This window comes from Enhydra lutris, unplaced genomic scaffold, assembly GCF_002288905.1.
Source record: "Enhydra lutris kenyoni isolate GAN:26980312 unplaced genomic scaffold, ASM228890v2 scaffoldscaffold22, whole genome shotgun sequence".
Taxonomy (NCBI): domain Eukaryota; kingdom Metazoa; phylum Chordata; class Mammalia; order Carnivora; family Mustelidae; genus Enhydra; species Enhydra lutris.
In genome coordinates, this window is record NW_019154106.1 from 5,099,049 (window position 1) to 5,165,478 (window position 66,430).

Genomic DNA, 66,430 nt, shown 5'->3' on the forward strand with positions numbered 1-66,430 from the left:
TCCCCGCCTAACCTGAGACTTGGATGAGCTCGTTAAGCTGTTGGGCCTCCAGATAATTTCCCCAAACCTCCCAGAGTCTCTGGAAACCCAGGAGGGCTCTCATCACCTGTCTTGCTGGAGCAGGGCCACCCGGGGACAGTGAGACACTTCCCGGGGTCTGGGTCCCCTCAGTGCCGGAAGGCTGGCATTGGCCGCGGTCCAGGGAAGATGAAGGCCACAGGCTCCACAGACCCTCATGTTCCTTCAGACTGCAGCCAAAAACAACCGTGTCCTCAGATACGCCAGACCTCGGCAAGTCTGTCTGGGGTCCTGGCTGTGCCCCACCTGCTCTGTTTAAAACCTGGGAGGACGAAATCAGGACCCTTAGCGGAACAGCTTTTTCTCGGATGAATCAGCAATCGAGAAAGCGCTTCCTGGCAGTCGCGTTATAGTCCCCACCGGGAGCATTAGCGGCAAGAGCCCGGTCTCAGGCCCTCCTCCACGCCCTTAGAGACCTCCGTCTTGCTCCTTAGAACCTTCTTGCAAAGTGTGGACTGACCGCTGTGAGGACTGCGGGAGATGCTCCTTGGCACACCGCAGGGGCTCTGAAGATGCCAGCGGTCGTCCGCCCTCTGCCCATGTGGTCCTGGGGGTGCGGAGGACACTGACCAGATCGGAAGGAACTTGGTCCGAGAGCCCTGGGCTAGTTTAGGATCCAATCTTTGGCCCTCCTCATGTTCGCTGGGATATTCCGAGGCTTTTTCTAATCCAGGATCTCTGCTTCCTGAGTCTGGCTCTAGGGAGCGAACGCCACCTGAGCTGTCCCTACAACTACCGGGGGACCTGATGAGCCCCAGTTCAGCCAGGGACTTGGCTCCTGGGGCAGGTCCTGGGGCAGTGGAGCTCTAGCTCTTTTAAAAACTAATTAATTAATTAAAAAAATAATAGTAGGTGTATCACTTACTTCCCTTCTCCATGTCAGAAAAACTCACAAAATGATTACTATACCTACCCCTGCTGTCTTAGGCAGGGTCTCCCCACAAGGCAGAGCCTGAGACCAGGGTCCGCGTGGGGCAGCTTCCTCGGAGTGGAGTCCCTGGAGCAGGAGCGGACGCAGCAGAGAGTGGGGCAGGCAGGAGGATGAGCCTGGAGTCAGAAGCCTCCACCAGCTCCCAGCGGGCCAAGTCAGTGAATGATTATGTCACTTTTGTTTGGGGTTTCCAGTGGCTTGTAACCAAATTCTTCTTAACTTACTCCAGTGGAACAGAGTGAGCCCGGCCACTCCTGGGCTGGGTGTCACCTTCACTGTGATGCTGGCTGGAGTGTGGGGCGATCCGCACCATCAACCCCAGAGCGTGGCACTACAGAGTGGGAGTGGGGCTTAGGCAGGGACCTCTCCGAGCTTCCCTGGTATAGAAAGAGCATAGAAAGGGCCAGTATAGAAAAGGATACAGAGCAGCCAGTTTCCCTTCCTAACCCCACGGTTCCTCAAGTAACTGGTGAAATGAAATCAGCCCCACCGCTGCAGTACCCAAGAGGAAGAAAAAAGAACCTCTTGATAGAGCACTGGCCTCTTTGCCAAGGGGTCTCGCAAGGGATATTCACTAGAAGTCCTTGTCAACTGAAAGTCAGGAGTTCCATGGGGCACCTGGGTGGCTCAGCGGGTTAAAGCCTCTGCCTTCAGCTCAGGTCATAGTTCCAGGGTCCTGGGACCGAGCCCCACATGGGGCTCTCTGTTCAGCGGGGAGCCTGCTTCCTCCTCTCCCTGCCTGCTTCTCTGCCTACTTGTGATCTCTGTCAAATAAATAAGTAAAATCTTCAACAACAACAAAAACGTCAGGAATTCCAAGCTGAATGGAGTTGCGCTGTGGATTGACAACAAGTGACTTATTTTATCAGGTACTTTGTAAACCCTAGCCTAGAGGGTTTACGTCCCTTGAACCTGCTTCCCCTGGCTGGAGCTGGGAGGGGACAGGACAGCACCCTTAGAGTGACAGAGGCAGCCAAAGGGAGCTAAGGTCCCCAACACCATGGAGAGCAGACGCCAGAGGATGTCTGAACTCTCAGCTGCTGTTCCTTGGAGATTTTGGAACCTCAGCTGAACTTGCATGTAATTAATACTCAAACTGAAGCAAGGGCAGGAACTGTAGAGACCTAGGAAATGGTTAGGACAATTTTTTTTTAGCTCCTAAAAGAAAATCTGTTTTTTTTTTTTTTTTGAGTCATATCTGAGCAGCTAAACTACATGTTGAGCAAATATTTAAAGACTTTGGTTGGAAAGATGAACATATTCCTAGCCTCCCCTTGGCCATACGTCACAGTCCATCCCTCGATGTCAAAAAGTATTTGCTGTCTTTAAGGTATTCCGTGTGGCAATATTATAGAACACAAGTATATGACAAGTGCTTGGCATCGTTAGTAATCAGGGGAAGGCAAATTCAAACCGCAATACCCATAGGTCACCGCCATGCACCCAGGAGAAAAGTGTGGAGCACTGACAATTCCAAGTGTTGACAAGGACATAGAGCAATGGGAGGTTTCATGCTCCGCTCACGGGAGAACTAAACTGTTTCCATCTCTCCGGAAAACTGCGTTATTTACTAAAGCTCTCCTCCTGCATATACTCTTGTCTGTGTCACCTTGAATAGGTATTAGGTCACAGGTTATTCTAGGTGTCCCTGTGAAGGTATTATTAGATGAGATTAACATTTCATCAGCAGGCAGTGAGGTCACCCTCTGTAATATAGGTGGGCCTCATCCAATCAGCTGAAGGCCTTTAAAAAAAAAAAAAAGTCTTACCTCTCTGGAGAAACAGAATTCTGCCAACAAACTGCCTTCAGACTTGAACTGCAGCATCAAAGCTTTCCTGGGTCTCCAGCCAGGAGCTATAATTTACCAAACTTTCACAATCACGTGAGCCAATTCCTTTCTTAAAATAGCCCCAAACTGGAAACAACCCAAGTATCGACCAACGGGGGAATGGAAAATTAATTGTGGAATGGTCATACCATGGAATACTGCCACGAATGAATCCCACAGACATTACACTAACCAAAAGAAGTCATACAAAAGAATGTATAGTATAGGGGCACCTGGGTGGCTCAGTGGGTTAAGCCTCTGCCTTCAGCTCAGGTCATGATCTCAGGGTCCTGGGATCGAGTCCCACATCAGGCTCTTTGCTCAGCGGGGAGACTGCTTCCCCCTCTCTCTCTACCTACTTGTGATCTCTCTCTCTCTCTCTCTATCAAATAAATAAATAAATAATCTTCAAAAAATTTAAAAAAGAACGCATTGTGTATAACTTCATTTACGTGAAATTTGAACACATGCAAATCTAACCTAGGGTGTTAATAGCCAGAACAGTGGGTACCTTGGAGGGTATTAACAGCAAGGGAGCATGAGGGAAGCTTCTGGAGCGCTAAAAATGTTCAGCATCTTGCTCTGCTGGTGGCTGCACAGGTGTGAATGTATATGAAATTTCACCGAGCAATCCACTTAGGAGCAGTGTATTTTCCAATATCCATACAACATCTCAACAACAAAAATTTAAAACCAAATCCCGAAAATTACAAAAAAAAAAAAATAGTTGAGGTAAGCTTTTCCTAGTTTGCTGTGTTGTGCATTGCCATGCTTTCTGTGAAGCAATGATTCCCCACAGTGCTTGTGGTTTGATGATTCCAGAACATACCACAAAAGCTCAGTGAAGTCTCCTGAAACCATTCCTCCATAACAAAGACTCTCTTTATAGAATTGGTTTCTAGCTCACATGCATTGCATACAGAAAACGTGCGTATGTTTTCAGTCTGCTGAAACGTGTTATTGTAGCCCTCTACAGGATCAATTTTGTGTGTTTTCCACGTGTGCTTGAAAAGTAAGCATGTTCTGCAGTTGTTCGATGCTTTTATGTTATTCTGATAGTTTTCTCCACCAAGTCTATCAATTACTAAGAGAAGTGTGTGAAAATATCCCAGTATAGACTGGGAGAAAATATAAACACAAAAAGATTGACAAATACACACACACACACACACACACATGATTGCACTTTTGTCTATTTCTCAATTGTAATTCCATCACATTTTGCTTTCTGTATTTTAAGGCCATGTTATTAGATGCATACAGATTTAGAATGTTTATAGCTTCCTGATAAATACTGAACCTTTTCACATGAACAAAATTCAATCTATATTTTTAAAAGTTTTTTTAAAGATTTTATTTACTTAATTCAACACAGAGAGAGATCACAAGTAGGCAGAGAGGCAGGCAGAGAGAGAGGGGGAAGCAGGCTCCCCGCTGCACAGAGAGTCCGACGTGGGGCTCGAACCCAGGACCCTGAGATCATGACCTGAGCCGAAAGCAGAGGCTAAACCCACTGAGCCACCCAGGTGCCCCATATATTTTTAAAAGTTTTTTAAGTGTTATTATTAGTTTTTTTTTTTTTTTTTGCTTGTACATGCTGTTGACCTGATATTAATGTAGATGCACTAGCTTTCTTTTAGTTAGTGCCTGTGTGGCATATCTTTTCCATCTTTCTACTTGCAACCTTTCTATATCCTTAGCTTTAACCCACTGAGCCACCCAGGCGCCCCTATATCCTTAGCTTTAAATGTGTTTCTTGTAGGAAGGCCTGGGTGGCTCAGTTGGTGGGGCACATGCCTTTGGCTTGGGCCCTGATCTCAGGGTCCTGGGATCAAGTCCTACATAGGGCTCCTTGCTCAGCAGGGAGCCTGCTTCTCCCTCTGTCCAGCACTCCCCCTGCTTTTGCTCTCTGATAAAGAAATAAAATGAAATCATTAAAAGAAATAAATAATAAATAAATAGATTCATTTACATAAATAAATAAAATGTGTTTCTTGTCAATTGAATATAATTTAATGCTCTTTTGTCATTCTGACATCCTCTGTCTTCTAACTAGAATATTTAAGGCTATTCACTTTTTTCACCAAAATGTTTTCTTTTGGGATAACACCTTGCAGAAGTGTTGCTCAATATCACACCCAGAATATTGACACTGATCCAATCAACCCATCTTGTTCAGATTCCCCCAGTTACAGCTGGGCTCATGTGTGTGTGTGTGTGTTTGTGTGTGTGTGTGTGTGTGTCTAGTTCTGTATAACATTGTAAGTTCATAGATCCATCACCACGGTTAAGACACTCAGCAGTTCAGTTACCCACAATCACTTACGTCACCCTTTTATAACCACACGCACTTCCCTCCGCCACCTCCCCTCTCCTGTCCTTAATCTCTGGCAACCTTTAATCTGTTCTATAATTTGATCATATTGAGAAATGTTACATAAATGGAATCAAACAGTATGTAACCTTTTGGGATTAACTTTCTTTTCATTCTTTCTTTCTTTCACTCAGCCCAGTGTTCTCGATTCATCCACATTGTTTTCTTGTTGCTAAGTTGTATTCCATGGTCTGGATGGCTATCTGGGTTATTTCCACTTTGGGCTACTTTAGATAAAATTGCTATAAACATCCGTGTACATTTTTTTTATATGTGACCATACATTTCCATTTCTTTGAGATAAATGCCCAAGAGTGCATTGCTGGGTCATATGGACATTTGCCTGTTTAGTTCCATAAGAAACTGCCCAACTGTTTTCCAGTGACTGTACCAATTTACATGTCCATCAACAATATACAAGTGATCTGGTTTCTTCAGATCCTTGCCAGAGTTTGGTGTCACTACTTTTTTTTTTTTAAAGATTTTATTTGTTTATTTGACAGAGAGGGTTCACAAGCAGGCAGAGAGGCAGGCAGAGAGAGGGGGGGAAGCAGGCTCCCTGCTGAGCAGAGAGCCTGATGCAGGGCTGGATCTCAGGACCCTGAGATCATGACCTGAGCGGAAGGCAGAGACTTAACCCACTGAGCCACCCAGGAGCCCCACTACATTTTTTTTTTTAAGCCATTCTGTTAAGTACATAGTGATATCTCATTGTGCTTTTAATTTGCATCTCCCTAGTGACTAATGACGTTGAAGATCATTTCATGGGCTTATTTTCCATCTGTTCATCATCTTCACAAAGATGTCTCTTCATGTCTTTTGCCCATTTTCAAATAGAATTTCTTGGGTTTTCTCAACTGTTCAGCTGGAAGGGTCTGCTGCATGTTCCAGGTGAGCAGGTAGTTCACAAGGATTTTCTTCTGCCGATAGTTAATCTTTTCATACTCTTAATAAGACTTTGGGCAGAGCAAACATTTTCATTTTTATGAGGTCTGACTTATCAGTTTTGCCTTTTATGGGTCATGCTTTTAGAGTCCCTAAGAAAATCTTAGAATCTAAGAAACTTCACCTGGCCTAGATTCGGAACATCTTCTCCCATCTGTTGGCCAATGGCAGTCTAATTGTTCCAGCACCATTTGTCAAAAAGGCTCTTTCCTCCATCGAACTGTTTTTGCATTTTTGTAAAAAAATCAATTGGTGGGGCGCCTGGGTGGCTCAGTTGGTTGAGTGTCCGGCTCTTGATCTCAGATCAGGTCATAAATAAATTAATAATTAAAAAATAAAAAATAAAAAATAAAAAAATCAATTGGGCAGATCATGTGTGAGTGGTCCATTTACATTTAATGGAATTGCTCTTATCTATTTGGATCCCAATCTGTCTTATTTTTGTGCTATTTTCCTTGTCTGTTCTGTTTCTTTTCTTTCTTGCCTTTCTTTTGGATTGACCGGGGACAGCATTCCATTTTTCTTGACTACTGCTGTATATGGCGTACTCAGTTTCTATGCAGGGAGGGTGACTTTACAAACTACTGACATATTCACCTTCTCGCTTGCTTGCTTTCTCATACCTCTATTCCTTCCACCTGTGCTCATTCACCTTCCGTGTGAAGAGCATCAGAGGTTGATTGCAAAGTGACTCCAAGTCTTCTCCTTTTCCTACACATGCCCCCTACAAAATGAATTTGGTGCTACTACCATCAAGGGTAAAGAATTTCTCTGCCTCTTGAGTCTGGGTCTGGCATGTGGCTTGCTTTGGTCAATGGGATGTTAAGGAAAGCGGAAGAGGCCACGTGAGCATTGGGGCTTGTCCTCGCTGCTGCCGGAAACCCTTCCCCCACTGCACAATCGAGCTTGGGCTGGCCTCCCAGGAAACAAGGGATCAAGGAGAGGGCCATCCCTGCCATCTTCACCCACGGGACATGTAGGAGTGGGGGGGACCGAGACCATCAAGCTCCTGTTGAGTTGGCCCACAGCAGAAGAGCCACCAGGCAAAGCCAAGAAATAAGACATGCAAATTATTTTAAGCCACCGCATGTTGGGATGGTTTCTTATGTAGCAAATAAGAGATGTGATCGCATCCGGTGACACCGGCAAACAGCGAGGAAGTCTTTCTTTTGGGAGGCAGGGCTGGACCTGTACACACACGTATATATCAACAATGCTGTATACTTAAGTGCGCCTACTGTATGTAAGTAGCAGCTCAATTAAAAAATGGGAACAGAAAAAGAAAACAAAAGGGCGGTCCCTTCTCTCTACACATTTCTAGTTGAATGGTAAGGAAACAGATGTTAAGGGCAAAGCCAAATGTGCCCTTGGAACCTGGAGGCCCAGACAGTGCTTTGGACACATAGAGGGGGAGACACAGGGCGACCCCCCACAGAAATGGTACAAACCACTGGTTTGCAAAGCCACCTCCTATTTGTACATTTCATACCTTGACCCAAGGGAATGCTGAGCAGCTGCTAACTTCATTTCAAACAGCTCAGGCAAACTCCAGGCTGCTGGTGTCAGACCTCACAGCAAGACAGGGACCTCACGTGCAAGATGGGAGGCCCTCAGGTTAGGTCTGGAAGAAGGGCGCTGGGTAGCCGGGTAAAAAAAGATCTAGAGGCAGGGGACCGGCATGTTGGGAGACAGCTGTCCCACACAGTGGAAGCATGAGCAGTGTGCTGAAGTTACAGATCTAGAAGGACCACCACGGAGGGCTCAGATGCAAAACTTAAAAAAAAAAAAATACATGGACTGTGTCTTATACACAAAAGGGAAAACTACCAAAGAAATTTGTGATGGTTATTTTTATGACTGGGCCAAGGGATGCTTCTGGGTGTGTCGATGAGAGTGTCTAGCAGAGAGATTAGCACTTAAATTGATGGACAGAGTAAAGCAGATGGCCCTCCCCAGTGTGGGTGGGCCTCATCTAATCTGTTGAGGGACTAAATAAAATGAAAAGGCGGAAGCTTGAATTCAGTTTCTGTCTGATTGGTGAGTGGGGTGTCGATCTTCTCCTGCTCTCAGCCTTCCCTGTTCTAAGGCCTTCAGATCTAGACCAGAATCTTCCTCAGGTCTGCAGCTCTCAGGCCTATCAGAGCACACCCCTTGATCTCCTGGGGCTCCAGCTTGTGGACAGCAGGTTGGCGGAATTCTCAGCCTCCAGAATCCTGTGAGCCAATCCCTTATGATAAACTTCTTTATAGATAGATAGATCAAGACGTAGGCGTAAATAGGTACCTATGTGTAAATCTATAGGTAAAGATATATATACTGGTTTTGTTTCTCTGGAGAACCTAGTAAATCATTTATCAAGGCCTGTGTCTGAAATGGTAGCTTTTCAACCTGTTTGATGTGATTAAAACAATCACTTTCATCTTGATTCTTTTTTTTTTTAAAGATTTTATTTATTTATTTGATGGAGAGAGAGGGATCACAAGTAGGCAGAGAGGCAGGCAGAGAGAGAGAGAGAGAGAGGGAAGCAGGCTTCTCTCTGGGCAGAGAGCCCAATGCAGGGTTCGATCCCAGGACCCTGAGATCATGACCTGAGCCAAAGGCAGAGGCTTAACCCACTGAGCCACCCAGGCGCCCCATCATCTTGATTCTTTTTTAAAAGATTTTATTTTTTTAAATTTAAATTCAATTAATTTAATATAGTGTTACTAATGTCAGAGGTGGAGGTCAGTGATTCATCCGTTGCATGTAACACCCAGTGCTCATAACATCACGTGCCCTCCTTCTTGCCTGTCACCCAGTTACCCCAACCCCCACTCCCCTCCCCTCCAGCAGCCCTCAGTTTGTCTCCTAGAGTTAAGAGTCTCTTATGCTTTCCCTCTCTGTTTTCATCTGATTTTATTTTTCCTTCCCTTCCCCATGTCCATCTGTTTTGTTTCTTAAATTCCACATATATGAGTGAAATCATATGGTATTTGTCTTTCTCTGAGCAACTTATTTCGCTGAGCATAATACCCTTTAGTTCCATCCTCGTCATTGCAAATAGAGGTATATCATATTTTTGATGGCTGCGTAATATTCCATTGTGTATAGATTCCCCCATCATCTTTCTCCATTCATCTGTCGATGGACATCTGAGCTTTTTCCACAGTTTGGCTATTGTGGATGTTGCTGCTGTAAACGTTGGGGTGCACGTGCCCCTTCAAATCACTATGTTTTTATCCTTTGGATAAATACCTAGTTATTTTATTTTGAGTTTTTGAGAGAAAGCAAGAGAGTTGAGCAGGGGAGGCACAGAGAAGAAGGAGAGAGAGAATCCCAAGCAGGCTCTGCGATCTGTGGGGCTCGATCTCATGACCCTGAGATCATGACCCAAGCTGAAATTGAGAGTCTGACACTTAACCGACTGAGCCACTCAGGCACCTCAAGATTTTACTTTTTATTCATCTCTATTCCCTAAGGTGGGGTTCAAACTCACGGCCCCGAGGCCAGGAGTCACATGCTCCACCGACTGAGCCTGCCAGGCACCCCTGGTTCTGATTTTTAAATAACATGATTTTCAATATTGAATCATAAAAAAATTGGGTTTAAAAAAAAACTTTCCTTGGAGAGGAAATCGTAACGTAGTAATATTTACTTGTTTTGTCCTAGACTCCAGAGCCCCAGGGATGACTTGGCTAAAAATGTCAACCTTCAAGTTTTGCTAGAGGTCAAGTCACCCGCTAGTTTTCTCCTCTTGCCCAACTGCTTATTTGACATGGTGAAAGAAGGGGCGTGGCTTTATCGAGACTTTGAGGTAACGCCAAAGCTGAGGGTGATGACAATATCTGCGAAGCTGGGTTCTTAGAAATTTTGCTGTCAGCTGTCCACTGGGCACCTGTCATGCACCAGGCCCCGTGCTGAGTCAGCCTTACCGAGCACCTCAGAGAAGACATCATGTCTCCACTAAAGGAACCAGAAAGCCTCTGGGAAATAGCCCAGGAGACCTCAGAGCCCCTGTTTTGCAATGGGAACCCCGAAAGCTCTCTGTCCCGCACCGAGGCCCTATGGTGTTGGCTTGGTCCCGATTTGATATTCATTAGCTATTACGGCCGAACAAATCTCATAAAAATTAGCCACTTAGAACATTAGCATTTATCAGCTGTGTTGAAACTCAGTTGTGGTCTGGCTGGGTGGTTGTTGCCTGCGGTCTCTGTTTTAACTGTAGCTTTAATTTTTCTTCTTTAGGTGTGGCAAAGCCAACAGATAAGGAAGCAATTGTTGTTGAAAAGATAGTTGGTTACTCACGGATCCCAAAAGAGCAGGACCGAGTGGGGCTGGCCTTTCGGGAGCTGGAAGCGGGGACCTAAAAAAACTCCCTTCCCCTCTCTCCCTCTCTAGGACAAGTCAGGGGAGGACCCTGATGGACCCAGCTCTGTTCTCACGTTCCCCCAAGACCTGTGCCTGGGTCGCAGGGGTCCAGAGGACAAGGCTGGCTAGCAGCTGGGGTGGGCGTGGGGGGTTCTGGGGGGGTGTGGAGGAGGAGAAGCACAGGGACACGGCCAGCCTGGAGCTGGGCTGCCAGCCCAGCGTGCACGCCAAAGTCAGAGCTGCCCTATTTTGGGAATAACAGGAAAATGCGACCGCTTCAAACTCTCAGGATGGTGTCTTTGCACAGACATGGCCTCATCAGCAGGTCTATTCCAAGACCAACATACTGAGCCTGAATCTTCAAGAAGCCCCCTTCTTGTGGACACACGCTCAACCCAGAATCCAGTCTCCCTGACATAGCGGGAGGGTGGGCCAAACATCTCCGTTTAATTTCCTCCCCTGCGCATTGCTCTTAAGAACAAGGCTCATGAAAACAAGTCTGAAGGCGCGGCAAGCAAAGCTCCTAACCCCAGGATCCCGGAGTGGTTTCCTGATCTCATGGACAAGCCCATCACCCAGTTCAAAGTCCTCCAACGGGAAGATACGAGCTCAAGGGTGATTTCGTTGCCAAAAACACCTCCCCAGAACTCGGCACTTCCCGGGGAGGGGGGGTAAATGTTTCTGCAGGTTCTCTGAGAGGAGACGCCCATCTGGCACACACACCCCGTTTCCAAGCCGGCACGTTTGTGGGAGCCTGCAGCAAAGCCGGCCCAGGTTTGGGCCGGACGCATGCTCTTGCTTCTGAAATCCCCGTGACTTTGATGTGATTTCGATCAGGATATTTAACATTTAACTAACACGAATATTTTAAAAACCACTTCATTGGCTACCTGGTGCGTCCAGAGCCCACCGAGAGCATTTTCTGGGGGCAGTTTGGGAAAGAATGTAGGCGCGCCGCTTAGCTCTGTCTGACCTGTTTGCTTTCTCATCTGTAAAATGAGGCTCTAAGACTTGCCAAGTAGTCTGGCTGTAGGAGGTGCTTGGTGAAACAGTGGGGCACTTTGTGACCAGTGGGATGTCGGGAGAGGATCGGCTGCTTGTCTCTGGCTGTGCCTGGGGTAAGGGTGCCCATGGGGTAGAGAAGAGGCATGGAGGAGGAGGGGCGGGGCGGTGGAAGAGAGCCCAAGTCAGAGTCATCTGGAACCCTAACAGAGCTGGGGGAAAGTGCTAGAGGCGGGATGCAGGGAGGGATGGAACCAAAGGTGGTGTGGTTGGGGGGCGAAAGCCATAAGCTGAGACTTGAACTCAAAGACGTTGAAGCGGCCTCGGGATGCACCCCTGAGGTCTGGGGTCCCTCCCTGTACCCCTCATCCCCCCCTTCCCAGAGCTGCCTTGGGTGAACTGACATCAGCCCCCAGGGTGCCTCCCCACCCAATTCAACAGCAGCTCCTTGGGGACAGGGAGTTCCCAGGGCGGGGGGAGCTTTTAATCTGTGATCAGCTGGGGAGCAAGGCCAGTCAGCAGTCCCCAAATGTTCCAGCCTTCGGACGGGAACTAGCCCCACTTCCACCCCTGACAGGCTGGAAGCCCAACCTTTCTCTTAGGGTTCCTGTCCCGCCATATAATTAAAGGGGTCACCAGCGTTATCAAGCCCGTTTGGATGACTGCAGTCACCCTGAGCCAGGATATTAAAAAATCATGGCTCCAGCCCTCCTATAGCAGTGTCAGTGTAAACATGGGCTGTGGAGCCAGAGAGCCTGAGTTCAAATCCTTCCGCGGCCTCTTCACCAGTTGCTGGTCCTTAAGCAGGTTACTTTACCTCTCTGGGCCTCAGTGTCCTCATCTGTACAATGGGGATATTAATAGCATCTACTAGGCGGGTTGCCCTGTGACGACTAAATGAGTTAATATGGGGGAAGCACTTGGGACTTTGCTGGGAGAAAGCTCGCCCTTGGGGGGGTCCCTTGTCACCTCTCTAGCTGGAGAGGCTCCCAGCCTGTCCCCAGCTGCCTAAACAGGGGCCCTGCCACTCCCTGGAGTCCCTCCTCCTGGCTGCAGGATCTTTTTCTCTCCACCTCCTTGGGTGACCCCCTGTCTTCTCAGGGACCAATGGGCCCTTCCTGGCGCACTCCGCCCAAAGAGGCCAGCTATCTTCTAGAAATCCAAACTGCCAACCAGCCCCCCAAATCCAACGCACAAAAGACCCTCCGCACGAGGCCTCTGCTTGAGGTCCGTCGAGCACAAGTCCTCTAAGGGGGGGGGCCAGGCCTCCAGCTTGGAAAGGTCACATCCACCTTGCTCAGTGAACTTCTCTCCGGGCCTCAGTTTCCCCATCTGTAGGGTGAGGGTATGGAGTTCCATGATGCCCATGGCCTCCTGAGCACTGAGGCTGCTCTTCCTACTTGTCCTCTTTCACGTCATCTTCCTGCTCCGTAGCCTGCCATGGCTCCCCAGCAGGCTGGAGTCAACCCCCAGTCCTCACCGTGAGGGGCAAAGCCTCCACAGGGGAGGCCAGTGTCCCCATCCACTCCACCAGGAGCCTCTGCTGGCCTCCAGCCCCCCTCCCCACTTCTCTCTCGAAGGACCACCCCTGAGAAGCCTGGGAGTCCCTCAGGCTAGGCGTGAAGGCTGCCTCTCCCACGTGAGCTGTGTGGCCTTGGACAAGCCGCCTTACTGCCTCACTCCTCTGAGTTTGACGGGCTTAGATGAGAGAACTAAGCCTCCAGCCTGGGATCTGATCTCTGACCTCCCAGGGGTGGGGGGTTCTGAGGAGAGATGACTGGGTGGGCCAGGACCCCACAAAGTGGAGTGGAGGGAGGGGCAGTGAAGTAAGCAGAGGTGGGGCCGGGTGAGGAATGTTCTGGAGAGTGGAGAGCTCCTGTGAGGGAAGGCCTGGCGGGTTGGTCAGGCCGTGGACATTGTTCACAGGGTAGCAAGAAGCCACTGGCAGGTTTGCACTGGGAACACCAGGCATTCTGGAACTGTCCGACCCCACGTTGCTCCATGAGCAGACGGGAGATGCAGGTCAGCTGAGGGAGTCAAGTAGGAGGCAGCCACAGCTTTTCAGGACAGAGAAATGGGCTGGGACTGGGCGGGTGGCAGGAGACTCCCACTGCGGAGTTGAGGGAGATCGCCCATCCTCCCTCGGTCCCCAAACAGCCAGGCCACCAGGAGCTCTAGGCTTGCCTTCAGCCACATGTCCGCTGGGCCCGGCCGGCCACCCCACACCAACCTGGGGGTGACCCTGGCTACCACCCAAGAAATGAGCCACACTGACGCTCCTGCAAACCCTCCAAGGGTATGTGTTATTTCCCAGGGTCCACGTGGGCAACCACGCTGTGGCACTCTCGGATGTCAGCGACTGCCACATTCACGGCTGCCCTTCTCTCAGACTGACAGGCTTCCCTGGGTGGCTGTCGTCATGCGTGGTCCCAGCGAGGGCACCTCCCTCCTCCAGGCAGACCTCTGGGGTGACTCCTTAAGGCTCAGAGTCTCATCTTCCCATCTGGACCTGGAACTACTCTGTGTAATTCTGTTCCAGGGCCCAGATGCCCAGCCCGACCCTCGTCCTCCTGAGGCAGCCTGGGAAGGCGTACGGGGTCCCCTGAGCCCTCCAGCCCCTCAGGGACCACAGCACAGCTCTCCTCTCTCGGTGTTTATTGGTTCTAAAGGGCATCCGTTCTCCCAGGGGAGGCTGAGCAGGCTCATGTCTTCTGGGCTCTGTGGACAGGGCGGTTCATGTGCTCGGGGGAGGCCAGGTAGGCCTTGAGCTTGGGCCGGGCGCTGAGGCGCTTCACATAGGCCAAGAGCAGGGGGTGGGAGTCCAGGCAGCTGGGGGCCAGGACCTGGTGATTCAGCAACAGGTCCAGCAGATTGTAGTCGGCGAAGGAGATCTGCAGGGCCAAGATCAGAAGAGGGCTGGAGCAGGGTCAGAAGAGGCAGGGCCGCAAGGAGCCAGGACCCTGGCGGTTTGCCATGGCTCTCCTCTGGGCCTCAGTGTGCCCTTCTGAGAAATGGGCTCTGCCACGGGCCAGACCCAGCACTCACCTGGTCGCCCACAATGAAGGCCTGGCCCCCCTGGTTCTGGACCAGCAGGGTCTCAAAAGGCTTCAGGCGCTCCGGCAGCTCCTGAAAATACTTGGCCTTGCCCTCCTCCTGCAAAGGGCAGTGACCCAGTGGCAGCTCCCAGCATGCCTGGCCAGGGTGACTTCCCGGGCCCCGGCCCGGAGCGCCAGCCCGCCCCTGCTTACGTAGTTGTGGTGGATGAGCCGGCCACAGTGCCTGCGGACGTCCTCCACGCCGTCGTTCACCATGTCCACCAGCGCCGCCTCCCGCTGGTCTTTGCCGTACAGCCCTGGGGCAGCAGCCGGGCAGCGGGTCAGGCTCTGTCCAGGCCGGGGCTCCGCTGCTCCCCTCTCCCCCAAACACCCACAGGTCTCAGGCTGGGGCACCCGGGTCCTCCAATTGGGAGGGGCCGCTCTGCCCAGCTCTGCCGCTCCCAACTCCGAAAGCTCAAGGGGAGTGGTGCCACGGGGGCTCCGTCCGTTGGGCAACTGACTCTTGATCTCGGCTTGGCTGTAATCTGGGGGTCCCGGGATCGGGCCCTGCATCAGTGTGGGGTCTGTTTGGCCCGTCCCCTCCCTCTCTGCCCCCGACTACTTTCTCAAATAAGTAAATAAAAGCTTTAAAAAAATGCCCAAGGGGACATGCCCAGCTGAGGGCCGTGCCCCTTCTTGGTCACATCCCAAGTCTTATCCCGAGACTCAGGAATTTCTTGACCAAATGGCCCCAAGGCCCCTCCCCCAGATCTGTCCCCCCACCCCCACCCCTGCAAGGGTGAACGAAGCCTCCCTTCTTCCCTGGGCCTGAGAGGCAGCTGCTTGGGGAGCTGGGACAGAACTGGGCTGAGGGCACTGGTGGGGCTGTGTGCAGTGCTGAGCAGCGTCACAGGGGCAGGAGGAAGTGGCAGGCCATAGCCAGAGGCCTTCGTCCTCCCACCCTGGGTCCTGCAGAAGTCAGGGCAGGCTTGGCCTGGGGGCCACCACAACTCCTCTGTCCCATTCCCTGATTGCCACATCCCACTGGGACTCAGGGCTTGCCAAAAAAGAGGCAACTCTTGCAGCTGTGTTCCTACCACCATTGTAAGGAGGCCACAGGCTGGCTCACTGAGCACGGATTTTCTAGATTCAAGAGAGGCCAAAACAGGGGAACATGGGCAGGAGGTCCACTGTGAAGCCTGCAGCGGCCTGTAGCCTACACCGCACACTGTAGGGGCTGCAGCCTCCTCTGACTTGTCCTCCAGGAAATGGGCACACGCAACGCATCTGGCACCACCTGGCTGGCAGAGCCCTCACGACCCAGGCCCTGCCCTTCCGTTGGGATCATCTGGCCTGTCCTCTGGACAGGCAGAACTCTAGTTCTCAGGACATCCGAGGGGGACCCATCGGATACTCTGCAGGCTGCACTGCCCGCGACTCTGAACTCACCAAAGGTGCGGCCCAGATGTCGCAGGATGGCATTGGACTGGTACAGGGTGAGGTCTCCGTCCTGGAACTTAGGGAGCTGCCCATACAGCTGGGGAGGGGGTGGTGTGTGGCACAGGTCAGTAAAAGATGCTGAGCTCAGCTGCCCCCACTCTAGGTTTGCCCCCAACGGCCCAGCCCCTGCCCCCTCTGGGCGGTCACTCACACAGGAGGCCTTGAGCGGGCCCTGCAGCCAGGTCTCCTTGGTCACCACCTCCTCCTTCCAGCTCTGGCCCTGGTCCGCCAGCAGCATGCGCATGGCCTCGCAGCGGCCTGCGGTGGGGGAGGGGAGAACGGGGTGGTGGGACACGTGCAGGGACCCCAGCCTCACAGCGCCCTGGGGAGGGGGGTCCAGAGTGTGGGGACGGGACAGAAACTCTAGCTTCTGAGCCTGCTGAGGAGATAAGCCATGGGGAAACAGTGGCGACCACGGCCCCAGTGCCGTCCTGGAGAGGGAGACAGGGGCGGAGACTCCAACCCATGGTGCCCCAGGATGGGAACAGAGGCAGAGGGACAGTGCAGCCAGGCTGGGCACCAAGAGGATGCCGCCTTGGGAAAGCCGGACCTGGCCCCGCCCCCGCCATCCAGGCTCCGGCCCCGCCCCACCGGCCCCGCCCCACCGGCCCCGCCCCACCGGCCCCGCCCCACGGCCCGGGACTCCTGGTCCTGTCTTCGGCCTCGGCTGGACCCCAGGGAGCAGCCTGAGCAGGCGGCCTGGCTCCACCGGTGCCCTTCGCCCTCCTGAAGGAGCAGGGGCCGCACCTCGGGTGGGGAAGTAGACGATGGTGTAGGGCGGCACTAGGAGAGACAGACAGGGCGTGAAAGAGGACCCCTCACGGAGCTGCACCGAGAAGGGGGTGGCTCAGCCAGGGTCCCGCCCCCCACCGCCACCCGTACCCCCACCCCCACCCCCCATCCTCCATTCCCCACCCCTGGCCTGGTCCAGACCCTACTCACTAGCTAGCGGGGGAGTGGAAAAGCAAGCAGCAGGAAGTGGCGACGAGCCCAGTGACCTTATATTTATGGTCTGTTCCCCAACCCCCCTCCCTTCTCGCCCCACCCAGGAATGCGCCGAGTCACCGAGCGGAGCTTGTCCCTGGGCAAGGCTGGGTGTGGCGGGGGCAGGGCCGGACGGGCTCACCCGCACCTCCGCACCTCCGTGCCGTGTACCCTGCCTGAAGGGCACTGACTTCAGCATCGCACAGCCACTACCAGCATCCGGGCCACGCCCAAACCCGCAGGCTCAGGGCCCACGGAGGGCCAGGTCCGGGTCGCCAGCACTGGCACACAGTAGGTGCTCATTAAGTGCTTCAGGCATGAATGAATGCAATTTTGATAGGCATATCCATTTTACACCTCTTCTCTCCAGAATAATAATTATGGCAAACCCTTAGGGGCCTAGGACTGTGCTGAGAACTGTATGTAGATTACCACCCTAGGACTTGGTATTGTTCTGATCCCCATTTTACAGAGGAGGAACTGAAGCACAGAGAGGTTAAGTGACTTTCTCAAGGTCACACAGCTGGGAAACAGTACTTTTACTGTTCACTTTAAAAAGCCTCACTGTTAACCCTCAGTCTTTCTTCTGTAAAGCCTTGTCATCTCCAAACCATGTTTTGACTGAGTCTAAGTGCTAACGTGCTCTTCAAATACCGACTGGACATGGGGATACGGGTGGCTGGAAAGATGGACTGAATGGGCAGGACCTCCTGAGCCTGAGGAGGTTGTGTTCTTCCAGGCAGAGCCCGGTGCCTACCTCCCTGCAGGCCCACCGATGACACCCCCAGCCCTCTTCTGGCTGCCCCTTCCTGGGTCGGGGCAGGGGTTGGGGGGTGTCTCAGTGGCTGTGGCAGTCCTCCCTGGGAACTGGAGCCTGACTGAACCAGACGTCTCTCAGCCAGGTTTTCCCGTCAGAGCCAGCAGGAACGAGGAAGGTATCTTCCCCTTCTAAAGCCTGGGTGGTGGGACCCAAAACAGCCTCATCAGGAGCATCGCTCAGCCTCCTTTGAGCCCACAGCTGCCTGGGGCCGGGAGGGGTGGGAGAGGTGGGCCAGGGCTGGGCTCTATCCCTGACTCACAGCTGGAGGAACATCTGCCCGGCACTTAGCAGCTTACAAAGAGCTTTCACATAAATGGTCTCATTTCATCTCCACCACGTCCTGAGAGGGAGGGAGTCTTGTTCCCATTATACTGACGAGGACACCAAGGTTCACAGAGGTTCATTCACCTGCTCTGGCCTGGAACATTCATTGCCTCCCTTCGTGCACGAGCATCTAAGGCCTGGGAGACCCCTTCCTGCCTGGAGGGCCCGCCTCCTGCCGGCTCACCCCTCCAGCGATTGCGCTCAGGTGCCCGGGGCCAGCTGTCCCCCTGCTCAGCCGGGCACTGTTCAACTGTGTTCTGGGGTCTGCGTTTACCCACAGTCCTCTGGCTCCCCAGGCAAAGCCCGTGGACTCTCTGGCCACCCCGGGGGCCTCCTCCTCTGGGATCCAGAAGCACAGTTTTCCCAGCCCCGGGGGGCCAAGAACTTCCCTGTGTCCATCCCCCACCTCCAGTCTACGTGTATCTCAGCACCGGTCTCTGGCGGTTTTTAAAATATAAACAAACCACTCTGTTTTTCCTCGGATTTCAGTCTTATAAAGGGTACACTCGGCAGCTTTAATACATTGTGTTGTGCAACCTTCACCACTACGCAGTCCCAGCACCTTTTCATCTCCCCCCAAAACACCCTGTACCCATGGGCAGTCCTGCTCTCATCCCCACTCATCTATTTTGTTGCTGTGGATTTGCCTATGCTGGGTATTGCATATAACTGGAAACATACATTCTGTGGCATTTAGGGTCTGGCTCCTTTCACGTGGCAGAATGTCTTTGAGGTTTATGCATGTCATAGGGTGTAACTGGGGCGCCTGGGTGGCTCAGTTGGTTGAGCGTCTGCCTTTGGCTCAGGTCACGATCTCAGAGTCCTGGGATCAAGCCCCAAGTCTAACTCTCTGCTCAGTGGGGAGGCTGCTTCTCTCTCTGTGTGTTCTGACTCTCAAATAAATAAATAAAATCTTTAAAACAAAACAGTGCATCATTCCTGTCTCCCGCGGAGGAATATGTCGTGACACGGGCATGCACATCTTGTCTACCCGTTCCTGCACCGACGGACATCTGGGCTGTTTCACTTTGGGGCTCGTGTGAATCAGGCTGCTGTGAACGCTTGTGTGCAAATTTTTGCATGAACTTAACGCTTTCAACTCCCTTGGGTACATCCCCAGGGGTGGACCGGCTGGGTCACATGGCAGCTCATTTTGAGGAAATGCCAAACTCTTTCCCAGAGTGGGTTTCATAAACCCACCAGCAGCCTGTGAAGGCCCTCACTTCTCCAAGTCTTCACCGACGCTGCTACTGTCTGTCCTTTTCACTTTAGTTATCCTGGTGCGTGTGGAGTGGCATCTCCACGGGGTTCTGTGTGCCAAGGCTGGGGTGACTTGTGGGGAACAGGGAGGAGAGGGAGCCATTGTCTTTGTCATCAGAATCACATCTCAGGGGCACCTGGCTGTCTCAGTCGGTGGAGCACCAGAGTCTTGATCTCAGCTTTGTGAGTTCAAGCCCCACGTTGGGCATGGAGCCTACTTAAATATTAATATTAATAAGAATTTTTTAAAGATTTTATTTATTTATTTGACACACAGAGATTACAAGTAGGCAGAGAGGAAGGCAGAGAGAGAGGGGGAAGCAGGCTCCCCACTGAGCAGAGAGCCCCACACGGGGCTCGATCCCAGGACCCTGAGATCATGACCCGAGCCGAAGGCAGAGGCTTTAACCCACTGAGCCGCACAGGCGCCCCAATAATAATTTTTTAAAAAGAAGAAGGATCACCGCTCAGAGTGAAGGAGATAGACACAAGGCTTCATTCACACTCTGATTAGTCTTTATCAGGCTATGAGTGGGCTAGGCCTCATGGCAAACACCAGAATAGGAAAGATACGGTCTCCACTCTAATTGACTCTTTTAATGAAGAATATAAAGTCTTCATCAGCAGTCCATCCACCCAGCCATCTATCCATCTCCATCCTTCTCTGTCTGTCCATCTATCTATCCCTCTATCTAATCGTCCACCCATCCAACAACCAAACATTTGGCCAGCAGCCCATCAGAACATCTACCTATATGTCTACCCACCCATCCAGCTACCCATTTACCCACCCAGTCATCCTTCGCCTGTCCATCCATCCATCCATTCACCCAGCCTTCTATCAGTGCAATCATCTACCCATCCATCTACCAACTATTTAAGTACTAGCCTATCAAATCATCTACCCATCCTTCCATCCAGTCAGCTACCTATCCGTCCATCCATCCATCTATCCATCTCTCTGTCAACCTATGTGGACATCCTAGACACTGGAGCCAGAGCTCCAGCTTGGCTATGGTGGGCTGGGCAAGTCAAGGGCATCGAAGCAAATACCGTAGAATGTTGTTCACTGAAAAACAGGAAAGATTTCCAAGCCAGGCTTTCTCCACCTAGTTACAAAGGCTTTGCTTCTTGACTGAAAACACTTTTATCCACTCTACCCTGACCACTTAACGCCCCCACTACTTTGGCTTATGCTTTGGGGCACATGTTTCTCCCACTTCCCACCTTCTTAGATGGTCCTTTGGACATAGGATCATTCATCACACGTGGAATCCACCATTTTTCTGAGCCCTTCTTATGTGCCAGGAAACTTCTAGGTCCTTCACTTAATTTTCACAATGGTACCAGGAGGCCTCGGTCAACATCCATTTTCCAGATAAGGAAACTGAGGCTCAGAGAGGGGAACTACCTCACTGAGGGCCACATAGTGAGCACACAGGGAAACCCTGGCCTATAGACCTTCTAGAAGACCTTGCAGAAAATGCTAGAATTCCTGTGTCTGAAGGATTTTGCAATGCTGCTTGGGATGTACTGCCCTTCTGGACTCCAGGAGGAGGCAAGACCCTGAGGGCAGAGGGTAACTGTTGCAGGCTGCGGAAGGCTGAACCTTCAAGGGGTCAACTTGAGCGTCACAAGGAGCCCTTCCCACCCTTTACCACCTGGCCGGCGTCCGCTCCCCTCTGAATCCTGACCTTTCCTCAGATCCCCTGCCCTGCTCAGGGCTGTGTGGGGACTGTTCCCTCCTCTGCCCGCTGGCCACTCTTCCCTTTGGGTGGTCACTCCCACCATCCTTCTGGTCTTGGCTCCCACGCCATGTCCTCGGCGCCCCCAGTCACAGCAAGGTCGCATTCTCCTCTCAAGAGCCTGTCCCATCGTCATCCTGGGCTTGCTGAATGTGCATCTGCCCCCAGCTGGAAGGTTCCAGGAGGCAGGGACTGGTTCCTAACACCCAGGAAGGCGATGTAGGTACTCCTCGACACTTGCTGAAGACACAGCCCCTCTGAAATTTTCTCCAGCCTCTTGCCACCCATACCCTCTCCAGGAGCTACTGACCTCTGCCTCCCTCCTGGGGGCCTCTCCCTAACATACTCTGCTGGATGCAGGGGCCTGGAACATTCCACATTCACAGTTGATCCCTGCCAGGGTCCCGGCGCTCACCCAGGGCTGAGCATGGGTCAAACCCTAAAAGGCTGCCCCATCCTCTCTTCTCCATGAAGCCCCCCGTTGCCTGGGCCAGTGCTCCCAAGCACCTGGAGACTGTCTGTGGCCCTTTTCTGAGTCTGATGTGCCTGAAACCAGGACCCTCAGGATAGACCCAGTCTGTATAGGCCCTGAGGCTCGGTCCCAACTGGCCTCAGATGTCTGCGAAAGGAACACATGAACGGGTGGCTGCTCGTGTGGCTGAGAGAGGCCAGAGCCACCAGCTCAGGTGGCAGGTGTCTGGCGGGATCTGTTTCCCTTGGACAAAGGCTGGTGCGGGGGGCAGGTGAATAAATCATGAGGGGCCTGGAGCAGGGCGGGGGCAGGACAACTGACCTCCTTGTGGGAGGTGAAGACCAGGTAGCTGGGCAGTAAGAGGGCTGGGGACACAACAGGGGGCACGAGAGGCCGGTGGGGGCTGCCTGGCCCACCCCCACATTTCTCCCTGAAGAAGGTTGGAGGTCAGCAGAAGGTAGGTGGGAGATGCTGGCGGAAGGCGAGGAGGTGGGGGCGTCCAGAGCTAGCCTGGGGCTCTGCGTGGGAAGAAGGGGGTATGTCTGGGGGCAGGCTCAGGTTGGGGGCGCTGTCTTTCCAGAATCTGGGAGTCATCTGGGAGGGGGTGTTGGTGGGGAGAATGGAAAGAGCAGGGGTGGACAGACAGAAAGACGGACAGACTAGTGTGAGAGAGATTTTTATGCCATAGAGGGAGGGAATGACAGAGGTGGCAAGAGTGGTCAGAGAGACCCACAGACACAGCTGGACAGATGTCAGCAGGGGGAGGCAAGGGGATGCAAGTGGGATAGACACAGAGAGACAGACACAGAGCTGAGGAGGCAGAGAGGGGCAGTGAGTGAGAAAACAGCGGGGAAGGCAGTTAGGGGGTGCAGAGACCAGGAGTCGAAGAGGCCAGGTGGCCAGGGGTCTGCAAGGGTGATGCGGGGGCGGGGCCCAGGGCTCAGTCTGTGGCCAGCGTGGGGCTGGAGGCTGGTGGGTTGGGGGAGGCTTGGATTTGGGGGAGGGGCTGTGTAAGCAGCATGGGGAGCTAGAAGAGCTGTGGGATGGGGGCTCTGGGCCTGTGGAGAGAGGAACCGGGGAAATGAGTAGCAGGGACCCTGGGGGGACCCCACCCACAGCTGCCCACTGAGCCACCCTCCCACAGGAACGGGGCAACCAGAGTGCGACCAGGAGGTACCACGCACTCGTCTCCATGGCCCTTCCCCAGGGCCAGGCAGATGGCTGTCTCCCCGCAGGGGACCCCAGCCCCTCTGAGGGCACCCCAGGGCCCAGCCAGGCTCCCGCCAGTCCAGCAGCCACCAGGAGGCGGGCACTCCTCAGGGAGCTGGAGGCCCAGGTGCAGGCAGCCTATGGGCAGGTAAAGGGGACAGGGCTGTGGAGCATGTCTTCAACTGAGGGCACCCTAAGGGAACAGTAGGACCCCACACCCCATCAGACAGACCCAGGCAGAACTCAGGGAGGAGACCCCGGATGTGCCTGTTGACAGAGGGCTCAGCGAGTCTGTCAGCTGCCCAGGAGGCTGGTGTCTCTCCCCACCTCTGCCCTCCCTGAGCCCTGCATCCAGTCTGTGGCCCCCAGGCCTGGCCCCTTTCCACCCTTCCCCTGAGTACAAGGGCCAGGGCACTGGTTCAGGCAGGAGCGCGGAGGATGGGAGGCTGGCCAGGTGCTCCAAGGTGAGAGCCACGGTCCTGGCAGGGAGAGGCAGGAGCGTCCTGGGCCCGGCCAAGATTGCCTCCTCTCAGGACGGGGAGTAGCGGGGAGAGTCTGCCAAGTTCTAAGCACCATTCTGGGGCGAAAGGTGTCCCAGCCCTCCCCAGCACACCAAGCACCTGGTTTCTTCCTCCCAGGTCCAGGAGCTGCTTCTGAAGGCATTAAATCTCTCCCGACTGGGGGAGCTCAGGGGTAGGGTCTGGAGGCAAAAGCACTAGAGGGGGTTTCTGGAAGACCCTCCGGAGTGAGCACAGGGAAGCTGTGCCTTCCAGGGGGCCTTGGGTCCTGAGTGGCCCCCCTCACCAGCAGAGATGCTCAGAGATAATCCTGGATTAGGACCCAAGCCCCCGTGCCCAGGGCTCCCCGCCTGCCCACCCGCTCCCAATCTTCCCCACAAAACCCTAGGAAAATCCCCTGCAGTGCTCCCAGACTCTCACTGGGAGCAGCTGGGGGCTGGCAGGAGCCCACAGCACCCGCTGAGGCCCGGGCCTGGGCTGCCCCCAGGACTCCAGGCCTGTCATGGTTCAGGAGCCCATGGGAAACTGTGCCAAGCGGCCTCGACACCGGGGGCCCAAGGTAGGACGGCTAAGGGGGAGAAGCCAAGGCCAGGAGGCTGGGCTGTAGCCTGGGAGGGTCAGGTGGGGTGGGCAGAGCCCGGAGTGAGGGCCGGGCTGGGGTTAGAGAGGGACCATGGCAGGGGGATGGAGGGGTTGGTTCCCATGGCCCTGGACCAATCAAGATTTTCCCTGAGAAGGCCCCAGACTCTAGCCCCTCCCATGGACCAGTGGACCTTCCCCACCAACCTCATGCGGGCCCCCCAGCTGCCCACCCAGCTGCCTGTGCCTGCTGCTGTCCCTGCTCTCCGCTGGTCAGAGATGGGAGACGCAGTGTTTGAGCTCAAGGTCCCATTCTGCCACTGGCTTTCTAAGTGACGTTAGCCCGGTCCCTTCCTTTTCGGGGGGACCTCGGGTAGCCCAACTGAACAGTAAGGGGACGGGACCTTCCAGCCTAGAGCGTTGATGGGTGAGAGCCCTCACTGTCCTGTGCTGGGCTCCAGAGATGGGAGAGGCTGGTCAATGAGAGTGGAGGGGCCGCTACCCCAGCTCACAGCTGGCTTTGCTGCAGGACCACTGGCAGCGGCCCAGCAACCCCCCAGGGGGCTCCCGCTGTGGCCCCAGCCCCAGCCCTGAGGAGCAGGGGGACCCGGGGCTGGGTATCCAGGGCTACTCGGTTCTCAACAGCCTGGTTGGGCCCGCCTGCGTCTTCCTGCGGCCCAGCATCGCCGCCACCCAGCTCGTATGTACGGCCGCCCCTGTCTTTGCCTCCTCTCTGCCTCTCCTTAAGTAGCGGGGAGAGGATGGAGTGGGGTCTTTGGAGCAAAGGCACCCAGATCCAGGGGGTGGGGCAAGGAAAAGTGGAGACACAGAAACAAGATCAAACAGGGGGAAGACCCAGGGAGACATGCCAGGAAAGAGAGAGGGGAGGACAGAGAGAGACCCAGAAAGCCCCAGAGACAGCCACCAAGGGGGTGGGCAGGGAGGCAGCTGGGCATTCAGGAGAGGAACAGAGAGAGAACAAGAGACATACAGCGACACTGAGGTCCCCGAGGTCAAGTCAGAGGTTCTGCCCGACACCAGATCCACTTCCGGCACATGGAGCATCCTACAAGATGGTGGGGGCAGGAGGTGGGCCCCGGGAAAGATCTGGGCAGGGGGCAGGGAAGGGGGTGGCCCAAGACACCCAGGTCAGTCAGCAGAAATGGGTAGGAGCAGGTCTGAGCAGTGTCAGACAGACACAGGCCCTGCCCGTCCCATTGGGGGTGCCGAGTGGGGGTCCCCAAAGAACAAGAGGAAGGGGTACGGGTGCCTGGGTGGTCCAGGGACTTCTTAACCTCTCTGTGCAAACCGCCTCCCCCCGCCCCGCCCCAGGACCGGGAGCTGCGGCCAGAGGAGATCGAAGGTAAAGGGTTCTGGAAAAGACTGGAGTGTCCAGAAGGGTGGGCATAGGCGGGGCCTCAGCTGGTCTCTAGGAGGAACTAGGGGCAAGGAGGAAGCTTCAGGAGATCGAAGAGATGGGGACCAGACTGAATGGAGAGGGGCTGACAGAGCCCAAAGCTGCCCGTTCCCGGATCTCAGCTGCCAGGCGGGTCAAGGGCCCTTTTTATATTTGTTCATTCAGCAAATACCTCCTGGGTGCCTACCATGTGCTTAGCCCTGTGTGGGGAGCACTGGGGAAGGGGCGAACTGGACAGAGGCAGCCCATGTCCTCCGGGGACAGATGTCGATAAGTCAACTATGAGTACAAATGGTGCTAAGTGATCTCAAGAAAATGAACAAATGGGCTGGAGGGGACTCAATGTAGAGGGAAGACTTCCTTGAGTAGGTGATGTAAGGACCAGAAGAGGGTAGAAGGTTCCAGAACGTGAACTCCGTGAGGTCAGGGATTGTTTCCTTTTCTTTCCCTCCCCTCTCTCTCCTTCCCTCCCTCGCTCTCTCCCTCCCTGCCTTCCTTCCTGCCATATCCCAGTACCTAGAGCAGAGCTTGGCCCATAGTAGATGCTCCTTAAATATTTGAATTAAAGGCATAACATGAGCCAAGACACTGAGATGGCAGAGGAACTGATGTTTACAAGGAGGAAGTGATTAGACCAAAGGAAGAAGGGTGTGCTGGTCCAGGCCGGGGTCCAGGGGGACGCGTGGGGGCTGCTGACCCTGCCCTGCCCGGCAGAGCTGCAAGTGGCCTTCCAGGAGTTTGACCGAGACCGGGACGGCTACATCGGCTACCGGGAGCTGGGCGCCTGCATGAGGACGCTGGGCTACATGCCCACCGAGATGGAGCTCATCGAGATTTCACAGCAAATCAGTATGTGCCTCAGACGCGCCCCACCCACCCCCAGTTCTCCAGAGGCCATGGCCATGGCCATGGCTTGAGCAGCGGGGCAGCCTGGGGAACGCAGGTGCCCACACAGGTCACCCCCAGAGCCCGGGCCCCTGCTCCTCCCCAAGGCACTCTCTCTGCCTCTGAAGAATCTCCCCACCCCCGGCAAGATAGGCAGGGCAAGGACGATTATTCCCATTTTTGAGATGAGGAAACTGAGGCTTTGGAAGCTTAAGTGACTTAGCTAAGGTCCCAGAGCCAGGTCATTGGAGTGAGGACTTAAACCTAATCAAAAATCTTCAGGAAAATTAGGAAAAGCCACCAGAAAACACAGATGACCCAGCCTGCCCTCCCCCCCACCACCACGAGAGGGAAGGGCCCACTTACTGGGGCAGTGGACAGGGACAGAGGCCAGGAGAGGTGAGCAGGGGAGGGGCTGGGCAGGGGTCCCTGATGGCTGGGGTCTCCAATGGGCATGGCCCCCAGGTGGCGGAAAGGTGGACTTTGAAGACTTTGTGGAGCTGATGGGCCCCAAGCTGCTGGCAGAGACAGCCGACATGATCGGGGTCAGGGAGCTACGGGACGCTTTTCGGGAGGTGCGGCCACTGGGGCTGAAGGGCAGCGGTGGGGGGGGGGGTGGCCTACGGGTCTGCTGCGAGTGAGGGCCAAGTGAATGAATGATTCGGTCGGGGACTCAACGCCACGACCAATGCCATCACAGTTTGACACCAACGGGGACGGCTGCATCAGCTTCGCTGAGCTGCGGGCAGCCCTCAAGGCCCTGCTGGGGGAGCGCCTCAGCCAGCGGGAGGTGGACGAGATCCTCCACGACATTGACCTCAATGGGGACGGCCTGGTGGACTTCGAAGGTACCACCCACCGCCCTCCGCGCTTAGTGCCACACACCCTGGGAGGTTTCTAACAGACAAGGAAAGGCTAAAAGGAGCATTTTCACTGCATGCCAGACCCTGGGCTGAGCACCCTATGTCCTCTCCCCATGAGCAAGACAACAAAGTCAATTCTTAGGAAAGTGTGAGTGCTTAGCAAAAGTTGTGGATGGAACCAGGATGTGAAGCCAGGCAGGCTGACCAGAACCCAGTTCTCCCTCTGTGCTGGATTCCCACAGGGCGAAAACAAAGGTTGAACACTAACAGGAAGCCAAGGAAAATCAGCATGTAGAAATTCTCTGTAGTAGGCCCCAAAGTTGTTCCTGAGCTTCCTAGCAGCCAAAGCAAAGAGGAAAATAGGTTTAGTTACAAGGGTTTTGTCTTTTCTGTTTTTTGTTTTCCCCATAAAACAAAGCCCCTCTTCTTAGCCCCAAGGCCTCCTCCCTACCAGATTCAGAAAACTCCCTTGCAGGCCCTGCCCTGGACCGCACTCCTTCCCACCTCAAAGCCAGTATATTCTCACAGCTATTGGGCTCCCGAGAACAGACCTGCAACCTTGGCTTTGTCCCGGCAGAGTTTGTGCGAATGATGTCTCGCTAAGCCATCTGGGCAGAGAAGCTGGAGGCAGCAGACAGGAACTTGGGACCACAGCCGGGAAGCCCACCGCCTCCAAATGGCCCTCCTCCGCCCCTCCTTCCTCCTGCCTGTGTGTTCTCATCCCCATCAAGACCCCATGCCCGTCCCTGTCTAACAATAAAGTATTTTGGGGCCTGGGGAGATGGCTTTTACCTCTCACTGGTATATCCTGCAGGACCTGGTCTTTGGCCCCCAGAAGTTAAGTCCTGGGCTGGGAGGACCCTCGACTGAACTCCACCGTGGGCAGTGGCCCCTTCTGGATCCTGGGCCCATCAGAGGGCAAGTGTCAGGAGACGTCCCTAGAGGAGGAAGCGCCCACTGCTTCTCCCAGAGCTGGGATGCATTGGGCCCCTCCTCCTGTAAAAAGGCCCAGGGTTACACATGCCCTAGCGCGTGCGGCCAGATTTTTCTTCCCAAAATGTGACTTGCGTTGTATCACGCTTCTGCTCCGGAACTGGCCACAACCTACCACCCCCATGGTCCCCAGGTTAATCCTGCTCCTGCTCCCAGCACCAGAAGGCTCTGGGAGGACGAGGGCTCACGTGGAGTCACACAGATTAGGACGAAGCGGAGGTGGGACTTCAACCCTGGCTCCAGGGCCAACAGGACAGGGTGGCTCCGGGTCAGGGAGGCCCCAGGCCTCAGGCTCTCCTAGCTGCAGCAAACACCTGCTTGGCAGAGCACAGCCTGCCCTACGGCTGTGCCCACCCGCTGGTGCCTGACCTGGTCGAGAAGGGGTGGGAGCTCTCAGCCCCCTGCCCAGCCTTCACCGTCACCACTGCTGCCAACAAGGTAGCCTGGGGACTGAGGAGGCAGGCGCATGCCAGTGTCCCACCCAGCCCAGAGCCCAGCTCCGAAGTGTGAGGGTTGGCTCCAGCAGCCTCGGCACCACTCCCTCGCCCGGCAGATCCCAATTAATCCTAATACTTAATTATGGGATCTCTCCTGCCGGCCTGGCAGGCCCCAGGATGAGGAGGGCATGCGCGGGCCCCACGGCATCTCTGGGAGCTGTGGTCCTCCCTCCCTCCCACACCCTTCGCGGGCCCGTAGAGACAGCATTGCTGCCTGAGATGATGTCTGTCCCCTCTGCAGGGCATGGGGGTAGTGACTGCATGTGCATCGGAGGAAACCCAGAATCCTTCTCAGGGTTTGCCTCCCACTGCCCCCTGGCTCCTAGGCTGGCAGGCTCTATGGTTGGGGGTGGGGGCGGGAGGTGAGGGACTTAGGTGCCGCATTATCTGCCAGCACCAAAAGACCCCAAAATGGCCCAGGTCCCAACGAGGTAACTGCTGGAGCCGGGACGAGGGCCGCGAGGGAAGAGAGAGGAGGCAGAGACTGTGCTGAGTTAAGAGCCCCTTGTCCACTTCAAGGGGGCACCAGTCGCCCAACACCAGCGACCCCTGCCAGGTGGAGCAGGCCGGAGCTTGGAGACCCTCGGATTTCCCCAGAGAAGCTGGAAAGTCAGATATACGTTAAGTCCCCTTCAAATAGTTTGACTACTGCCGACAGCATTTAATAAGGTGTATAAACCCTAAGTGCACGAGTTTCACACGTGTGTGCACCCACATAGCCACCACCCAGATCATGATACGCCATCCACTTATTTTATTAAAACAGTTGTAGGCTTACAGAATTATCTTGAAGATAGTACAGAGAGGTCCTGTTCACCCTCCACCTTGGCCAGCTTCTCCTGTGTTAGTCAAGGATTCCCCAGAGAAACAGAACCAATAGGAGATACCTGTGTGTGTGTGTGTGTGTGTGTGTGTGTGTGTGTGTGTGTGTGGTGTGTGGTGTGTGTACTGGGTATAAAGATATTTATAGCAAGGAATTGGTTCAGGTGACGATGGGTGCTGAGCTGTCCCAAGATTTGCAATCAGCAAGCTGGAGACCCAGGAGAACTTGGGGGTTCGGTTCCAGTCTGAGTCCGACAGCCTGAGAACCAGGAGGGTGGATGGTGTAGGTTCTAGTCTGAGGGCAGAGGATTGATGTCCTAGCTCAACAGTTGGGCAGGAGAAGTTCCCTCTTACTCAGCCCTTTTGTTCCCTTCAGGTCTTCAACTGATTGGACAAGGCCCACCCACCATGGGAAGGGTCATCTTTACTCTGTCTGCCAATTCAATGGGTGATAATCGCACCTGGAGACACCCTCACTGACACACCCAAAATTGTCTTTGACTAAGTATCTGGTCACTCGTGACCCAGACAAGTTGACACTTAAAATTAACCACCATACACTACTAGTATCTCATATTAGAATGGTACATTTGTCAGTTAATGAACTAACACTGACACTCTGTTATTAACTAAAGTCTGTATTTCTTGCAGATTTCATCATTTTTTCCCTGATTATCCTTTTGCTGTTTCAGAATACCATCCAGGACACCACATTGCACGAGGCATCGTGTCTCCTCAGACTCCTCTTGACTGTGATAGTTTCTTAAACTTCCCTTTTTTTCTTATGATCTTGGCAGTTTCAAGGACAACTGCTCAGGTATTTTATAGAACATCCCTAAATTGGGATTTGTCTGATGCTTCTCTCACGATTAGTCCACGGTTATGGGCTGGCAGGAGGACGGCCACAGAGGCGAGTGCCCTTCTCATCCCGTCAGATTAAGGGTGCCTACTGTAACATGACATCACTATTGATGTTGGCTTTGATCGCCTGGCTTGAGGTGGGGTTGGTCACGTTTCTACACTATAAAATTCCTCTTTTTCTTTCTCCCATTGTGTACTACATTCTCTGGAAGAAAGTCACTATGTAGAGCCCACACTGAAGGGGTGAGGGGTTGTAATCCACTTCATTAAGGGCTGAGTATGAACATAAACTACTTGGAATTCTATATAGATTTGTCTCTTCTCCCCCTTCATTTATTCAAATATATATATATATATCAGTATGGGCACATAGATATTTATTTTGCACAAGTTATAATCCAACACTTACCTTTAAATTTCCAAATCACTCCAGCTGTGGCCACTGGGACCCCTTTCAGCTGACTCCTGTGTCCCTTCGGCATATACCCATTGTGGTGGCATTTGGGGTTTTGGAGTATGGAGGGTTCGGGGTTTTTTTTTTGTTTGTTTTTTAGCATTTTCTTACGTTGTGGCACTATAAGATGCTTCAGGATTATCTTGTGTATTTCCTGCCCCAGTCTTAGAATTAGCCATCTCCCCAAGGAGCTCTGGTTCATTTTATTGGAGAATGCCATTAGAAACCAAGATCTGGGTGCTAGGTTGCTTCTAGGCCCTCACAGCACAGAGGAGAGATGTATGTACACTCATCTGTGTATATACAATTTTTAAAATATTTCTGTATGCAACTGACTGTATCTGTGTTGAATAGGGTTCCTACTAACGTCTCCAGTTCCAACCCCTTATCACGCGGATCATACTAGCCTCCTCCCCTTGCTTACCTGTCACTTCTCATTCCGGTGATGAGAACTCCTCCCTCCTAACTGACTTAATTTTCGATTCTGGTGGACGTGTGCTGTGGTTTCAGAGCTGCTAACGCACACGCCACAGGAAACCCCTTTACCGACGTATACGTGCTTCCTTGCAGTTCCTCTGTGTTCACTCTCTAGTCATCCACTCTTTCCCCCACTCCGTCATGAGGCTGTCTCATTCATTTATGATACGGCAGGTCCTTTGGTCACATTCTGTTCCATCCTGGGATCCCCTGACCTCCTCCATCATTTCTTTAATTTTGCCTACATTAGAGTTTACCCTTTATGACTAATGCTTAATATCGTGTATTCACCATTACAGATTCATACAAAAGAGTTCCACTGCCTTAAAAGAAAAAACATCCCGTGTCGCCTATTTAAGTCTATCCCTCACCACCCCTGGCAACCAGTAATTTGTTTACCTTATGTATACGTTTGTCTTTTGCGGAATGTCATACGGTTGGACTCATACAGCGTGTGGCTTTTTTTCAGACTGGCTCCTTTCACTCAGCAAAATGCCTACCTGTGTCTTTTCATGGCTAGACAGATGATTTCCCTCCACTGCTGAATAAATGGTCCATTTTGTGGATATATCACAGTTTATTTGTTCCTTCACCAGCTGAATGCCACCTCCCCTGGGAAGACTCCTGTGATGTCACCAAGCGGGCTCCTCTAAGTTCCAATGCATCCTGTACCAGTCTCCACACTGTCTTACTGGACAGTGTGTCTTTGCTTTCCCGTCTTTCTCTCCTTGAGACTAGGAGCTCCTTGAGAACAGAATCTGTGGCCAGGTTATTTCCATATCATCAGTGCTCGGCACAAGGCCTGGGATGGAGGATGGAGTCAGAAAATATCTGCTGGGGGCGCCCAGCTGGCTCAGTCAGTAAAGCGTCTGCCTTCAGCTCAGGTCATGATCTCAGGGTCCTGGGATCCAGCCCCGAATCAGGCTCTCTGCTCAGCAGGGAGTCTGCTTCTCCCTCTCCCTCTGCTCCTCCCTCCTGTTCCTGCTCTTGCTCGCTCTCTCTCTCTCAAACAAATAAAATCTTTAAAAGAGAAAGAAAGAAAATGTCCGTTGGATGAATGAATGAATGAACGAATGTCCTGGAGATGAGGGAAATGCACAGACCTGGGGCATGAAGGGCACACGAAGAAGTTTCGAGAAGTCGCCTGGGAGAAAGGGTTAGTGTTTGGAAGAGAGTCTAAGGTCTGGGGTCGTGAGGAATGAAATTTGAGGGGAGGGGCCTGGATGGAGAAATGGACAGAAAAGAGCACAATGAAAACAGCTTCCTAGGAACTCATTTATCCACACAACAACACTGCGAGATAGTTATTATTAACGTCCGCATCTCGAAGACGGGGAAACGCAAGCGTACTGAGGTGGGTAACTTGCCCAGGGGGGAACCGCGGGTGGGGTGCTGTGAGATTCCAGCCATCACCCGGCGCGCTCACCCAGGACCGTCCGGTACAGGCCAGGCGCGCGGCGAGTATTCAACGAAGGTGAGCTGCTCCTGCTGTTGTAGGAGGCTCAGGCTCGGAGTCTCGGGGGACAGCTTGAGGGGTCTTTGAGGTCGCCCTCGGACCCAACACCAGCCTGGACCGAGGAACGAGGCAACTGCGAAGAGGCGCGGCTGTAGCGTCGGTGACGGACCCGTTGCCATAGGAACAAACGAGGGCTTCAGGTGGGCGCATGCGCAGACCGGAGATCGGGGTGCTGAACCGGTGAAAGGTGACGTAAAAGCGCACGGGGTGAGACGCAGGGCTCGGAACGTCAAAGCCTCACGTCCTCCGGCACTCAGAGCTGTGGAAAGGCGCGCTCGGCGGCGGCGGCGGCGGCAGCGATAGCAGGCCCAGCCGGACCGACACCAGGAGATGCGAAGCTGACGTGCAAAGCAGCAGGAGCGGAACGTGAGGACGGCGCCTGCGCCGGGAAGAGCCCTCCGCGCGTACCGCGGCGGTCCAGACCCGTGTCCCGGCTTCCGAGGCCCCGCCTCTCGGGCCTTGGGACTAATCGGATTGAGAGCGCGCCGGCCCGGACCGCGAACTCGCCAATTGCGTAGGGCGTCAGCTACCGCCCAATCCGGAGCAGACAGGTGCGAGGTCCGAAAGGCGGAGGCCAATCAGCAGCGGTTGCGGCCTGTTGGGGTCGGTCTTGGCCAATGAGGAGGCCCGAGTGACATCCTCACGCACCAATCGGGAGTGAGAGAGGATTCGTGTCCGCCCGCCCTTCCGGCCTGGGCTCTATTTACCAGGGGCGTGCGGCCGGTTTACCAATCAGAGCGCGGCTGAGCGGCCAAGCAGCCAACCCCGGAGGAGCGGCCGGCCGGCGTCCGCCGCACCCAAGAGTTGGGGATGTCCTACAAACCCATCGCCCCCGCCCCCAGCAGCACCCCCGGCTCCAGCACCCCTGGGCCCGGCACCCCGGTACCTACAGGTGAGGATCCAGCTCTGCCCCTGCTCGCCTGCCCGGGTGGTCGAGGTCACGACGAGAAGACGGCCTGAGTTCTGCACCCCCCGGGCCTGCCGCCTACCCTCGCGGAGCCTCAGTTTGCTGGCCTGTGAAGTGGGCGTGGTCACGTATGGGCTAGTTGGTGGAGCGCAGGGGGAGGGGTTTGTCCCTGAAGTTGAGCGCCGGGAGTGAAGCATCCCTTTGGAGGGAATCGGGCGAATCCGGTCGGGGGCTTGGAACGCTGGGGAGAGGCGTCCCAGCCCCGCGCTGACCTCTTACTCGCGCATGTTGCAGCCGGAAGTGTCCCATCGCCATCGGGCTCGGTGCCGGGAGCCGCTGCCCCTTTCAGACCCCTGTTTAACGACTTTGGACCGCCCTCCATGGGCTATGTGCAGGTGAGTGGGGGCGAAGGATTACGTATGGATGGGGACTGGAGGTCCCCTCGGGGCCCGAGCTCATCGCCCTGTCCTCTTTTGACATAGGCGATGAAGCCACCCGGAGCCCAGGGCTCCCAGAGCACCTACACAGACCTGCTGTCAGTCATAGAGGAGATGGGCAAAGAGATCCGGCCTACCTATGCTGGCAGCAAGAGCGCCATGGAGCGCCTGAAGAGAGGTAAGTGAGGTCTCCGGCCTCCACCCTCCCTGTTCGGGAAACTAACTGGACAATCCCTTCTCAGGGAAGGAAGGACATCTGGAGGCCACTTGAGCCAAGCCTAGACGATGGCCAGTGTCCACTATCCAGAGCGGTGTCTAGGATGGAATTAAAATTGAGCGAGTGTTCGGGGAAGGACCAGGACATTTGTCTTTAAATTTAAGGATTAGCCAAACCGCTCATTTCACTAGGCCCCTCATTAGATTATAGTCCTTGTCCCTTTCCCTGAAAGGGTGAGGGGGGAGGGGTCTTCCTCTGGAGGGTGGGGGTAGGACTGTGGAGGGTCGCTGTATGTTCCTTGCCCATCCCCACCTCAGGCATCATCCATGCCCGGGCCCTAGTCAGAGAGTGCCTGGCAGAGACAGAGCGGAACGCCCGCACGTAACAGGACGCAAGTCCGCCACCGCGTCTGGACCTTTCCTGGCCACTGCAGAGCACCTGCTTCTCCCTGGCCTTCACCCCGAGTTGCACTTCCCAACCTGGGCTTCCTGTCCTGTGTCCCTTGGTGGGTGCCCTCCAGGAACGAGGGGGTGGCTCTCACTCCAGTCCACAGCACTGACTGGGACTCTGTCAGGAGTCAGCAGCGAGGTCACTGTGAGCCCCACCCATGACCTGCCAACAGTGTTGATCCAGCTGGAGCTTGCTCTTTCTGTGGCCCCCACCACTCAGCACTTACCCAGGACTTCCACCACTTTTCCCAGACTCCTCCCCGAGCAGGGCCTCCGAAGGCCTGTCACCTCCCTGCCTTGTCTCCTGGGCCATAGCGACTCTTTTTTCAGTGTCTTTTGCTAAATACACCCTTTTTGTATAAATAAAAGATAATTTGGAGTTGTTCTCTCTACCTCTTAGTCTTTCTGAGTGTGGTACTTCTAAGCCAGGAAGAAATTGGGAAAGGGGAGACTCGGGGAGGGGAAAGGGGCGGTGCAGTGGTGGGAGAGAGAGGGTCACTGAGCCTGGCCTTGCCTGGCCCCTGCTTTTCATTGACTTGGGTGGGGACCCTGCCCTGCTCCCGCCCTCAGCCTTCCCAGTTTTAAGTAGTGGAAAGGGTTGAGCTCCCATAGCTGAGAGCCCGCCCCTCCTACACGTGCTGCCACCAGGGGGCAGCGCAAGGCCTTTGCAGCCTCCACAGCTGGAGGGCACTGTGGCCAGCCTGGGCCTAGAGGGTTCTTTGAGTTGGCAGTCATGCTTGGCAGGGTGGAAATGTCAGTTCGTGTAAGGCAGGCCCTCACATGCCTTAATGCCCTAACGTCTTAAACTCTGAGTCAGCCCTGGGAGGCTCTGAATACATCCTGACCCCTCAGAGGAGAGGGGGTACTGCTGCCTCCTTCTCCCCAGCACGTGGGAAGCAGAGCCAAGGGGAGAGGACTGGCTTCCAGCAGGGGTGAGACCCAGCTCGGTGCTGCCATCCCAGCACCTACTAGCTGGCTGGGTGTGGTCCAATGAGCCCAGCCCTCAGGTGTCTCAGCCTTTGCCCGGGGTCCGGTTGGCCAGACTTGTGGACCCGGAAGGCATCAGTGGGAAGTCATGGGGCCCCATTCAGGGGCCAGACCGAGGATTCAGAGTGACTGCAACTCTCTGCCTGAATGTGTAGCTGAATGACCCTAGAAGCCTGGGGCACTGGAACCCTGGCCCCTCAGAAGAGGCAAGCCTTAGTTAGACCAGCGGCGTCTTGCCAGACTTTGCAGGCTGGGGCATTTCCCCTACCCTGGGTCTCAGGTTCGAGGGCTGGGGAGAATGGGGATGGGGTCCTGCCATTTTTCCATGGCCCCCGGGAGGGCTGGCCGAGGGTGGGGAACTATGAGAGCTTAGGGGATCCCAAAGAGCAGAGGGAGTAAAAAAGCGCCAGCGATTGGAGAACTGCCTCTTCCCCGGCCGGCTTGGGGAAGGAAGGCGGGGGCCGCCCTCCGCCGCCGCCGCGGGCGGGGCCGCCGGGACCCCGCAGGAGTGGGGAGGGCCAGCCGGGCCCAGGAAAGGGGCGGGGCGGCCGCAGTGACGCGGCGGGCCTCGGGGAGGGCCGGCAGGGGCGCCGGCGGGCGGACCCGGAGGAAGGTCGGGGCCATGGGCCCTCGCTGCGCCTCCAGAGGGTCCGGCCACTGCTGGAACCCGAGGCTGGGGCGGGGGGCGCTCCGGGCTCCGACCCACGACCCGTCCGCCCCCGCCCGTACCGGGTGAGGGGTGCCCGCCCTAAACTAGAGGTGAGCCGGGACGTTGGCGGGCGGGCCAAGAGCACAGCGGGGGACGGGGACGCCGGGTAGCAGAGGGAAGTGGGGACAATGGGGCCTCTCGCCTGTTCGCTGGGTGCGAGGTGGGGAGTGGGAGGGGTGCCCGCAGCGGAACCGGGGCGCAGGTGGGCGGAGCGGGTCTCCCAGGGTGGGGGCCCGTGGGATACCCAGTGGAGCCACTCTTGCCTCAGCCCGAAGAGGGGTCAACCCCGGGAAGGATGATGAGGTAGCCGCATAGACGAGTGCCGGGAGTCCAGGAAGGATGCTGAGGAGGGGAAGTCGAGGACTGGGCTGCGGGCCAGGATAGGGAAGGCAGATCTGGGGGTCGGAGGGGTTAGTTATGTGGTCCTGGAAGGTGGGTTCAGATGCGGGGGGTGGGGAACACTGACAGACGCTCAGAGGAGGGGCGCACGGAACTGCTCTGCGGAGAGACACCCCGGGGGACAAGGTTCTAAATGGATGTCCGGGAGTGGGGGACATGCGACCCCGCCAAGTAGGGGAAACGGGGTGCAGGGGGCGGACCCCCAGGGGCTGGTCGTGGAAGGCGGGCCAGGAAGGAGGGAACTGTGGCTCCTGGGGGTGGGTCCCCGAGAGATTTGGAGGGGGCTTGGGCCACGGCCGCGGCTGGAGAGGCGAAGGTGGCCCGTTAGCCGGCCGGCCCGCGCCCGCCGTTTCGGGGGGCCCGCGTCAGCGCGCGGTTGCCATGGCGACGGGCGGGCGGGGGACGGGGGCTGCGCGGAAAAGAGGTCAGCGCTCAGCCTCGCTGCGGCTCGCGGTCCCCGGCGGCGCTGGCGGCAGCGCTGGGCTCGCCTCTGCCTCCCCGGTAGCGGGCCCAGGCATGGGGTCCCGCGGCGCGAGCCCTCCGGCCGGCGCGCAGGGCTCGGGGCCGCGCGCCGCCGCCCCGCACTGACTGCCGCGCGGTGCCCTGCGCCAGGCGGAGCGGAGGCCGCGCGGCCGGCCGAGCACCTTCAGGATGCTCATCAAGGAGTACCACATTCTGCTGCCCATGAGCCTGGATGAGTACCAGGTGGCCCAGCTCTACATGATCCAGGTGAGGGCGGTGGGAAGCAGGAGACCAAGGGGGCCACACTTCATGATGGGGTAGTGGCAGGAGCGCGCAGGCCGCACCTGGGACGAGGGGTGGGCCCAGCTCAACCCCCATCAACCCCGCTCTGGGGCTTGCAAGGACTCAGAGCCTAGGGGAAGACAGAGAAATCCCCCTTCCAGTGCAGGGGGTGGGGAGGGGATGGCTGTGGGGAAAGGGGCAGAAGGGCCTAGTGGTGCCTCCCCATCCCCCAAGTGTTTGGCCCCTGGTTGATGCTCAGCCCACTTCTGATCTCCTTTAATCCTCCTTAGAATCCTAACCCCTTGCGGGAGGGAAAGGAGTGCATGAGCAGGCAAGAATGAGAGGCAAGGAGCCAGGAAGGGTGCCAGGTGGTAGAGAAGCCTGGGGGGGGGGGCGCGATCCCCAGAGGGTGCACGATCCTTACAACCCGAGATGGTCAGGGAGATGGGGATGAGGGTCAGACCCCAAAACTGTGACAGAGAGGGGCAGGCAGAGACCCAAGAGGGTGAGGTAGGGGTCCAGGCTTGGGAAGAAGAAGGCAGCGAGGCAGGCTCTCAGGGAGGGAAAATGGTTCAGAGCCTCAGGGAGGCCTGTGTTCCCCAGAAATGAGCGTTAGGGTCTCAAGAGGCAAAACGGCCAGGATCTGGCCTCAGAGGGTTGAGTGAGCCGAGTTCAGGCTCCGGAGCTATAAACAGGCAGGATATGAGTTCTCTCAAGATACAAGGGGTGTGGCAGGAGCTGGTATTGGGGTCCCAGAGAGGGAGGGGACTGGGGTCAGGTTCTCAGAGAAGTGCGGATCCCTTTTACTGTCCTGGATTCTTCCAGGCCACCCTCCCGGGCCTCCTTGCTGCCCTTGGAGCACAGGAGGCACACTCCCGCCTCAGAAGCTTCTGTTGGCATCCCCCCTGCCTGGAATAGTTCCCCCCAGCCCCCATCCGCACCCCACATCTACCTCCCCCACTTCAAGTCATATTACATTCACACTGTCAGATCACGTTATCTTCTCCATGAGGCTCTCCCTGATCATCCTGTCATAATCGTAATCCCAACCCGATATCCCTGACCCTAGCCTACACTTCCTTCTTCCCATAACACTTACCCCTTCTAACATACCATGTCCTTTGCTTCTGTTAAGTTCCTCTCTGCACTGGGACGGAAGTCCCACAGGACAGGCAGGGATCTTTGCTTTGTTCCTCAACAGCAGATCCCGGTTAATGTAATCCCAATATGCCTGGAACATAGCAGACAATCAGTACGTGAATGAGTGAGTGCCGGGCTGCAGGCCCTATGGAGGACTGGACAGCAGCTGTGATCCTGACCTCCAGGAACTGCAGGGGACCAGGGTCCGGTTTCGGGGAGGTGGAAAAGCTGGGGCTAGGGCTCTGGCACTGTGCAGGGGGCCAGGCTGAGCTGGGGACCGCCGGGAGCTCAGCGGGGGCTGAGCTGCCCTTTCTGCTCTGCCCGCACCCCCCTCCCTGGTGCAGAAAAAGAGCCGGGAGGAGTCAAGCGGTGAGGGCAGTGGTGTGGAGATCCTGGCCAACCGGCCCTACACGGATGGGCCCGGCGGCAGCGGGCAGTACACACACAAGGTGTACCACGTGGGCTCCCACATCCCAGGCTGGTTCCGGGCACTGCTGCCCAAAGCTGCCCTGCAAGTGGAAGAGGAATCCTGGAATGCCTATCCTTACACCCGAACACGGTGAGTGGGGGGGAGGGCAGGCTTGGAGTGACAAGGAGAGCAGCCCTGGTGGGCACAGTAATGACCATCACTCCTGCCCTGTGCCCAGGTACACCTGCCCCTTTGTGGAGAAATTCTCCATTGAAATAGAGACATATTACCTGCCTGATGGTGGGCAGCAGCCCAATGTCTTCAACCTGAGTGGAGCTGAGAGGAGACAGCGCATCCTGGGTGAGGTCCAGGGCCGGTGGAGGGACTCTGAAGCCCCTCTCAGGCCACCTGCCACCTCAGTGGGCAGCCCCTGACAAGTCGCAGGCTCTCTCCTGGCCTCAGCTTCCTGGCCATGGAAGGCTGCCCTCCCCATCCCAGGGCAGGGAAGGTGGGGAGGGGGCTGGTGTGACCCAGCGCCACTGGAACTTCTCCTCCTAGACACCATAGACATCGTGCGGGATGCAGTGGCCCCAGGAGAGTACAAAGCAGAAGAGGACCCTCGGCTGTATCGCTCGGCCAAGACTGGCCGAGGACCGCTGGCTGATGATTGGGCGCGCACAGCGGCCCAAACAGGGCCCCTCATGTGTGCCTATAAGCTGTGCAAGGTTGAGTTCCGCTACTGGGGCATGCAGGCCAAGATCGAGCAGTTCATCCACGATGTCGGTGAGCACCCCGCCGCAGGAGGCTCCCTTGACCCAGCATGCACCAGACCCCCTCCCACCCCCGTGTTTGAGCCAGGAATGCTCCCAGGCTACTGGGGACGCAGAAGCAAAAAGGCATCATTTCCATCCAATATTGCACTGAAGCAGAGGGGAGCAGCCCAGCCCGGCTGGGGTTTGGGGGGGCCTGGCCTTGAGGCATAGGTAAGAGTCAGGAGGGCAAGAAGCTGGGGACATGATCTCTGAGGTCCATGCGGGCTCTGACATTCAGAGAGGCTGCTTTTCATCCCTTAAGCTTCCAGGGTTCTCCAAAGTTCTGTGGATCAAGGGAGACTTAGAAACTGTCAAAAGGGTCAGCAGCCCTAACCAGCAACACACACAAGTACAGACTAAGCCAGGGCTCTGCCGCCATTCTTGGGGTCCCTCCCACTCCCAGCTCCCATGGCCCCATGCTCTGGCCCCAGATCCAGGAGTCCTGTTTCTAACCCCACGGTGCCTGCAGCTCAGCCCTGCCTGTCCCCCAGCTCTGACAGTGGGCCGCCTGCTGGTAGGGAAATCCTCGGATGGGGCGTCCAGGGGTCTGGGCTCCATGGGACCTCCAGTGAGCTGCTTCCGGTCTCTGCACCTGAGTTCTCCCTTCTGTGAGCGAGCAGGAGGCTGGGCCAGGCATTAAGAACTAGGACTGACTGAGCTTCCACGACATGGGAGGGGCCTGGCTAATCACTTAATCCTGCCAGGATTCCTTTAACCCCCATGACACCCCTGCAAGGTAAGAACGCTAGTCCCATTTTACAAACCAGATGAGGAAATTTAGCTTAGAGAATAGTAAGAGGCTCCGTGGCTTGCATTTGTAAAAATACCAGAAAGCACAAATAAGAAAATGAAACCACCCACATGGAACCGCTGGTAAGATTCTGATCGATTTCCTTCCAGAAGTTTATAATTATAATCCAACCATTATTAGTTTATCTCCTAGGTATTGAAGTTTCTAACTTTATTCCTCTGCTTCAGATGAAAATATCCCAGAATGGGTATCATCTTTCGCTACAAACTTCATTAAGTGCCAACACTTCCATTAACTATTAACACCTTCATAACTATCAACAATTTCATTAACTGTTAATGCCTAATTGTCAACTCCTCTGAAGAAGTCAGCAGGCAGCTAGTGAGAAAGGCAGCGAGAAGCCTTGGTCCCAGCTTCCCAGGTTGTCACCATCGGGTTTGTGCTCAGAGTTGGGGTGTCCAGAGGGATAAAAGAGGCAGGGATGGAGGGAGGGAGGTGGAGCCAGAAGACAAATGCGCCAGTTTCTATTCCCATCTCCTGGATGGCCCTCACCCTGCCCTACTTTATGGCTCCGGGTGGGTGGTGTGCCCAGGGCAGCCATCACCAGTGTAGAGGACTAGCTTGTGGCTACCCCGTGGCAGCGGCACGGAAACTCAGACTCGGGGGGAGGGGTATGGTTCTGAAGCCTGGGCACTTGCAGGTCTGCGACGGGTGATGCTACGGGCCCACCGCCAGGCCTGGTGCTGGCAGGATGAATGGACAGAGCTGAGCATGGCTGACATCCGGGCGCTGGAGGAAGAGACCGCCCGCATGCTGGCACAGCGCATGGCCAAGTGCAACTCAAGCAGTGAGGGGCCGGAGGCCCAGGCCCCGGGGAAGCCCAGTGTTGAGGCCCGGGCTGCGGCCAGCCGTGCCGGCACCCCCGACGGGCCTGAGGCACCCTCCGGCCCCGATGCCTCACCTGACGCCAGTTTCGGCAAGCAGTGGTCCTCCTCCTCCCGTTCCTCCTACTCGTCCCAGCACGGAGGTGAGGCTGGGGCCCAGAGGCGGGAAGGAGCCACCCTCAGGCCGGGCGCCCAGGCTGAGGGGATATGGCCCTGCAGGGGGCGTGTCTCCCCAGAGCTTGTCTGAGTGGCGCATGCAGAACATCGCCCGGGACTCTGAGAACAGCTCCGAGGACGAGTTCTTTGATGCCCATGGTCAGCACCACAGCCCTGCGGGGGTGGGGGTGTCCCTGAGCGGCTCCCACTGCCCCGTGACACAGCCCCTCGTCCTTTCAGAAGGCTTCTCGGACAGTGACGAGGTCTTCCCCAAGGAGATGACCAAGTGGAACTCCAATGACTTCATCGACGCCTTCGCCTCCCCCGTGGAGGCCGAGGGGACACCAGGTAAAGACCGCCGGCCACCAGCACCCTGTATGCCTTGGACGCTCCGAGAGCCACGCGGTCTTAGGCTTAACGGGGTCCTGAATCAAAGTCAGTCCAGAGAGGGTGCTCATAGTGAGTGGAGGAGGGGTGGATAGATGGATGGTTAGACTGTATTCCAAGGTCAGACAGAGCCCAAAACGTGAAGGAATTAATCTGGAGTCCAGGAAGTCTTCACGTGGGAGGTGATGTCTAAGCAGGAATTTTTTTTTTTTTTTTTTAAGATTTTATTTATTTGACAGAGAGAGAGACAGCGTGAGAGGGAACACAAGCAGGGGGCTGTGGGAGAGGGAGAAGCAGGCTTCCCGCCCAGCAGGGAGCCTGATGCAGGGCTGGAACTTAGAACCCTGGGATCATGACCTAAGCTGAAGGCAGACGCATAGCGACTGAGCCACCCAGGCACCCCGTCTAGGCGGGATTTTGAAGGATTGGACTAGCTCTAACAGAACTTTCTGCAATGATGGAAATGTTCTAGCTACTGGCCACATGTGGTTTCTAAGTGCTTGAAATGTGGCTAGTGAGACCGAGGCGCTGAATTTTGTACTGTATTGCATTTTAATTTATTTCAGTTTAAACAGGCACACGTGGCTGGTGGCTACTGTATGGGACAGGGCAGGATTAGAAGGAATTTTCCAGGCAAACAAGCATTGTGGGGAGAGGCGTCCCTGATAGTAGCAGGACCAGCATGTGCAAAGGCCCAGAAATGTGAAATGACCCATGAGAGCCTGATGAGGGAGGACAGAGGAAGATGGGGGGGTTGCTTGGGCAGACAGCAAAGCACGGGTATCTGGAGTGCCAGATGAAGGGAACCCCACAGGCTCCTCAGCCTCCTTCACTCGCTTCCCCATGTCCTACAGACCCTGGAACTGAGGCCACCAAAGACACTGGGGATGGGGCCCGAGCACCCAGGGACTCAGAGGTGAGTTTGGTCAGCTACCCGACATCTGCAGTTCTGCCCCTCCCTGCCCACCAGGCAGGCTACTGGTCTGACACCCCCGGCACCCCACTGTGCCCCACAGGGTCCGGATGGAGCCGGGGAGCTGGGGGCCGAGGCATGCGCAGTCCACGCCCTCTTCCTCATCCTGCACAGCGGCAACATCCTGGACTCGGGCCCCGGAGATGCCAACTCTAAGCAGGCAGACGTGCAGACCCTGAGCCTGGCCTTTGAGGCTGTCACACGAGTCCACTTCCCTGAGGCCTTGGGCCACGTGGCACTGCGTCTGGTGCCCTGCCCGCCCATCTGCGCTGCTGCCTATGCCCTTGTCTCCAAGTACTGGTCAGGGGTTGAAGGGTGGGGGACAGCCAGGGTCTCCAAGGTGCAGATTGCATGGGGCTCCCGGGACCAAAGAGGGCCCAGGAGGAAAGGGGGAGGAGGCCAGGAAGCCGACCGCTGGGCCCGTCACCCACCCAGCCCAACTCCAGTTTCTAGTCAATGGTTCCATCACAAGGGCCCCTTGGGTGCTGTTGCTTCCCACAAAGGCTCCCCACAGTTCTAGGACTTGCCACCAGGCCAAGGGTACTTGGAGGGGGGCAGTGGAGGGGCTAGAGGCCCTCCCACCCACCCACCACCCCTCCTCCCACAGCCTGAGCCCCTACAGCCACGACGGCGACAGCCTGTCCCGCTCCCAGGACCACATTCCATTGGCTGCGCTGCCACTGCTGGCCACCTCGTCCTCCCGATACCAGGGCGCTGTGGCCACTGTCATCGCCCGCACCAACCAGGCCTATGCTGCCTTCCTGCGCTCAGCTGAGGGGGCTGGCTTCTGCGGGCAGGTCAGGCCTTAGGGATGTCCCTGGGAAGCTTGCTGCTGGAGCCCCCCCATCTGCCGCCCTCTGCTGCAGCCCCTCCTGAGGGCGCCACTCTCCCCACGCAGGTGGTGCTGATTGGAGACGGCGTCGGCGGGATCCTGGGCTTTGACGCCCTCTGCCACAGTGCCGGCGTGGGCACGGGGAGCCGGGGCAGCAGCCGCCGTGGGAGCATGGTCAGTGGGGCCAAGCCCTGCCTGCTCGGGAGGCGGGTGACTCGCCAGCTCTAGGTCTCTGTCCCCCGCAAAATGACTTCTCTTCAGGCAGCTCCCCTGCTGCTTTGGGCTGTCCCCTCTTGGGCTGTCCCCTCTTGGGCTCTGCCCCGAGTTCTTTCCTGGAGGCCCTGTCAACCTCCAAGCCTCTCTCCTCACTTCCAAATCAGTAGAAATTGAATCGCCTCCAACCCTAAGGATATTTCTGTCCCCTATTTTTGTCTAGACCAATGAGCTGCTGTCCCCGGAGGTCGGCCCAGTGCGGGACCCCCTGGCAGATGGGGTGGAGGGGCTGGGCCGGGCCGGCCCAGAACCCTCGGTCCTGCCTGCCCAGCGCACCCCCAGTGACATGACCAGTCCTGAGCCCGAGGGCCCTCAGAACAGGTGACACGTCTGTGCCATAACCCACGCCCTGGGCTTGTGTTGGGCTGTGGAGGCAGTGGCACTGAGCACCCCTCCCCCCGCCCCAGCCTGCAGGCAGCCCCCCCAGCCACCTCCTCTGGGGACCCCAGGCGGGCAAGCACAGCCTCCTGCCCACCTGCTGCCACTTCTGAGGCTCCCGATGGCCCCACCAGCGCTGCCCGCCTTGACTTCAAGGTCTCCGGCTTCTTCCTCTTTGGCTCCCCGCTGGGCCTGGTGCTGGCTTTGCGCAAAACCGTGATGCCCGCCTTGGAGGGTGAGCCCTCGGGCTGGGGGTGGGAGCCGCACCTTCTCCTCCATCTGCCCCCCCCAGCTCTTTTGTCCCCCATGAGATGCTGGCAGTACTGCCACACCCCACTGTACCAACTAAGATGCTGGCTAGAGAAGGGGAACCTGAGGCCCAGAAAGAAGGGACTTGCCAAGGCCAAGTTTCCCGAAGTGCACCAGGAGGAACTCAAGCCCATACACGATGCTCCACTTGAGAAGGGCTCTGACAGGCAGGGGAAATACTTCATCCCAAATCACGTCAGCAGATAAAGGGTCTGATTTCTTCCTAGCCGAGACACCTGTGTCACTTTCCCGGGACCCTGGTAACCTCCCGGGGAGTGCAGTTTGGAAAGTGCTGCCTCTGGGTCACATAGTCCATCAGGTGCTGCGTCCCACACCCCCTGCCTCCCAGTATGCCCAGCTGAACCGCCTCCTTCCTTCATCTTCTGGGTTCCAGTGGCCCAGATGCGCCCGGCCTGTGAGCAGATCTACAACCTCTTCCACGCGGCCGACCCCTGCGCCTCCCGCCTTGAGCCCCTGCTGGCCCCCAAGTTCCAAGCTATCGCCCCACTGGCCGTGCCCCGCTACCAGAAGTTCCCCCTGGGAGATGGCTCATCCCTGCTGTTGGGTATGCCCCCAGCCAAGATAAAGGGGAGAAGGAGGGGGGCAGCAACCGGGAGGGATGGGAATGGGCTCCCCTCCCCCAAGAAGACATGAGCTGGTTCCTCCATCATTGATGAGCTCTCAATGTCACCAATCCCCAGACCACGGAGGCCCTTTGTGAGGTCTGGATCCCCAAGACCCTCTGACATTCTCTGCCAAGGAGCAGGGGGCAGTAGTGACGGCTGGGCTAGAGAGAGGAGCTAGTGGTGCTGGGGAGCTAGTGTCTGGGAACGGCCGCAATGAGGGGGACTGCCGTTTATCTGCATGGAGGGGTGCACAGCTTATCCATATACACTTGTGTTCATGTATCATTGTGGGGCACGTACCCATATGCATGCGAGTGGGTACCCATGTGGCCCCACGAGATGAATGGGCTTGTGCCAGAGCAGTGGAAGCAGACGTTCTAAAAGGAATACAAATGGGCCATCAGCGGGAGCTAAGAGGAGACAAGGCCCCCGCTCTTCATTTCCACCCAATTGTGGGGCACTTCAGCCTCAGCCAAGACCTGACCAGGGAGGGCTGGCAGGGGAGATGGTGGAGTGTGGGGGGCCAAGCTGCCTTGGAAGCCCTAGGTGGGAAGACAGGAGGGCAGCCTGGCTCTGACCGCTGCTCAGGTTGGCCCATCTCCCCCAGCTGACACTCTGCAGACACACTCAGGCCTCTTTCTGGAGGAGCTGGAGATGCTGGTGCCCTCAACGCCCACCTCTGCCAGCGGTGCCTTCTGGAAGGGCAGCGAGTTAGGCTCCGATCCACCGGCCCAGCCGGCTGCCCCCAGCACCACCGGTGAGGTGGTTAAGAGTAAGTCAACCAGCCACCCTGCCTCGGGGGTGGCACTTCTACCTCCGGAAGCCCAGCTGAAACAGCCTTGCCCTGGGATGAGAGGGCCCCAGCACCCAACCTTGGACTTGGCAAAGAGCAGGCTTGGCAGGAAGGAGGGAGGAAAGAGCACCCGGGGGCCAGACACGTGGGCACGAGGTGGGAGGCCACCCCTGACTCACTGCCCAACGTGGCCGTGCAGTCCTCGAGCGCTGGTGGGGGACGAAGCGGATTGACTACTCACTCTACTGCCCCGAGGCGCTCACCGCCTTCCCTACCGTCACGCTGCCCCACCTCTTCCACGCCAGCTACTGGGAGTCGGCTGATGTGGTGGCCTTCATCCTGCGCCAGGTGGGCTCGGGGATACGGGGTGGGAGATGAGAACTGGACCAGGGGAGCCGCGGGCCAGGGGAGGTGCAGCCCCAGGTTCCCTGTTCACGGGGCCCCACGCGCACAGGTGATCGAGAAGGAGCAGCCGCAGCTGACGGAATGCGAGGAGCCGTCCATCTACAGCCCGGCCTTCCCCAGGGAGAAGTGGCAGCGCAAACGCACGCAGGTCAAGATCCGGGTATGTGCCCTGCCCCTCGTGTCGCGAGGGGCCAGACCCTGCAGTCTCTCCCCAGCATCCCCGCCCAGCACCTTCCCGGGTGCCGCCCCGCCCCCTGTAGTCCTGGCCCCGCCTCCTCGAGCCTCGGCCCCGCCCCTGGAGATTGGGAATCTCCTCCCCTTTCTTCGGGAATTGGGACATCCGATCTCCGCTCTCCTACCGAACCTCACCCTCTGAATCCCGTCCTGTCACGGCTCCGTCCCCTGGGAGCCGCAGTTTACACGCACCCCCAACCTCAGGTCGGGTCAGAAAAGCGCGCACCACTTGGGCCTCGCCCCTGCCTGGGCGCGGGTCCCCCACAACAGCTCCTCCTGCATCCCTGGCCCAGCTGGGCTGCGGGCTCACGCCGTCTCCTCCCGCCAGAACGTCACTTCCAACCACCGGGCAAGCGACACGGTCGTGTGCGAGGGCCGCCCCCAGGTGCTGAACGCGCGCTTCATGTACGGGCCCCTGGACGTGGTGACGCTCACAGGAGAGAAGGTCAGGACACGGCGGCCTGGGCCCCGGGTACACCCGCGCCTGTCGAGCCGACCTCGCCCACAGGGAACTCTTGGTCCCTCCACCCCCAACGACAGCCCGCCCAGACCCTCCTCCACTCAGGGTCCGGGGGTGCGTGGGGTTGAGGCCCACGGGCCCTCTCGGCCGCTCTCCCCATCAGGTGGACGTCTACATCATGACGCAGCCACTGTCAGGCAAGTGGATCCACTTCGGCACTGAGGTCACGAACAGCTCCGGCCGCCTCACCTTCCCAGTGCCCCTCGAGCGCGCGCTGGGCATCGGCGTCTACCCGGTGCGCATGGTGGTCAGGTGAGCGCCGGGCGGGCTGGGCTTCCGCGGGCTGGGGCTCTGCCGAGCCTCGCCTGCCCCATGCCGCTCACCCCATACGTGGGCCACAGGGGCGACCACACGTACGCCGAGTGCTGCCTGACCGTGGTGGCCCGCGGCACCGAGGCCGTGGTCTTCAGCATTGACGGCTCCTTCACTGCCAGCGTCTCCATCATGGGCAGCGACCCGAAGGTGCGCGCCGGCGCCGTGGACGTGGTCAGGTAGGAGAAGCCCGCCCCCCCCCTCCGCCCCCATGCTGGCTGCTGTGACCAGCCGCACCCCCGCAACCCCGCCCGTGGAGCTGACCTCCATCCCATCCTGCAGGCACTGGCAGGACGCCGGCTACCTGATCGTCTACGTAACCGGCCGGCCTGATATGCAGAAGCACCGCGTGGTGGCCTGGCTGTCGCAGCACAACTTTCCTCACGGTGTTGTCTCCTTCTGTGATGGCCTCACCCATGACCCACTGCGCCAAAAGGCGATGTTTCTGCAGAGCCTGGTGCAGGAGGTGAGTCTGGGAAAGGGAAGGGGGAGGGGAGGGTCCGGCTCCGTCCCCTCCCTGGGCAATAGGACTTGCAGAGGCCCACCCGGTCCCACCCCCACGGCCCGGGACCCTAACTGGCTGGAGAGGGCCCTATGGCCCGGCCTCCTAGTGGTCTGAGAAACCCCTAGTCCTCTCCACCCACTAGGCTAGCTCAGGGGCCTGGTGACGGGACCCTGTGGCCCCACCTCGGTCCCACGAGTCCCACCCTCAATACCCTCTAACTCGGGACGCCTGGCAGATGCACCAGGATGGTTGACTGGCCTCTCCCAACACAGGTGGAACTGAACATTGTAGCTGGCTATGGGTCCCCCAAAGATGTGGCCGTGTATGCGGCACTGGGCCTGCCCCCGAGCCAGACCTACATCGTGGGCCGCGCGGTGCGGAAGCTGCAAGCTCAGTGCCAGGTGAGGGCCGAGGGAAGGCGGGGACTGGGTGGCCGACAGGCAGCAGAGCCTGGGTCCCAGGCCACCAGGACCACCTGTGCTATGAAGCACCTGAGGGGACCACTCTAAAAGAGCCAGCTGGCCTCAGGGGACTGGGCTCCTCCTAGGATAGGGACGTGAACAGCTTGGAGCTGCTGGGCAGGCCAGGATGGATGACAGAGGCGGAGTGTGCCCAAGACCTTGAGCACTGGTTCCCTCTGGCTTGGTCCTGGGCATGGACCTTGAGCTTTGTGAGCCCCAATTTCCTGTCTGGAGAACGGAAATGCTGGACTGGCACCAAGCTCCCCAGCTCTCAGGGACATCACAAAACATGCACAGGGCTGGGAACAAAGCAAGCGCTTACTGAACGTCGGTTGCTGTTCTTTCCTACCAAGACCTCAGGAAACTGAAGGCCAGAGAGGCGCAGAGCGAGGAGGAAAGCCAGGGCGCTCTGGCTGCCAATCTGGGGTTCCAGCTGCTCAGAGGAGGCTCCGGGTCAGACTGTGCCCGGCCTAGAATGCTGCCAGCACTGCCCCAGGAGCCTGCGCGGGGTGGGGGTGGGGGGTCCACAGGCAAGGGGTGCATGTGAGCCTGAGACCAGCCATGCCCTCATCCCTGCCCACTTCTGCCCACAGTTCCTGTCAGATGGCTACGTAGCCCACCTGGGCCAGCTGGAGGCAGGCTCCCACCCTCATGCCCCCACGGGACCCTCCAGGGCCGCCCTGGCCAAGAGCAGCTATGGCGGGGCTGCCCCCGTGGACTTCCTGCGCAAGCAGAGCCAGCTGCTTCGCTCCAGGGGCCCCAGCCAGGTGGAGCGTGAGGGCCCGGGGACACCGCCCACCACCCTGGCCAGAGGCAAGGCCCGGAGCATCAGCCTCAAGTTGGACAGTGAAGAGTGAGGCCCGCACTGTGGATGGCTCTGAGTTATTTATTCATGGACACAAGGGGCCCAGGTGGCACATGCCAGGGATTGGGGGTCCCTCGACCCCCCCAACCCCACAAACTGCATCTTTCTCTGCCCCTCAGTGTTACTTCCCTTTCATGTCGGGGGCACCTAGCCTCGGTGGGGGAGGAGGGAGTGGCAACGGCCCGGAGGCTTTTCCAGCGTGTGTAAATCTATGGAAATAAACCACCTGTAACCCACTGACCACGCACCTGCCGGGCACCGCAGCGCAGCCGAGCCCAGGTTCCAGTTTGATAGGGACACCGAAGGGCCCAGAGGGGCCAGGATGCGCCCAGGGTCATAGCATGGGTTAGGGGCAAGGCCAGGATGGGGGCCCGGGCCTTGGAGGTCTTCTGGAGGATTCTGTCCTCCCTTCTACACGAGGCCTCCTCCTGAATAGTCAGGCCACTACACCCCACCCTCCCGCCCTGGTCAGCCCTTTAGTTCACAGGGGCCCAGACAGCTTCTGGATGATACCTCTGCCTCCAGAAGCAGAGACCACGGGACCAGAGGCTGGAGGGGAGCTACGCTAGGGGGCCCTCCCGGCTGTGCCTCTGTCTCCCCCTGAAGACTGAAGGCCCCCAGGCACTTGGGCCCTGGCCAGCAGAAAACACTTCCTTTGAGACAGAGATCCTCCTCCTCATCTCTCTTGGGGACACTGAGGCCCAGACAGGTCTTGGAGCTGGTAAATGGGAAGCTTGGATCAGAACCCCAAGCCTCTGCCTCCCCAAACCACCTGAGTACCAGGAAATGCAAGGTGATCAGCCTGGCTCCCCCAATGGATTAGCTCGGCAGGTCCAGGAAGAGATAAATACGGCCTTTATATACAGGGAAGCGGGACGCAGCGGGGGCAGGGGGGCCAGGGGCGGCAGCAGAGGGGCAGGCAGGCCAGGCAGGGCTGGCCAGGCCCTATCAGTGGGAGAAAATGCCCCGGAAGCGAGCCTTGTCCTCTTCGTCCTTCTGCCGGATCCGTGCCTCCAGGGCCCGCAGCTCCCGGCTCACGATGGGCGCCAGGGCGGGGTCCAGCTCCAGCACCTTGGCAAAGTCAGCCTGGGCCTCCTGGGCGTTCCACACGGCCGCGTGCGCCTTGCCCCTCTTGAAGTAGGCCTTGACGTTGTCTGCAGGGGTACCGGCGGGCAGCAGGCATGCAAAGGCATGAGGGTGGGGGGTGGGGGGACGAGCCCGCCGCCCGGCCTGACTTCTGGCACTGGGGCCCCCTCCCGGGTCAGACCCCTCCCAACTGACGATGCCAACCACACCCCGAGCCCCACACCACCGTCCCTCTGTCACTGGCCTCTCGGAGCCCACAGCCCCGCCCAGGTGGAGGACATGTGCTCGGGCTTGCACCGGCGCTCACCGTCGTACTTGTTGAGGATGGACGAGCAGTGGTCCAGCACCTCGTAGTATTCCTGGGCCACCAGCTTGCACTGACAGTAGTTGAGGAGCAGCGGGGTGATCTGCTGGTCCAGCTGGATCCAGTCAGGGGATCCAGGCTGCTCCTGGGGACATGGGGGCAGGGAGAGGCCAGAAGCCGCTTAGGGCCGGGTCCCTAGGCTCCTCCTCCCCGCCCCCCCCACCCCCGCCTCCGGGCCGCACCTTCATCTGCAGGTTCTTGAGGCAGGCGATGGCGTCGTAGTACTTGGCAGCGGCCTCCTTCACGTGGCCCTCACGGTACAGCTTGTTGCCCTCCTGGTGGATGACCGGCACTGCCTTCGCCTTCTCCTCATCCGTCATGGCCCAGGGGTCCTGCTGGTACGTGCCGGGGCTCTCCACCTGCCAGAGCGCGGCCCTCATCAGGGGGCACCTCAGCTTCTCAGCCTCTGGGCCCCGGACACCAGGAGCGGAACCACTCGTTCATTCCCTGATCACTCAACAAACGTTTACGTAGCAACTCCTACCTGCCCAGCACCACCCAGCTTCCCAGACTAGAGCCATAAACAAGGTGGCAAAAAGCCCGCCCTCACAGAGACCTCTGGGGGCAGGGGCAGGACCCTCAGGGACTGCTGGAGTCCCGCCAGGCCTTCTTGTACCTGCCTGTTCCGACCTCCCTGCCCAGCAGTCCGTCCACAGAGCCCACAGCCCCGGGCAGGCAGTCCGGGCCTGTTCCTGCCGTGAGGCCCCAAGGGCTCAGCGGCCTCTCACCTTGAGCATCTCAATGTCGAAGATGAGAGGCTGGGGGCTCTGCTGCAGGGCGTCCAGGTCGGCGTGGCCCAGGGAGTTGTGCTCGTGCATCTGGGCGATGCCACAGCAGTGTCGCTGGCCCTCCAGGGGGTCCTTGCCCGCCGCGATGTTGCGTAAACTCTTGGCCACCAGCGGGTACAGGACCACGTGCTGCGGAAAGGCGAGTGGGTTGCCTGGTTGCCATGCCCAAGAGGGCCCAGCCCCTGCCGCATCACCATCTGGGAAAGGACACTGAAGCCCAGAGAGAGCCAGCAACTGGCTCAGGCCCCGCCCCGTCAACACGCAGGAGGGCTTTTCTCTCAGGAATCCTCTGGCATCCCAGCCTTCTGTTCTGGAGAAGTCCCCAGCTCCTGCCATACTTTCTGGCCACCCAACCAAGCACCCCTGCCATGCCCGACACGAACACGCCTTGTCACAGTCAACCCAGCTTCCCGGCCATTCCAAGCTCAGTGGACTCTTCCTCCTCCTCCCCGAGGGTAGCCCACAAGCTGGACTTCTCACCATCACTGAGGTCCCTCCCTCCACATTCTGTTCTCAGCGTCTCTTCCTTCTCTCCTGCCCCAGCCCATCCCATTCGGGGCCTATCTCAGGTCTGGGCCAAGGTAGCAACTCAAAGCCCTTGGCAGAGACCTCCAGGCATAGAGGACCGAGCCTTTGACCTTCCACTAGGAATAACTGCTCAGATGGTGGAAACCAGACTGCCCCCACCCCAGTCCAACCAGCTCTGCTCACTGCCCCTACTGTCTATATGGGGGCAGATTCCTAGAGTAACATCTGTCTCGCCAGCAAACAAGTCCTAAGTCTTGGTGCTGAGCGTTTTGAGCTAAAGGTAAACAGGTCCAGTCCCTGCTCTGCAGTAGCTGAGACCCAGGGAGATCTTGCCATACAGGGCATGAGGGATTAGAGGACCAGAGGAGGGTTTCAAGCCAAACACCAGCAGTCAGGGAGGACTTCCTGGAGTTGTGACCCTAGGAATTCACTCCGAATTATGAGGGAGGATCTTGGCCAAGAAGGGGATGGAAAGGGGGCACTTGGGTGGCTCAGTCATTAAGCATCTCCCTTCAACTCAGGTCATGATCCCAGGGTCCTGGGATAGAGCCTCTCATCGGGCTCTCTGCTCGGCGGGAAGCCTGCTTCTCCCTCTCCCACTCCCCCTGCTTGTGTTCCCTCTCTCGCTGTCTCGATCTATGTCAAATAACTAAATACAATTAATTTTTTTAAAAAAAGAAGAAAAAGGGAATGGAAAAGAAAGGCAGGGAGGTGAGTGGGAGGGGAAAATTGGTATGAGTCAGACCCTGCAGTGCCACGTGAGAGTCTGACAGTGACTAGGGTCCAAGAGGATTAAAGATGCAGTTGTGCGGGTCATTTGCATTTGAGAACCAGGGCCCTGGCTGCCATCTGGCTCATGAAGAGGAGAAGGCAGAAGAGGCCAGGACCCCAAGATCCTGTTGGTGTGATGCACTGGAGGGAGTTGGTGGCAGCCTAGCTAGGGCACAGGCCCTGGGATGGAGAAGAGGGAACGGCAGGACAGACACCACAGGCAGTGGACGCCAGGTACCTTGACATCGCAGCAGAACTGGGCGATCTCCCCCTCACGCATGGTGCACACGATGGTCTCCCACACAGGCAGCTTGAACTTCTTACCAATGATGAGCTCCATGGGCTTGCCACGCACCCGGCTGTCATCCAGCACAGTGCCCTCCTTGTCGCTGTGCAGTGTCCGGTAGTGGAACGTGGCCTGCAGGCCACATGTGGGATAAGACAAGGGCACAGGCTCTCACCAAGCCCCCAAGGACAAGCCTGGCTCCGAGCCTGCAGACAGCACAGGGCACAGGACTTGCCCAAGGGTCACCACCTGACCTCTACCCCACTGCCCAGGGGCAGAAACTAAGTCACAGAGAGGGAAGTGAGGGGCCCAAGTCACACGGATAGGGGGTGGACAGGCTGGGCTCCCAAGCACTCTGGCACCAAACGTTCTTTCAACAAATATTTACTGAGCACATATTATGGGCCTGAGCTCTGTGCTAGACACAGCAGTAAACAAAGACAAAAGTTCCCACGCCCACGGAGTTCACGTGGAACTTCTAGAAGAAGGAGATGAAGCCAAAACAAAACAGTGCACTGTGGACAGTGGAGCTAGGGGCTATGGATCAGAAAACAAAATACAGCCGAGTAAGACAGGCCACATTATACACGGGAGGTGGGCACTCCCTGAGGAGGCAACATTTAGGCAGCAATCTGAAGACAGGAGGAGAGACAGCACGCCAGACAGAGGGTGGGCTAGGACACTGGTGTGGGCCTTCTAGGCCAAGAGAACAGCAGGGGATGGTGTGGTGTGTTCAAGAGGCATCAAGGCCGGTGTGGCAGAAGCAGAGTGAACGAGGGGAGGGGGGGCACTGTGGGGTCATCGGAGTCAAGGGGACGGATCCCGCAGGGCCTGGAGGCTGTGGTGAGGACGTCGTGTTTTTCCTCTGGGTGGCTCCACACACAGGAGGGACAGGATCTGACCTGGGTTCCAATGCTGCCAAGATGAGAGAACAGAATCCAGGGGGGTGAGGGCAGATGCAGGAGGGTGAGAGCTGTAGGCCTGGGGGGGACAACAGAGGCCTGGACCAGGACAGCAATGGGAGAAACCGTGTGAAATGGTCAGATCCTGGGTGCATTCCCAAGACGTGAGAGAACAGAGGGGCCATGGAGAATGGGAGGGATTTAGTCTGAGCAATCAGAAGGCCAAATGTGCCCTTCACCGAGATGGGGAAGGACTGGACACAGCAAGTCAAGTCTGAGCAGCCAACCAGAAATCCAAGGGGTGACAGTGAGTTGGGAGCTAGATATCAGGTTTAAGAAAGAGGTGCAGACAGAAATACACATGGGGGAGTAGTCCAGGCATGGAGGGTTTTTTAGGGATGAGCCTGGGGAGAGCATCTGCGGGTGAGTGCAGAGAGAAGAGATCTGAAGACTGAACCCTTGGCAGGATATAGGTAGAGAAGCCCACGCTCTTGCCCACCACACCAGGCCGCACCCCTGAACTCTGTTTCCAAATCAGTACAGTGGAGGCCCCCATAGTACCCATCCTGCATCGTGGGGATCAAAGGAAATAAACCTGTGTGGTATTGAGCACAGGGCTCACTGTGAGCCCTCAGTCTACGCTGGGGATTGTTATTTGATATTACCTGTCCCTCGTTTTTGGTGCCACTGTTCTCCTATCTTCACTATCTTTATGATGTCTCTCCTTATGGGGTCTGTTCCATCCAGAATCTCCTTTGCCAGGACCTTCTTCAAGGCCATCAAACCCCCAGCCCCAGCCCCTGGGGGCGTGCACACACCCACACTTCTTCTCTCCACACTGAAAAGATCCCGATGGCCAGAATGATGCAGCTTCCCTCTGCTCTCAGGGCACTCGCACTGGGCCAGCCTAGGATCTTTACCTGCCCGACCTTGGTAGCTCGAGGACAATGCATTCACTCACAGACGCTCTGGCTTTTGGTGTCCCAGTCTAGGCCAGGATCTTTGGTCATTCGTTCAATATGCATGTTCTGTGTGACTGCTATGCTGGGCCCAGGGGCTGCCCCTGGAAGCTCCTGACTCTACCGACAAATGGCAACTGGGAAAGGCCCTCCAGGAGAAGGGAACTGCACGAGCAGAAACAGGGAAGCCTGTAGGAGGCGGGGGCTGGAGAGGCCTGGGTAGACAAAGGAGGAAGGTGGTGGGGTCTTTGATTTCCCAGCCCATATCTGTCCTGAGCAACATCACCGAGAGCAGTACGAACCCCTGCCGACAAGCTCCAGTCTGGTAGACCTGACCTCTGGAAATGGGTTTGCGCACTCCAGGGCCTCACCTTCCCCATCTAACAATGGGAGTCGCTCTAAGTGTTTTCAGAAGGCCCTCCCATATATAAAAGAACTTGAACCTTGCAACCCAGAGGCCCCGGGGCCTCCTCCCCAGTGCCGGAGCACCTCCCAGGTCCCAGGTCTCCTGCTCTGGGTCTCCTCCAGCGCCCGGTGTGTGCAAACACTGAAGCCAAACCCCCTCAACCTTCCGAGGATGACTGACGGCTTCCCGGACCAATGCGGCCATACGGCCAAGCCACGGGGCGAGGCAGACACAGCCAAATTCACCCCCTACTTAAATTTAAACCAACCAGCGTCGAGCTCAGCATGTGAGCAGTAGAGTCACCGGCCGCTGCTATCTGGGCATGCGCAACCTCTCGCCTAAGGCCTCCTCCCGCCTCGCATGCGCACCGCGCCGCAGAAGGGTTGAGGAAAGGGGGGCTACGTACGAACCTTGGTTCCATCCTGAAAGTCGGGGAGCTCTCCTCGGCCCTCCTGTATCACACGCTTTTGGATCCCGTCCTCCCGGAGTCTTGCGATGACATCCGCCATCCTTCCCCGCTGCTCTCTTTCGGTAACTTCCGGACTCCTTCGGCAGCTTCCGGACCTGCTTCGGCAACTTCTGGCGCTTCGGCCACTTCCGAGATGGCGCCATTTTGGCTGAGGGCAGACGCCAAAAAGGGACTAAACGTAGAGGTGGCCTGTGATTGGTTGTCTGCGCAGCGGCAGAGCGCGCGGGTGTGACCAGGGGCGGGTCTGACCCGGGAGGTCCCGGGAGGCCTATCGGAGAGGCGGGGCCAGGGTCTGCTAGGCGGGGCCGGGAGGGGCTGGGCGGGGCTGGGCGGGGCTGGGCGGGGCGTCCCTAGCAGTCCTGTCCTTGAATGGATTTGGACTGGCCTTCCCACGTGGTTGTGTTCCCCCACCCAACCCGCTTAAAGCTGTAGTACGGTAACGGCATTGCGGGGCTCGGAGAATGCGGGGGATTCCCTTCGTAACACTGCTCCCTAAAGCTGCTATTGTTGTGTATCCCTTTCTGGCCTTTAGTTTTCTTTTTTCATATCTAGCACAATAGTGACCCTTGGGTCCTGGATTTTTCTCTTGGAAAATAAATAAATAAGTGACAAATAAAAAATAAAACCAGGAGTAAGAAAGAGGGGAAGGAGGGTTTCCGTATTCCTGTGATTACAGTAAGCTCCCTTTGTGGGTGTCAGGAGTGGGCGAGTCGTCCCCTGAATCCACAGTGTCAGGCACACAGTAGGTGCATAATAAATGTTAGGAAATACATGGCTGATAAAAGTGAGGTACTTTGGGGACTAAAACAAGGTTTTTCTTGGCTTCTGGAAACTAGCTGTGAACAATAGCGTTATAAGCCTTTTTCCAATTATTACTTTTTTTAAAGATTTTTTATTGATTCATTTGAGAGAGGGAGAGGCAGAGGGCGAGGGAGAAGCAGACCCTGATGCGAGCCAGGAGCCGGACATGGGGCTTGGCATGGGGTTCCGCATGGCTTCCATCCCAGGACCTGGATCTCATGACCTGAGCCCAAGGCAGATGCCCAAATATCCCAGCCACCCAGGCGCCCCTCTTCCCCCAGTTTAAAGGATTCCCCACTCCAGGAAGGGGAATGTCTTGAGGCCTGTGTCATGTCTTCATCCTACCCTCCTAACTCCCCTCTGACCCAGGTGCTAAGTGCTTCAGACATTCACACTGGTTCATTGCCCACATGGTCCCCTGAGAGAGATGGGACCTCCAAGGTGAGAGGGAAATGTGCTTTGTTTGTCTGGTTTTTGCTTTTGCTTTATACCAACACAGGAAGTTTACGGCTAAGGTTTGCCAAATTTTGAAGCAATTTTGAAGCCTGTGTCTTATATGAATTGTTCCAGAAAATGGAAAAAGAGGAAAAATTGACCAGTATATTTTGAGGCTAGCTTAATCTCGATTCCCAAACCAGATAAGTATACTGTAAGACAAAAAAGGCATAGGCCTGTTTTACTGATTTGCATAGATATAAAAAATACTAAATGAAATATTAAGCTAACTGAAACCACTAGTGTGCACAAAAATGCGTCAATATGCTAAGTGAATGTCGTTCACAAAAAAACAAGTATTATATAATTCCATTTATATGAGGTGCCTAGAACAGTTAAATTCATAGAGGCAAAGTTGAATGGTGGTTGGTGGGGGAGAGGCAAATGAAGATTTGCTGTTTAATGAGTATAGAATTTCAGTTTTACAATATGAAAAAGTCCTAGAGATTGGTTGTGTAACAACGTGAATATACTTAACACTACTGAACTGTGCACTTAAAAATGTTTAAGATAGTAAATTTTTTGTGTATTTTCTGACAATTAAAAATTAAACTTTTAAAAAATATTTTATATTTATTTATTTGAGAAAGAGACAGAGAGAGGGCACAAGCAGAGGGGGAGAACAGAGGGAGAGGGAGAAGCCAACTCCGTATGGAGCAGGGTGCCTGACACCAGGACTCCATCCCAGGACAGGATTCTGAGATCATGACCTGAGCCAAAGACAGATGGTGACTGAGCCACCCAGGTGCCCTAAAACTTTCTTAAAACAAAACAAAACAAAACAAAAAAACCCATCAAGATCAAGTACAGTTCATTCCAGTAATGTAAGAATCATTTATCACATCATCAATTATTCATCACATCAATGAACTAAAGGAGAAAACTCCTGTGGTTATCTCAAAATGTTCAGGAAAAGCATTTGATGAAGTTTTATGAGTATTTATGATAAAAACTACAGTTAGGTGGGGCGCCCAGGTGGCTCAGTCCGTTGAGCGTCTGACCCTTGATTATGGTTCAGGTCAAGACCTCAGGCTAGTGAGACTGAGCCCTGCGTCCAACTCCCTATGTGGTGGAGACTTTTCTTGCGATTCTCTTCCTCTGCCCTTCCCCCTGCTCTTGCTCACTCACTCTCTCTCTAAAAATAAATAAATAAATCTTAAAACAAAAACAAAAACTTACAGTTAGGAAAAAAGGAACCTTGTCAGATTGATAAAAAGCCCTTTGTGATTAAGTATGTTGGAGTAAGTTTCAGATTCCCTTCAACATCAGGAACAAGACAACTAGCACTTTCTACCAACAATGCTATTTAGCATAGTATTACAAGTCCTGGCCAAAGCAATAAACCAAGAAAAATAAATTGTAAGAGTAATTACATCTACATAGAAAATTCAATAGAATCTACGGGCAGACTATTTTAACAAATTAGAGAATTCTGCAGTATTATGGGTATAAAAAATAAAGCTATGAAAAATTAATAATACTCTTCACACTACCAATAACCCAATAAAAAGGTGTAATAGAAAATAAGGTACCGTTCACAAGAGAAATAAAACTCAGAAAGTATTTAGGAAGTAAAAACATAGCCTGGAACTTGTTGGAGAGAAAATATTTTCAGGACACAAATGAAGACACGAATAACTTGAATGACATACCTTTTTAATGAATTGAAAAGCTTAACATTTGAAACTGACTTCTCCTGAAATTAATGTAGAAGTATAATTGAAATCCCAGTGAAAATTGAGATGTTTTCTGAAGAACATAGAAAAAAATTTTTGTAATATTTCTGTAAAAGAATAAAGGTGCATGAAAACCTAGGTCAAGTTCGAAAAAAGTGACCGGAAGGCAGAGGGGGTGGTGAGGAGGGTGGCTTGTTCTATTTTAAACCACACTGCAGACCATAATAATAAAAAGCATGTGATATGGAGAATTAGTCAAGCAGACCAAAGGACACAAAAGAAAGCTTAAAATAGATACTTATGTCAACAACCATATACTTGACATATGATGAAAGTGGCACCACCATTTAAAAAGAGGAAGAACTGATTGGTCTGTGATTTGGGGAAAACTGCTTCACCCTACAGTGAAATAAATACGGATCCCTTCTTGTACCACATCCAGAGACAGTGTCCGTAGGGTTAAGGATCTTAATTTAAACTGTATTACCTAATATGGATTGAGTGTTTATATATGGCAGGCCCTGTGCTATGCTCCTTCATATGCATGAACTCATTTAATCCTAAACTAATGCAATGAAGGAAATACTATTATTACCTCCATCTGACAATGAGGAAACTGAGGCACAGAGAGTTTGCATAACTTGCTCAAGGCTGGACGAGGGTGAGATGAGTGAGGTGAGTCATGCAAACTCAAATCGTGTCTTTACTTAAAATTTTGATATTTGGGGGCACCTGGGTGGCTCAGTCAGTTAAGCCTCTGAGTCTTGGTTTCAGGTAGGGTCATAGTCTCACGGTGGTGAGATTGAACCCCTCATTGGGCTCCACACCCAGCATGGAGTCTGCTTAAGTTTCTCTCTCTCCCTCTGCTCCAGCCCCCTGGGCACTGTCTCTCTCTCTCTCTCAAATAAATACATAAAGATTTATTTATGTATTTATTTGAGAGAGGAGAAGAGGCAGAGGGAGAAAGAGAATCTCAAGCAGACCCCAAGGGCTCAGTCCAAAGACCTGAGATCACGACCTGAGCCAAACCCAAGAGTCAGACATTTAACCAGCTGAACCATCCAGGTGCCCCTCTAAAATAAATAAATAAATAAAAGCTTTTTAAAATAATCATAAATAAAGTTAAATGTTGATATTTTGCTCATCGCATATTTTTGCCTTAAATTTTATTTTTAGAAGTAGTGCGTTAAAGTATTATTGATCTTGCTTGGTCTTTTGATGGCCCCTTAAATTTTTCACCCTCGTCCTGGCCCTCCAAAATCCCAGCACTAGTAAGGAGAGGATGAATTCCAGTGAAGTTGGCCTCTAGAGTCAGTGAACTACCTTGTTGCAACACTTTTCTGGATCATAAAACTATCAGGCCAGGACACTGTGACATTGGAGAATATCTTTGTGATCTTGGGATGAGGAAACACTTCAAACAAAACTCAAACAGCACAAACCTGATGGGCTTGAACCCATAAAACTGAGGATCCTTTTTTTTTTTTCTTTTAATGAGTCTTTGGGTGTAAAAATGAAGCAGAATAAAATGAATTTATTGACCAAGTTAATTTTCAGAAACGAACTGGAAATCTCATTTTACAGCAGTGGGGCAAACAAAACCAAGCCCAAAATACCTCTGTCACATTGCAGTCATTTGACTAGTGACCCAAGTATATGGTGAGAGATGGCGAGTAAAGGAACGTTGCCTCTCTGAAAGCAGGAAACAAATCTGGGGGAGTTTCAGATGTTATTGTGCATCTGCTGGGGGAGTACCCAGTGGCCACAAGCTCTCCCCTTTTGCCTTCTTAGCTTGAACTGAGCATTCTGTAAACTTTGATCCTTTCTTTCTTTTTCTCTTTCTTTCTTTCTTTCTTTCTTTCTTTCTTTCTTTCTTTCTTTCTTTCTTTCTTTCTTTTTCTTTCTTTCCTTCCTTCCTTCCTTCCTTCCTTCCTTCCTTGTAAATTCACAGAACTCTGAAAGGAAACACAATAAATTTTGCTTTCAAATGGCTCGATCTGTCTCTTTGCCTTTGAAGTGACTTTGAACTGTATGTCTAACTCCTTGTGAGGGAATCCGGAGCCCTCTAGCCCCTGGTCCACGAAACAAACCAGGCAGTGGTCCCCAGCTACGGACCAGACGCAAGACTCGGGTGATACAGCCAGCCATCAGCCAGCCCAATGTGACTTGTAAGCGAAGCAGAGAAAAAAGAGGAAACCAAACAGAAACAGTTTCTATTTTCCGTGTGTGTTCCCAGGATTTTCCTGTTTGTTTTTTTGAGCTGGCCTTGAATGTGAATTTAGAGGAAGCTAAGGAATACCAAGTACTACCAAGAGGAGATCCTAGATTTACACAACAGGTGTGTCATGCCCAGCTGCCCCTTGGCTTTGACGGAGAACAAGGCCAGAGGGTGATTAAACTCTTAGGAAGGGTGGGATGATCCCTCAGGAAACACACTTCTAGATCAGCTGGAGATGGCAGGCCTCAAGGTAAGAGGACTTATGTTAGGTGCTCTGTAAGAACACAGGAGATGTCTGGGCACCCGGGTGGTTCAATCAGTTAAGCGTCGGTGTTTCGGCTCAGGTCATGATCCCAGGGTTCTGGGATGGAGCCCTGTATCAGCCTCCCTGCTCAGCAAGGAGTCTGCTTCTCCCTCTGCCACTCTCCCTGCTTGTGTTCTCTTTCTCCCTCTCTCTCTCTATTTCAAATAAATAAAAATAAAGTAAATATTGAAGACTAAGGTTTGGAAAGAGAATAAGTAAGGAATGTTGAAAAAAAAAAAAAAAAAAACTCTTCTGGGCTGACCCGTTCAAGACAGAAACAAAACACCTTCCAGTTTAACCCATTTCTGACAAAAAGTCATACCAGGGCTGATCCTTGAGGAAAAGTTAAGCTTAAACCTCTCCCAGGGAAGCCTGGCTGGCTCGGTTGGTAGGGCGTCCAACCCCTTGATCTCAGGGTAGTAAGTTTGAGCCTCACATTGGAGAAGGCCTCCAAGAGGAATGTGGAGAGAACTGGAATTTGAGTTGTCATGGTGTGAACGGAGTAGAAGAGGGCATGGGGTGCAGATCCCCCCCGCAGCCTCATTTGGAGAAGGCCTATGTGGCAATGGGCCAGAAAGGAAGCTGAAACAGAAGCCACCAAACAGGACGGGTGTCATGGGGCAGACAGTCTTTGAACGCCTAGGTATTCTTCAGCAGGTTTTTCAAGTGAGCCCCGGGGAGAATTCTTGGGGCACCCCCTGCAGGTCAATGAGGGAGAGTGCTAGGCCTGAGAGAGGAAATCGAGGCGCATCCCAGTAGCCACTTCTGGGCAGCGCTGGTACCTGGAGCCCCCATCATCTATTGGTTGAGACCCAGCAGGAGCCAAGGCCGTGCTCCCCGAGGATGCCCATGAGTGACGTGGGCCCCAGCCAGCACTCCATCCCAGGATTCCGAGCATTGTTAACCAAGGGAAGCTTAGACAAATAAGGAGACAAACCGGGGAAGAGATCGGCACAACACCAAGGCATTGATTGCTACTTACCCATGTATAGACATGCAGATCGGCAGAAAGAAGGCCAGAAACCCAATAGGAAAAATGGACAAAGGATATGAACGCTGTTCACAGAAGAGGGAAGCCCCACGACTGCCAAGTCCATGAAGAGCTATTCAAATTCCCCAGTTGTCAGAGGACCCAGAGGGAAATCAGGAACCCTTTTAGATTCATCAGACTAGTAAAACTAGTAAGTTTTCGAAAGCTGGACTACCAAGTGCTAAGAGAAAACCAGAACCCTCACGGTGAGTGTGATAATCCATACATTTGTAAAGTCAAGGGGGCCTGTACCCTATGGCCTGGCAGTCCTACTTCAAGAATCTTCTCACTGTCCATCAGAAGGTAGCGTGAAGGTGTTCATGACACTGATGCGACGGGGCATTGAGACCGAGCTAAGCGGGCCTCCCCGAAGGATGTCGTGGATAATAAAAGTGTTGGATGTCCAACGTGGTACGCCGCATGCGACTGGCAGAAGAAACAAAGGAGAGACGTGTAGACACCACGAGTGTGGAGTGTACAAATGCAAAAATGTAAACAGCAGAAGGAGTTTTATACATGGCACCTGTAGATCGCAAACATGCACGTGGCAGCCGAGCCACGTGTAGAGAACTGAGCGGGATGCACGGAGGCTGACTGCCCATGCTGAGAGGGCCCCGATTCAGGGCAGTGATGTGTCCTAAACCGAGAAGTAGGACTCTGTCCGTGAGGTTGCAGAATGAAGCGTGGGCAGTGGAGGGTCAGCACGCCGGGTCCCCAGTTCCACCACCTGTGAGCATTTGGGATTTGGGCAAAGCATTCACTCACTCAGTTCAAAGCATTCATTCATTCATTCATTCAGACACTGTGGACACAGTGGTGAGTAAAACCAGGTAAAATAAGTTAACTTTAAGCAAGTGCTGTGTAATGTGAAGCTGACTTTAGATGGCGTAGTCAGGGATGGAACCCATGAGAGGTGACATTTGAACAAGGACACTGATGATAAAGACCCAGTTGTGAAAGAGCCAGGTTAAGTGCTTTCCAGGTATAGAGCACGTGCAAAGGCCCTAAGGTTGGCCTGTGCTGCAGAGGGTAGGTGAAGGAGGGGCAGAGGAGGCTTGATGAGATTCGGTACCTAGAGGGACCAGAGCGTTCACAGCTTTGTGGGCCTTAGTCAGAAAGACCTCAGCCACAATGGAAAACCAAGGGACAGTTTTATACAGACGACTTAACCCATACTTTTTTTTTTTTTTTTTTTTTTTAATTTAGGAATAACACACAGAGAGGGGCACCTGGGTGGCTCAGTTCTTAAGTGGCCAACTCTTGGTTTCTGCTCAGGTCATGATCTCTGAGTCCTGGGACCAGGCGACCTGCGACTCCTCGCTCAGTGGGGTCTGCTTGCCGATTTTCTCTCTCTCTCCCTCTGCCCCCCACCCCCGCTCGCGCCCTGGCGCCCTCTCTCAAATAAACCTTTCTTAAAAATAACACACAGAGAAAAAGATCAGATATATTTTAAAAGATCACTTTGGCTGCTGAGTAGAGACTGGGTTGGAGGAGCAGAAGCCACATAAGCTTTCTGAGCCTCAGTTTCCATATCTGCGGGGGTAAGTCTACCCATCCCATGCAGATCCGCGGTGAGTCAGGGTGGGGACACAGTCTGGACCCTGGAGTCTCCTTGGCCCTGGAGGCGCGGGGTGGGATGCAGAAGGCCCCATCTTGGGCCTGGGCGGCTGGCGTCTGGCTGCCTCTCCAAGCCCCTGACATAGACCCAGGGATTGCCTCGAGTACGGCGCCCGCTGGGAGGCGCCACGGCCCCTGTGCGGTCCCCAAAGGAGGCCCCGTCCACTGGTCCGCTCGGCGCTCGGCAGCTCGGGCCTGCTGTCGGCGAGCAGGGGCGGGGCCGTTACGTGAGGGCGGGGCCTCGGCCAGGGCGCCGGACAGTCGCGCTCCCAAGACTACGGCCCGGGGCGGGGCCTGCGTGCGGGGGCGGGACCGCGGCGCTAGGGACGGGCGGGCTCGGATGGCGGCGGCGAGGGGCGCCTGAGCGGGCCGGGGCCATGAGCGCCGCCCGGCCCCAGTTCAGCATCGATGACGCCTTCGAGCTGTCCTTGGAGGACGCGGGCCCGGGGCCCGAATTCAGCGGGGTCGCCCGCTTCGGGCCGCTGCACTTCGAGCGCCGGGCCCGGTTCGAGGTGGCCGACGAGGACAAGCAGTCCCGGCTGCGCTACCAGGTGAATGGTCCGGCCCAGCCCAACCCCAGCCCGGGTCTGGGCGGGACCCCAGGCCGGACCCTGGAGAGCCCCAACTCAAGGGAAAATCTGTCTAGAGGCCCCAGCCTGCGAGGCCGCTGATCCAGGGCCCAGCCCAGACCCTCTCAGCTCTGATTTTGGTCCCCAGCCACCACTGGAGAACCCAGAACCGGAACCCGGGAGCAAGTCTCCTGGCCCCAACTGGAAATCCCACCCGGTGTTCCCACCCGTTCCTGGATACTGACCTAACCCGCCCTCCCCCGCCCCTTATCCCCCTGGGCTGGAGAGCGCTCTGTACGTCTGATGCAGACTTCCCACTGAACTGGAAATCTCCATTCGCCTTAGAGGACTTCCACCGACTCTAGGGTCCTTTTCTTGGAGACCTGTACCAGATTTCTGTGCCCCAAACCTGGAAACCATGGGCTTCTGCCCCTCCTTGGCACCCCGAATCCAGAGCATCCATACTGGGCCTGTGAAATACCGTTCTGAAAGCTCCACCCTGACTCCCGAACTTGGGAGAACTCCTGGCCCTGGGACCCATGCTAGGAGCCCTCAACCAGCCCCGGTGGCTCCTGCCACCGCCTAGCCCCCCCAAGCCCCCAGCACCCACATCCTACCTGGGTTTCGGTTTGTGTGAATCATCAAACCCGTTTTGCGGGAGGGTGGAGGGAGAGGTGAGCAGCTGTCAGGCAGCCAGGCTAACAGCTGTGTGGGCTTGCTCTCCTCCTCTCCCTGAGGGGGAAGGAGGAAGGGCCTGGGCCCAGTAACCTCTCTGAGCCCTGTGTTCTGGAATAGAACCTGGAGAACGATGAGGACGGAGCCCAGGCCTCTCCGGAGCCGGATGGGGGAGTCAGCACCAGGTCAGGGCCAGGTGGGGACCCATCCTCTACCTCCGCTCCTGGCTCTTGTGCCCCAGGTCCCTGGCCAGTCTTCCACCCAGATCACCCAGCTCTCTCACAATGTCCTACAAGGATTCCTAGCCTGATCCCCACTTCCCTCGCGGGTTCCCCTGTCCTGCAGGGTCACCCTACCCCAATGCCAGACCCACCCACCCACCCCCACCAGGCTCTTTATCCTGAAGAAACCCCCCAGCCTGCTCTGGCCCCTACATTCCCACAGTCACCTGTCCTGCAGGAATTCCTAGCTTGGCTCCCCAGCCTTTCTCCACCTTGAGTCCTGCAGAGACCCCAGACCTTGAATTCCTCATCACCCTGTCTCCTCTCAGTGCCCCCATCCCGTAGGAACACCCAGCTGTAGTCCCTGCACCATCCCCCACCACCCCTTCCTTGCTTCTCCGGCCTCTCACTGGGCCCAAATGGCCTGCAGGGATTCCAGCCGAACGTCCATCCGCAGCTCGCAGTGGTCCTTCAGCACCATCAGCAACACCACCCAGCGCTCCTACCACGCCTGCTGCAGGTGAGGCTTGGCCCTGCTCAAGCTCCCTGCGCTCTGTGCCCCCAGAACAGGTGGCCCGGGCTTTCCCCTTCGGTCCTCTGGGTGGGGGAAGGGTAACAGGAGGGAGTTGGGCTCGTGTCACCTCTCATACCTGT

General features: G+C 55.6%; 6 protein-coding genes across 10 annotated transcripts in view; 4 read left to right on the forward strand and 2 right to left on the reverse strand.

The window, feature by feature from the left end:
- Positions 1-14,146: 14,146 nt before the first annotated feature.
- Positions 14,147-17,189, reverse strand: LOC111149482 (glutathione S-transferase P-like). Its single transcript, XM_022506575.1, has 7 exons — positions 16,984-17,189; positions 16,789-16,824; positions 16,193-16,299; positions 15,991-16,078; positions 14,755-14,858; positions 14,552-14,659; positions 14,147-14,397 (listed from the first exon to the last, which is right to left on the reverse strand). Coding segments are annotated over exons 1-7 (633 nt in total). The 5' UTR covers positions 16,985-17,189; the 3' UTR covers positions 14,147-14,208.
- A 6,686-nt stretch (positions 17,190-23,875) lies between these two features.
- LOC111149483 (calcium binding protein 2) lies at positions 23,876-27,720 on the forward strand. The gene is made up of 7 exons (XM_022506576.1): positions 23,876-23,932; positions 24,482-24,652; positions 25,285-25,315; positions 26,084-26,218; positions 26,720-26,829; positions 26,955-27,102; positions 27,695-27,720. Exons 1-7 carry the CDS (start codon positions 23,876-23,878, stop codon positions 27,718-27,720), a joined length of 678 nt encoding a protein of 225 aa, XP_022362284.1.
- Positions 27,721-32,940: 5,220 nt separating this feature from the next.
- Positions 32,941-35,139, forward strand: LOC111149484 (cyclin dependent kinase 2 associated protein 2). 2 transcript variants are annotated; one of them, XM_022506577.1, is made up of 4 exons: positions 32,941-33,629; positions 33,939-34,039; positions 34,127-34,259; positions 34,616-35,139. In XM_022506577.1, the coding sequence occupies exons 1-4, from the start codon at positions 33,548-33,550 to the stop codon at positions 34,681-34,683; spliced, it is 384 nt and encodes a 127-aa protein (XP_022362285.1). In that variant the 5' UTR covers positions 32,941-33,547; the 3' UTR covers positions 34,684-35,139. The 2 variants fall into 2 exon arrangements, with proteins under 2 accessions (XP_022362285.1, XP_022362286.1); XM_022506578.1 differs by having other exon boundaries at positions 33,313-33,772.
- Positions 35,140-36,339: 1,200 nt separating this feature from the next.
- Positions 36,340-49,851, forward strand: LOC111150228 (phosphatidylinositol transfer protein membrane associated 1). Its single transcript, XM_022507651.1, has 24 exons — positions 36,340-36,493; positions 37,455-37,571; positions 39,071-39,285; positions 39,374-39,495; positions 39,694-39,918; positions 41,399-41,725; positions 41,802-41,897; positions 41,979-42,086; positions 42,980-43,041; positions 43,142-43,392; positions 43,706-43,895; positions 43,997-44,104; positions 44,367-44,524; positions 44,611-44,816; positions 45,285-45,455; positions 46,124-46,288; positions 46,509-46,657; positions 46,764-46,874; positions 47,277-47,393; positions 47,572-47,720; positions 47,810-47,959; positions 48,063-48,246; positions 48,558-48,686; positions 49,340-49,851. The coding sequence occupies exons 2-24, from the start codon at positions 37,494-37,496 to the stop codon at positions 49,601-49,603; spliced, it is 3,735 nt and encodes a 1,244-aa protein (XP_022363359.1). The 5' UTR covers positions 36,340-36,493; positions 37,455-37,493; the 3' UTR covers positions 49,604-49,851.
- A 594-nt stretch (positions 49,852-50,445) lies between these two features.
- Positions 50,446-56,415, reverse strand: LOC111150229 (aryl hydrocarbon receptor interacting protein). Of its 2 annotated transcripts, none has more exons than XM_022507652.1 (6): positions 56,112-56,415; positions 53,387-53,566; positions 51,790-51,978; positions 51,244-51,420; positions 51,005-51,146; positions 50,446-50,765 (listed from the first exon to the last, which is right to left on the reverse strand). In XM_022507652.1, the coding sequence occupies exons 1-6, from the start codon at positions 56,208-56,210 to the stop codon at positions 50,560-50,562; spliced, it is 993 nt and encodes a 330-aa protein (XP_022363360.1). In that variant the 5' UTR covers positions 56,211-56,415; the 3' UTR covers positions 50,446-50,559. The 2 variants fall into 2 exon arrangements, with proteins under 2 accessions (XP_022363360.1, XP_022363361.1); XM_022507653.1 differs by having other exon boundaries at positions 50,457-50,765; positions 51,013-51,146; positions 56,112-56,309.
- An 8,218-nt stretch (positions 56,416-64,633) lies between these two features.
- Positions 64,634-66,430, forward strand: part of LOC111150147 (transmembrane protein 134) — a 4,927-nt gene continuing 3,130 nt past the window's right edge. For 2 of the 3 annotated variants that reach the window (XM_022507536.1, XM_022507537.1), the window contains exons 1-3: positions 64,634-64,862; positions 65,676-65,740; positions 66,207-66,296. In XM_022507536.1, the coding sequence (XP_022363244.1) occupies positions 64,689-64,862; positions 65,676-65,740; positions 66,207-66,296 (329 nt within the window). In that variant the 5' untranslated portion in view covers positions 64,634-64,688. The remainder of the gene's footprint in view (positions 64,863-65,675; positions 65,741-66,206; positions 66,297-66,430) is intronic. The other variant, XM_022507538.1, reaches the window with a different exon arrangement.

What these genes read in the sequence shown, in the direction of transcription:
- LOC111149482 (XM_022506575.1), bottom strand. An exon ending in GGCTCATCCACCACAACTAC is followed by an intron (nt 14,660 to 14,754) that starts GTAAGCAGGGGC and finishes TGCCCTTTGCAG; the next exon opens with GAGGAGGGCAAGGCCAAGTA. An exon ending in CCTTCATTGTGGGCGACCAG is followed by an intron (nt 14,398 to 14,551) that starts GTGAGTGCTGGG and finishes TTGGCCCTGCAG; the next exon opens with ATCTCCTTCGCCGACTACAA.
- LOC111149483 (XM_022506576.1), top strand. Translation starts at nt 23,876, where the DNA reads ATGGTTCAGGAGCCCATGGGAAACTGTGCCAAGCGGCCTCGACACCGG. An exon ending in CTCGACACCGGGGGCCCAAG is followed by an intron (nt 23,933 to 24,481) that starts GTAGGACGGCTA and finishes GCTTTGCTGCAG; the next exon opens with GACCACTGGCAGCGGCCCAG. An exon ending in GCGGCCAGAGGAGATCGAAG is followed by an intron (nt 25,316 to 26,083) that starts GTAAAGGGTTCT and finishes CCTGCCCGGCAG; the next exon opens with AGCTGCAAGTGGCCTTCCAG.
- LOC111149484 (XM_022506577.1), top strand. Translation starts at nt 33,548, where the DNA reads ATGTCCTACAAACCCATCGCCCCCGCCCCCAGCAGCACCCCCGGCTCC. An exon ending in CGGCACCCCGGTACCTACAG is followed by an intron (nt 33,630 to 33,938) that starts GTGAGGATCCAG and finishes CGCATGTTGCAG; the next exon opens with CCGGAAGTGTCCCATCGCCA. An exon ending in CATGGAGCGCCTGAAGAGAG is followed by an intron (nt 34,260 to 34,615) that starts GTAAGTGAGGTC and finishes TCCCCACCTCAG; the next exon opens with GCATCATCCATGCCCGGGCC.
- LOC111150228 (XM_022507651.1), top strand. Translation starts at nt 37,494, where the DNA reads ATGCTCATCAAGGAGTACCACATTCTGCTGCCCATGAGCCTGGATGAG. An exon ending in GAGGAGACAGCGCATCCTGG is followed by an intron (nt 39,496 to 39,693) that starts GTGAGGTCCAGG and finishes TTCTCCTCCTAG; the next exon opens with ACACCATAGACATCGTGCGG. An exon ending in GCCTATGCCCTTGTCTCCAA is followed by an intron (nt 43,393 to 43,705) that starts GTACTGGTCAGG and finishes CTCCTCCCACAG; the next exon opens with CCTGAGCCCCTACAGCCACG.
- LOC111150229 (XM_022507652.1), bottom strand. Translation starts at nt 56,210, where the DNA reads ATGGCGGATGTCATCGCAAGACTCCGGGAGGACGGGATCCAAAAGCGT. An exon ending in TCAAGAACCTGCAGATGAAG is followed by an intron (nt 51,147 to 51,243) that starts GTGCGGCCCGGA and finishes CCATGTCCCCAG; the next exon opens with GAGCAGCCTGGATCCCCTGA. An exon ending in CATCCTCAACAAGTACGACG is followed by an intron (nt 50,766 to 51,004) that starts GTGAGCGCCGGT and finishes GTACCCCTGCAG; the next exon opens with ACAACGTCAAGGCCTACTTC.